Here is a 62,012-nt window from a genome sequence, read left to right as displayed (position 1 = left end):
TATCTGCAGTACAATTCTTGTTAGGAGAAACTCCCATTTCAGATATCTACAATCCAATTCTTACTAGTCATAATTCTAATTTCAGATATCCAAAATGAAAAAAATGAAAAAAAAATTGTCGTTACGGATATCCACAATCCCAGATAGCATGATCTTTGTAGCCACTCTTATTGGGATACTGCTGGTCCCAGTCCTTTGGTTTCCGTGTTTGGCCTTTGTCCCCATACTCTTGGAATGAAACAAGTTTGGCATAGGGACTCGAGCTTTGACAGTGAGAGTCATAGTAGGGTCTACTGGGGGAGGGTTGCCTCCCTCTCTTTTCCTCATAAGGGCTTAAGGCATGGTCTGAGTAGTGAGTATCTCTGTAAGGTTGTCGGTACCTGTCAGGCTCCCTACAGGTGTAATCCTGATGGCGGCGAGTCCTCTGAGGAGAATAGTGTTCTGGAGAAGAATGATTGGAACGTGAGTATCTGGAGGGTTAATGTCCGTAGCCTGAGCACCATCTATTTGTGTCTCTATCTGGGCTTCTCCCATCAGGTGAAGGAGATCTTTGAGGACACACAAGCATGTGTGTCCCACAACTTTTATTGTGGGATGAGAAGCTGTAGAAAAGATACCTGGTACATGACATATTGATCTAAAATATCGCAAATTCATCTTTATGTTACACCTAATTTTTAACAGTGCTCTTGTGGTTATTTTTGTATTGTTTTGCTATGATTCATAGCAGTTATTCACAGGTTGGGTCTGTGTACTGGGAGTCCTGTCACTGTTGATAGTGGTATGGTTTGATAGCGTGTGTAGTGTTTTTATTTGAATTATTGGGTTTTTTTAAATTTTTTGATCCCTTTTCACAGGTAGGATACTCCCAGCACTCTACCAGTGGGTGGTTGGTTCCCCGGCCGTGGTACACCTGTCAGTCCTCTCCTCTTCCTCCCTTTTTAGAGGTATTAATTCCTGTTTTTAATAAATAGCCATTTATAGCAACTAACCCACAGAGATGGTGTCAGAGTGCAAAAGACTGCAGTAGTATTTACTTTGTAAGTATTTACAATATGTTGCAACAGGTAAATGACTTGGCCTCTTGGGGATGAATCCTCATGTTAAACTGCAAAGAGAGTAATGCTGCTGACTTTGGTTGTGGCCTTGGTCGATGGTCAATCAATCAGGAATGTCCTGGGTGACTGGATTAAGTTTAGTAAAAAAGATTGAAAGGCAAACATACCACACTATTTGCATAGAGATCATTTCACAGCTCAGGTTAAGTTTTTGCAAGTTATCACTACAAAAATACAACTAAACAAGGTGTCAATTAACACTGTTTCTTTGTTTTATAGCCACATATTAAGACTGATCGTCAATCATGAAGGCCAGAGCTTGTAGAGAAACAGTGGTCAGCTTTTGCTGTTCGAAGTTTGCTGCCATCTTCCTTTTCCTGGCTGTGTTTGTCTTCATCTTTGTGTATTTTAACATGGACGTCCTGCAGGTGAGAATTAGGTCTTGAGTGGGACTGCTTGAAGGGTGGACCCTGTTTGAAATTCAGTCAGATTTCAGGACATTGTTCTCAAATGCAATGTGGCTTTGGATAACAGTAATGTTCATCAATATTTGTCAACAATGATGTTTTAGGAAAATGGTTCTTTTGCTAACAATCATGCATTTGACTGACAGCAGAAACTCCTTATTCAAATATTTATATTTTTATATATTTTCATTTTATTATGGAAATTAGTGGAAACAGATGATTCCACAATGAAAACCCGATGCATTGAGAGAGTACTGTTACAAATTGACATTTTTATTTGTACATTCACTTTTGAAATTTATATGAAGAGGAAACACAAAACTACATTAGGTTTCCACCAGAATAACTAATATGAACACTTAACTTGTGTTAAATATTAATATCATAGTCAAATTGTAACATTGTCCTCGTTTGAAAATTTATTAAGAAAGATTTTTTTTAAAAAGGAGAAATAATGCTCTCTGATAAATAACACACCTGAAATTCATCAACGTGTATACATGTAGACAAGCAATATGAAAAGCAACATTTAAATTATTGCTACAGTTGTTACTGAAATGGACTGCAAGGATATTCTGACTGTAGTTTTCCTCCCTTTCTCTTTTTCATGTTGCTGTTATCACTGAGACTTTGATCAGCTTCTTTCATCAACCCCTACAAATATTCAGTGATTTTCTGATGAGGGGCAGGAAAAATCTTCCTTTTGTTTCATTTAGTTCATTTGTCTTACATTATAATTTTTTTATATATCTTTGTCACTCTCTTGACCCCTGCCAGTTTCAGCATAAAGCAATCTCCACCTTCCCTGCTCCAAAACCTCACCTGCAACACCGCTTCTGCAACTTCCAGCCACGGTCCCCTGAAGATGCTCTGGAGGAACGCCTCCTATTAGACTCCATTGCTTGGCCTGAAACTCCATCCTTGCCAGTTCCTCTTTCCCTGGAGCAGACCACCGATCCTGCCCACAGCACCTTCACTATTCTCCCAGAGAAGGGTGGACGACAGTGGCATGTAGGGGATCAGCTGGAAGTTATCATCAAAATGTATGACTTCCAGGGGCGTCCTAAGAAGTCTGGGGGAGATGTCTTACTCGCCCGTTTGCACAACCGGGCACTTGGTGCAGGTGTGGCTGGACAAGTGCTGGATCATCTCAATGGCTCCTACTCTGCTGTATTTTCTTTACTCTGGGAGGGAAGCGCACAAGTTGAGGTGATGTTTGTTTCATTAGTCTATTTTCTAATTGACCTTTAGCTAAGCCCCGCCCCTTTTAGTTACTGTTGCTAGGCCTGTCAATTTGTACTGTCTAGAGATTCATCACTCAGAATCCTTAGTAATTTTCAAAACAATGGGTCCTTGATTTCATACAGTGGTTGGATTGTTTGATATGATGTTAATCATTCTCATCAAAATCAAGATAACCAGCAATCAAATATCTGATCTCCCTCTAGCACTATCTAGGAAATAAATATTATCCTCTTTAGCATAATTTAATTTGGCAATGGATTTTCTAAAACTCAGTATGTCTAAGAGTGATATATACCACTGACATATTGAGATATTGGTTTCTTCCATTGAGTGGCAACTATTGGCAGCATATAAACCAGCTAATATACAGCAGTGAGAAACAGATGCATCTAAACTTGTGTCATCATTCAACAACAGCACAGCAGGAGAAAAGGACACATATTTATTGACATTGGCATATACCATTGAGTGAAAAAAGGCATCGACCACTCCCACAACATATATACCTTATATTATATAGTAGTAATATTTAGGTGACATTTACAAGGATGTTCCAATATTCTGTTAACATCACAGCGAAAAATCAGGATTTCTCAGGATTTAGCCATGAGTTCAAAGTTCTCATAGTGAAAGCCCAGAAATAAAATTTGAGATCCGGTCAGTTCTGACCACCTACATTGCAGTATTTGATTCTGAAAACCTTTTTTCCAAATGAAATGAGAAATGAGAAATGAGCTGCTAGTATTTTATTGAGGTAACACTTTACAATAAGGCTACATTAATTAATATCAGTTAATGCAGTAATAAGCATTAAACAGTTAATCAACAATTTACTAATGTGTCTAGTAATCATTTGCTAATGGTATTCATGTTAACTAGGGTGTTAATTTATACACTATTTAATAGTTTATAAAGATGCTATTAATATTAGTTAATGCAGTAATAAGCATTAACTAACAATTAATTTACAATAGGCAAGAAACTATTAACAAATATCTCTTGTTGACATTTATTAAGAATTTATATGTTAATTAGGATACTAACTAATATTAGTAAATGGTTGATAAAGATATTAATTAACATGTATGTCATGAAGTTCACCGCTAAGTCATTTCATTAAGAGAAAACTGTTTTTTAAATGTTTATTTGATTTGATTTATTGATTGGGAAAGTGTGCAGTTTTTAAATATTAAAGATGCACTGCACCGGAGTTAGCTCAAAGCTAATTTACATCCGCAGTCCCCCACAATCAAAACATACAACAGCACAACAACAAACAGTGCAAAGCAAAAAATATTCAGAACACATTATACAAAATACAAAATACAAAGCTACACAAAACAGCACATCACATACCCCCACAATGTCAATTAGAAATTAATAATGTAAACTTGTTAAATTGACTTGACTTGTCAAAAAGACTACCTGCGCGAATGAGAAGACCATAGATGGAGTTTAGACTCAGTGGTCACACAGCTGATTGGACTTTAGTAGATTTTTTAATTTGGCCTTGAATGTATTGATTGAACTACAGTTCTTCATATCAACAGTTAGGACATTATATATATATGATATACATCGCTTCATTTAGCTCTGGTAGATGGATTTGTCACTGACTGCTATGTCTCAGGTCCTCCAGCTACTCCTCAAGCTTTTTGTCCCAAGTGGGGTTGGTTAGTCCGCCACACCACATCGCACACACCTTCCACACATGCACATCACAAGACTGACTTCACTGATGTCCCCACTCCATACTGTAAATATTTAGTTATTTCTTTAATTTGATTTAATGTGGCTTGATTTCTTCAGAAGATAGGAGTATGCATGCACATCCAAACCCAAGAGGGCAGGTGCTAGGCTGAAAGTTAGAAAATGTAAAAAAACAAAAACAGCTAGCACACTTGATTTGTTTAGTAAATGTATCTTTTGTTACCTTTGTATCATGGTGTGTCTTCCTTGTGTTGTGCCAGGTCATAATATGGTAGGTACATTGTACTAAAAGTGTGCTTGTCATGTAAGGATCATAAAATAAACAAGACAGTACCATGTAACAAAATGTACCAACACAAGCTTAGCTTGTTGTTACCATATAAATATAACTATAAGGGTTAAACATTCAATAGGAGCTCGGTTCAAAGAAACAAGTCCCTACTGAAGCACTTGTATTCCATTTAGGGTATGATGCTACTTTGTTTATCTGGGCTCTGAGGAGTAAATATGAAAAGATAAAGTGGTTAACGTTGGCAGGTTTATTACAGTGCATTTCAGTTTATGCAAAATTGAAAAAAAATGAAAAACATGAAAATGAACATGAAAAAAATGAAAATTGATCTTGTAACCAAGAATGAAATGAAATAAAATAAAATGTCCTTAGTTTTTTTTTTAGCACAATGTATTTGTTAATGACATGGTACATGTCATGAAATGTTACCTTCTTTGACAGTTCTTCTGTTTCAGCATAGTTATTCAATAAAATGTCATGTTTTAGTTAGTATTCTGCCCTCCAGGCATTTCTATTCTGTAGTGTTATTTGGCTAATTGTACAGCTGTTTTGGACAACTTCCTTTGTAGACAGGAAGTAGGAAAAGAAAGTACATGTTGGCCACAGGATGTTAGATTTCAGCCCAACCAGAGCATCTGGTTCATCTGCTGCCATCAGGGCTCAACGTTAAGGCTTGTCTGCTTGTCCGGGACAAGTGGATTGTTTTGTAGGGCAAGTGGATGAGAAATTTACTTGCTCCACTAGACAAGTTAAAAGTCATAAGCAAAAAAAAAAAAAAAAAAAAAAATTAAGTGTGTCTTCACGTTATGTTGGGGTTTCCCCCAATATTGGCTGACCTCCCACCCCTCCTGAAAGAACCAAATAAAAACAAATGTAACTTATACCGGCAGGATAGTGAGAGCATGATAAACGCACGTAAATGCCATTTAGCAACCTCTCAAATTCAGATGTTGCATTTCCGCAAACTTTCCATCACTTTACAGCTGTTTGCTCAGACCAGTTTCTGTTGTAGCTTGTAGGAGCGCTCATTTTGTTTCTGTTTGAACACTGTAGCCTTGTATCAGACACGGAGACGGCTGTTACTGTTAACACGGCTGAAGCTAGCAGGCAGACTGAAGCCGCTTTCATGAGACAGACAAATGAATCAAAGTTCAGAGGATGATATATGACATTAACTGACGTGCAACATCAAAAAATAATGTCAGACAAAGGACCACAGTGATGTCTTAGTAACATTGCAGAACATATAAGGTAAAATATATGGTTGTGGAAGAATAATTTTCAATGTCATCACAGGGACAGTGTACAGGATGGTTAATCATTAAGACTTATGGAAAGGTCAGCGCTCATGATATTTGACTACTTGCCGATGAGCACTGGTGATATTTGAATCATTTGCCTATAACTATAATTATCAAAGGCCACAGGCCCTCTTTTTATTTTTACTGTTAGGGAGGTGTGAGTCACCATTGTTTCTAAACCTCTGTTTCAAAATGATATTTGGATCACTGCCAAAATGTCAAGGTCACTAATGATGTTAGTGGCATGTTATTAAATTATCATTAGCTCTTATAATTAAAATTAAAATTGTTAAATGTTCTAAATAAAATAATTGCATTTCCTTTTAACATGTAGCATAAAGTCTTCATCTTTTTAAATTTGGAATGAATCATGTTGATAACAGATGGTTGTCATGATGAACTGATTTCCAGTTGGAAATGTTTCACTAAATGTTAATAGCTGTGTGATTGTTTCAAATTTACAAGGGTCCCAAAGCATTAATAAATGGTTAATTGTGGTTAAGTAACATTTATTCAACACTCTGATGCATTTATGAAGTGTTAGTTAAGGGATACATGTTTTCAACTTTATGATAAGCATTACAAAGAGCATTAATAAATGATTAATTATGGTTAAGTAATGCTTATTCAACAGTTTTTTGCATTTATGAAGTGTTTCTTGCTTTTTCTCTTAATGAAATGGCTTGGCTGTGAACTTCATGACCAACATCTTAACATCTTAACCAACATTTACTAATATCAGTACCTTAATTAACATGTAAACCCTTAATAAATGTTAACACGAGACATTGATAACAGTTACTTAATGCTTATTATTGTATTAATTAACTAACTAAAAAATTAGACCCCCCTCAAAACTCTTTAAATGCATAAGTATTGCTCTTACCACAACCCCATGAACATCACTTCAACATGTTGAGAAATCCAAAGAATGACAGATCTGCTCTGTGTAGTTACTGTTGCTAAACTATGATTGGTCAATTGCTTCTCGGGGGAGGGGTTTAGTGAATGATCCGTTCTCCAGACATGGGCATCTGGAGATGTTACTGCTGTAACAGAGGCCAAATAATGGGGTTGAACTTTGAACTCTGATTCTCTGTCCTATCAGGTGACACTGGTTCACTCCAGTGAGGCTGTCACTGTGCTACACAGGCTGACCAGAGAACAGCCCGATAGGATTTATTTCCAGAGTGTCTTCCGCTCAGGCTCAGTCTCTGAAACTACCACCTGTAATGTCTGCCTGCATCAAACCCAGCAGCCACTGTGCAACTACACTGACCTCCACACAGGCGAGCCATGGTTCTGCTACAAGCCAAAGAACCTGGGCTGTGATACCAGGATCAGCAACTCCGTGGGAGAGTTCAAGCATAAGCTCAAGGCTAAGGAGGAGAAGCTTTTTCAAAGGTGAGTGAGCAGAAAGACAGGACTGGCATTTTGTTTGACTTCTAATAAATATGTATCTAAAGTTTTACTTATGTATCTCCTTAGTGGAAAATTGTGTAATTTCAGACAGCAAAGATTGAATTTAGAGATGTTTATAGTCTAAGATAATACAAAATGAAATAGATTTACTAAGTGGGAGGAGCCTGAGGCGTTTTTCACCATTCTGTATTCCCATTTCAAATTTGTTGACGTTACTTACCCAATGTTACTTAACATTAGGGGGTCCTAGAGGAAACTTTACCAGAGATGCTGGGCTGAGATAACTTCCCAACTCTGCCTATGATAGAATGCCAAATTGGATTATATATATATATGTATATATATGTATATATATATATATATATATATATGTTATATAATAATGTACTGTATTGCACTGTATTGTATTGTGACGTGTCTTTTGCACAGTCCAAATATATGTATAAAAATATAAAAAAAAGAAATGAAGCATAATGCTCAGGCAGAGCACTGAATTTGTGCTGGTTTCGGCTGATCTGCTGCAGCAGCTCCCTTCATCATCCCAACCTTGACGTTATGTGATTTTTTAAGATAAGATAAGATAAACCTTGATTAATCCTTCGAGGGAAATTCAGGTGTCATAGCAGGCAACAGCAATGAGAATGAAACACAGGAGAAGTAGAGGTAAGAGTAAAAGTCCAGACTCAAACCAAGATAATAACAATATAAATAAAAATAAAGATAAAATAAAATACTGAGCTGATGGCCCTAAATATCTGCACTGGGTCTTCAAATAAGTGAATGAGTGGACGTATGTACAGTCTATCAGTAAATGTAAAGATGTTAATCGGTACAGTCTATCAATAAACAGTCTCAGTCTATCAATCACTATCTATCAATAGATATAAATGTACATATATGAATATGAATATACATATGAATCCATATATTCATGTCCATGCAAGATTCAGTAGTTAAAGGTGTAATGTGTAAGAACTGGCCAGAATTTTTGTTTAAAACATTCCCAAATTAACTAAAATTATCAACAGAATGTGAAGAAATAACAGTTTTGACATCATGTCAAAGACCCATATGTATTGTGTTGCAGAGATATCTACAGAAGTTATCATGCTAATCAGCTAGCCCCGGCCCCGTCTGGCCTGTCCTGTCTTGTAATACCACTTTGTACCACAGGGGCAATAGTGACTTACTGTAGCATCCAGTCTACCCTCAGATCAACATGAGCGGAAGAAAAAGCAGCGCTGCCTTGAACCTTGGCAGTAATTCAGCCTGCCACACTGCCAGGCTGAATGTTGTTGAAATTTCCGCTGTAGGACTGTTAATATGTCACTTTATTACGTTTGAATATTTTTTCAGGTGAGAAAGTAACCATGTAGTTTATCCAAATAACGCCTATTTGGGAAGTTGCACCGAAATGAAAGCGTGTCCAAATTGCATTAAATTTTGACACTGCACTCCCTTTGTTCCACAGCAACGCACCCGCCAAGTGTGGAGTCGATTATTCAAGAGATACACAAAGGATATACATGCAGACATACAGACAGAGATTCCTTCCTTTAGTAGATAGACTAGTGCAGTACCCGCTCAAAACATGCCTGTTAGGAACATGCCGACTGCTTATTATTTCTCGAGAACCACATATATATGTATAAACAGACAATGTATCAATTAAAATGATATGGATTTAATGAATTAAATGGTTTAAATCCAGAAAGAAACTTCACCATTGAGACTAAACTGAGGTTGAACTGTAGAAGCAGTTTACGGCCTTCGATTGGTTCATCCTGCTGCCCATCAAACGTGTTGGCACACCTATTGGCTAGTTTTACTGCCACCATCTCTGTTCTTTCTCCTGTGTATGCTCGTTCTTCTCTCTCGAGCAGTTTAACTGAGCGGGACCCACTCAGCAAGTCCGATCCCAGAAGCCCTACCCCACTGCACTCAGACACAGAGCTGAGCAGCTCGCTGTTCACTTGTTTATTCAAAGTTTATTAATATTAAATGTGTTGCGTGTCCAAATTGCACCAAATTTCGACAGTGCTCTCCCTCGTATACCCAGCAATACACCCACCAAGTGTGAAGTAGATCGGATGAACAGTTCTCGAGATATGCAAAGGACAAACATGCATACATGGAGCGGCTGTGGCTCAGGAGGTAGAGCGGGTGGACCACTAATCAGAGAATTGGTGGTTCGATTCCCAGCTCCTCCAGTCCACATGTCGAAATGTCCTTGGGCAAGATACTGAACCCCAAATTGCTCCTGGTGGCAATCAGTTTGTGAATGTGTGTGAATGATTAGATTCCCTCCAATGGGCAGGTTGGGACCTTGCATGGTAGCAAGTACCCATGCATATGAATATGTGTGAATGGGTGAAAGCGCTTTGAGTGGTGTGACGACTAGAAAGGCACTATACAAGTACAGTCCATTTACATTTACATTTTACAGACAGAGATTCCTTGCTTTTTATAGAGAAATGCATAATGAAGGTCATGATATTGTAAAACTATTTCTATTAGCACAGGCAGAGCCCTCCACTGGCCTATGTGGGTGATACTCTAATCACACTCACATATTTGCCCACTGAAATTTGGATAAATGTAGCCAGCCAATCAGGATGTGCCTACCTGAATATGTGTGGAGCCCACAGTATATAAGGCAGCAAGACAACCTCTTCAGTGAGCAGTGTAAAAGTGGCTTTGCCCCTTGGTGGAGGGCTCTGCCTGTGCTAATAGAACTAGGGTTACAATATCATAACCTTCATTCTATCTCACACAGGCTCCACCCTCCACTGGACTCCATGGGTACAGTGGGTGGAGCCTGATGAATGAACACCCTGCCTCAACATAACATTAGACCCAGTCTCACTGATCCTGACTGGCTAAAGGATAGTTGCAGCAGCCCTCCTACTTCTTATAACCTAGGCCGTCTCAGCGGAGAAGTAGGGGGCCCCAGCCAACCCAGGTAGTACGCAACTGAACTGGGTAAAGCCATGGCCTAACCTCGTAGGGGTCCACTAACAAGCAACAGACCCTCTGCACACCTCATTCCCCAGGTCATCAAGGAGCATGGAAAACTGCAGGTGTATCATGCCCAGATGGGGGTCAGATGAAACACAACTGGCACATATTCAACCTTTTCACCAGTCCTGAGTCATTCCAGCAAGCACAGACTGTGAAAAGAGATAGAACCATATGAAAGGTAAGGGGCGTAGACCATGACGCGCATATGTCCTCAACACTCTTCCCACTAAACAAGGCCGCTGACACTGCCACATTGCCGCACTGCCACACTGCATGCAGAGTTTGCTGAAGGTGTGGGGAGCCAGGGAATAGTCAAACGGCAGTCTGTTGTACTCGTAGGCTATCCCTTGGAAGGCGAAATGAATATTCCTGCGCAGGTGGGGTGGGGGGTCCACACACTGCCAGATATCTGAGAGGAGAGGCAAGGCAAAAACCCCCTGGGCTGGACAAGACCGTAAAAACCCTCATGGAGATGGCTTGCCAGAAAGTGGGTGGAAGTGGTGTGGGGGCGAGGTATGACAGTCATCACCTGTGGGAAGTCCCAACAGACATATATCAGCGGTGGAGTTCCGTGGAACGCTGACGTACTGGGCACCAATGAGATGTCCATGATGCTGTCATCTCAGCGAGGACGACCGGAAGTGGCGACAGTGTGTCATCAGCTGGAGTGGGTTTCTCAGCATCATCAATCATTCATGAGGAAGTGATCCCACCGCTGCTGGCCTCTAATCTTGGGGAGCTCTCAGCAGTCCATGCAGGATGGTGGCTGCTGAACACCTCTCTCCGTGCGGTCTCATCCGAGGTACTTGAAGCAGAATTCATGAGGCTGTGCTGGCTATGGGGCTGGGACACAGTGAGTGACAAGTTTTTTGAAGCGGCAACTCCATCCTAGGAGAAAGCAGATAAATAGGCAAACCTCGCTGTGAATGAAGAGAAAAGGATGGCAGATAGTGGTCTCGCTGCCTTACATACTGTTGGTTCCACATGTATTCAGGTAGGCATATCCTGACTGGCCAGCCACGTCTATGCAAATTTCAGTGGGCGAATACATGCCTGCAATTGGAGGAGAGTATTATCCATAGAGTCCGGTGGAGGAAGGAGCCTGTGTGAGATAGGAAATCCAGTTATATGTAATGTTGAATATTTACTTCCAAGCAGTTGTTTCCCATATTAGTGCTTGATTGAACTTTTTGTCTTCCTTTCTTGTGTCTTTCTTTGTTATGTTGTTAGTCTTGTAATGTGTGTAAAACATTTTATAATGCATGTTTTTCTTCAGTGGTGTCAACATGAAAATCTCCATTCGAGCTTCAGGATCTGACAGTGTCACCGTGTTGCCAAAAAAGAAAGGTAATGCACAATTTTTACTACTACTGTCACCATAACCTGTATGAATAGTAATTCAAAATCGAATATTCTACAGATTATTAGAAATAAAACAGTCAGAGAAATGAACATGTGTAAAACAGCAAAAAAAGAAAACAAACCAACCTACCACTTTATTGTAGATAGCATTCTCCTGTAGAGCTGCCAGTTTGAAAAGAGTGATATCTAGTCATTGGGGAATAAAGATAAGCCATAAGGTTTTTAAATGACTGTATACCATTTATACTATTTGCATGTACCAGTGCCCCATTAGAAATAAATCTGCATGATTATTATTTATCTTCCACATATGTAGGCTACTTTTTAAATAAGCACACACAATTAAGTTTTTGCACAGTCAAATCTCAAAAAGCATATCATGAAGGTGCTCTCATTTCATCTTCCAGTCACAGCAGTGTAACATGTAATATATACTTGAATAACCACTTGAATAAAATAAATAATATTCCTCCCATCAAAATACTGGGTGAATTTTAGAAAGAATGAAGAACACAGACATCAGTCAGTATCAGTCATTCCTCTTGTCCTAATGTGCTTGTCCTCCTCCCTCTGCAGCTGATGTGAATCAATACCTGCAGGTGCCCTCTAGTAGAGAGAGCAGAGGCTGGTTTGTCTCAGCCAGTAGCTAAGTTTATAAGAATATGCCAAATTTTAATTTAATGCTACATACAGACAGCTTTCGTTTTAGCTTGTTCATAACAATTAGCTGTTAGCCTAACCAGCATGCTATGGTTGTGTAAAATATACTGACAGTGGACAGGACACTGTCAGCAAAGCAGTTGAAAGTACTGCTTTTCTACATGTTTATGCCTGTTGAGCAAGTGGTTTGATAAATTACTTATTGGCTTTTTACTTGTGAAGGTTTTATTGGGCTTACAGCAATGAATGTAGTTGTTTTCAACTCAAATAAAACATTATCATCACTTCACCTGGTTCACTGTCTCCACCAGCCTCTCTGCTGCCCACTCTGAGCCGCTCTGTGTGTGTGTGTGTGTGTGTGAGCCCCACCCTCGGTCAAACACAGAGAGCAGAGGAAAGGACAGAGAAGCTAGCACAACCATAAATGACACCAAAACGTGGTAGAGAACTCTCTACATAGTTTTTGTCTGTTCATTTGGCTTAGGTGCTGTAAAAAACACTAAGTGTTATAATGGTACAGAAAACCTTGCATCACTCTGTTTTGCACACAGACTGGAAAGTTTCCAAGCGAGAGTGTTATTGATGTGGGAGGCTTCGTGTGTTGGACCAATCAGGTGTCACAATAAACATAGAGCTTACCATCAGGTCAAAAAAGGAATGAAAGGGAGGGGGGGACTGCATGCTGGCAGATCTGAATGAATGTAGCTGTCCCGTGTTTTTGGCAGGATTAACCTTAATAAGTTTGTGTTTTGACATTTGTGCTCCTGATGGCCAGTCTGGGCCTGTGTTTGTTTCTTGTTTCATGCAGTTTTGAAGAAAGTTTTCTACATTCATATGTCTACTTAGCCATATCCTTTAACTCCTCCTCAGATCAACAAGAGGTAAAGAGCAGCATTGTGCAGTTTGGACCCGCTGGTTATTACTACCAGGGTGTGTGGCAAGCACTAAGTGGCACCACAGTCCGCCAGTTCAATACTCCTTCTGCCATCAACCAGTGTCTAAAAGGGAAGTTTGTTCACCTTCGTGGAGACTCCACCATCAGGCAGTGGTTTGAGCACCTCAACGCAGTACTACCAGGTAGTTCACCTACAGAAAATCTCTGGCAAAGGTTTGATTTTGTTCACACTGCAGATTAATGTGTCCCAATTTTGTCCTTCTGTAATACTTTTAGATCTAAAGGAGTTTAATCTGCACAGCCTGAGGAACCTTGGACCTTTCATGGCCTTAGACTATGCAAACAACATTTTGATTAAGTACCGATTCCACGGTCCCCCTGTCCGTTCTCCCAACCACGTCCCAGCCATCGAGCTGCACTACATTGCCAATGAACTAGACCGCTTAGTTGGAGGCACCAACACTGTTGTTGTTTTTGGCATCTGGGCACACTTTGGCTCTTTCCCCATTGAGCTCTACATCCGACGGCTGCAGAGCATTCGCAGGGCAGTGGTGCAGCTGCTGGACAGGGCTCCAGGTACGCTAGTTATCATCCGGACTGGAAACCCCAGAGCTTTGACGCTTTATGTGGCACTGACCAACAGTGACTGGTACTCGCTACAGTGTGACAAGGTGCTCAGGGCCATGTTCAAAGGACTAAATGTTCATCTGGTTGATGCCTGGGAGATGGTCTTGGCCCACCACCTGCCGCACATCATCCATCCACAACCTCCCATTATTAAGAATATGATCAATGTTGTCTTGTCCTACATATGCCCTCAAAAGGGCAGCTAGAGTCATATTTGTTGGGGGAAAGGAGTGGGAATCCAACCACTCGTGTTGAGTTTACATGTTTCTGTGTTTTCGCCAGATGCTGAAATGGACCTAATATTTCATGCCTTAAAATCAGTTTTAAGTTGAACACAGAGAATCTTTCCCCCTTCAGCAGATGAATGAGAGAACAGCCTTCTAGTGTCAAACTCTCCACATACATCATTCTGCACAGTGAAGCTCAAACATCCAACTGAAGTGACAAAAAGCAAAACACATTTTTGAGTGAAGCAGGACTTTAAAAAAAGACCTTGCAAGAATAAATGTTAACTGCACAAAGTATTCAATTGTTACTGTATCTTTGTTGCAACATTTAAATGCCTTGTTCACTAACCGGGACCATGCGAACAAGAATATGGATATGAAATAGTTTAATTGAGAATAATGAAAGAGAGCTGAGATGTTGAATGATGGGTGGGTTGGGGGACCAGAGGAAGGGATTAGGGATGGAGGGATGAAGGGATGGAGGGAAGAAGGGAAGAAGGGGTGAGGGTCGAGGCATATGGGATGGAGCATTGAGGGGATGAAGGTCGAGGGATGAGATATCCCCCCCCCCCATGTTAATGGAGTGGACAAAATATTCGGAACACCATTCAATATAATGCACCCCATTACACCACCATCACCACCAGCCCTTTCTGATAATGTTGACTAAATCTGAAAATCTATAAGCTTCATAAATGTAGAATTTATGGTAGAGCTGTTGTATTGGATTGCATTAGATTGCACAGTCGTTCCTAATAAAGTGTCAGGTGAGTGTATGTTCTTTTATTATATTCTAATTTGATATATTGACATATCTGACAATTAAAATGAACGTTGAACCTACGTACCACTCTGAAGAGTATGTGTATTTCGATTTGTAGGGTGAATCTGTGAAATGGTTTAGATGTAGATTTCAAGCAAGGTACAAATATATATCAGTTCAAGAAGATGTACAAAAAATATTTTTTGAGAGGTACAGGGATGAGGAAGGGGCCTTGTTTCTCTCAGGACTGTGATGCTCGTTGTTGATGATGATGTTGTTGTTGTTATTCCTTTTTTTCTCTGTGAGTGTTGGGACACACTGGGTGGGCACCTGCACGATGATTATGTATGTTTAAATAGGATAAACATTAAGGCAATTATTTAAGTTATATTTTACATTATAAATATTATATTATACAACTTAAATATTTATCTTAGATAAATATTCAAGTTATACATGTATACTTTTTCCTTCTCCTTTTCAGACATGTAATATTTATCTATGTTGTTTATTGAGAATTTGCTGTATATGTTTACCGTTCATTTTACTGGTTATACTTGTTTTGTATTCTTACTAATTATTTGTTGCATATTGGAAATTAAAAAAACAAAAAATAAAAAACCCTTGAACAATTCCAGGAGGGTTCCTGCACCTTCAGTAGTTGGAAGTGTAATGAAGTCAGCTTTTAAATCCCCAAAATAAGAAGGAGAGGTAGCAGAAGAATGAATAGTGAGGAGAACATAATTGTGATTGTGAGAACTTATGAAGCTACTATCTACTATCTCTTTTTTTTGTTTGTTTGTTTTGTTTTTATTTTGTTTTTATTTTTACAGCTTTGCTGGTAAGAGACAAGTGTCACAATCTGCTCCTCAGTCCCTCTATGCAGCCATGTTCTCTTATCCCCAGGCCTCTGCATTGCTCTCTGACTCTGTCTCCAGCCCCTGCTCACTTCTCCCAGTGTACTTTCCTCCAACTCCCCAGACCTGCCGTCCTCAAGCTGTCCACCAGATGCCCTCAGACTTTCCCTCCTTTCCCAATCTAGACACCTGTTCCCACTTCTTATCAGTCCTGCAGTTACCTGGCCTGTCCGCCCACTCCTCACCTGCAACTCATTCCCTCATCAGCCACTCACTACTTATACCAGTCCACTTCCATTGTTCCATAGCCTCTGTATCTGTGTTTTGTTCATCTGTTGTTCCTGAGTCCTGTTGCCTGCCTGTTTTGGACTTTGTCTGTTTACTGCACTTTTTTATTACTGCCTGTTCCTTGTCAGATTACTTTGCCTGTTTGGACTGCTTTCTCTGGTTTTGACCCTTACCCACCTCACCATCCAGTAAGCCTTTGTACCTCCATTTTGTGTATTAAATCATTGAATTGCATCAAGCTTTGCTTCAGATGTCTGCATTTGGGTCCTTCCCCTGTATCTCTGTTGCCCCTCTTGCACCAGCTGTGACAACAAGCACCATGCATACTGGGGCAGTTTTTATGTGACATGGCATATGGGAGTGGTTTAGAATAAAAGATATCAACAACATGAGATACTGTGGCCCATTATTGCTGTGGGAGGGATATATGCTATAGTGTTTTATTTGCTCACTACCCATAAATTACCTGGATGTCAAGCAAAGAGAACAGACTTTGCTGCAAACCAGTGGGCTATACTTCAGGATCAAGCTGGGTTTTTTCCGGAGTTTGCTGTGGTAAGACATGTATTCATCTTGTAAAATTGTATTTTCTTGTCTTTTATAATTAATATTGATTTTACTTGTGTTTTGTTTTTTAATCTAATATAGTTTTTAATCATTTTTTCACTGTTATTATTATTATTATTATTATTATTATTATAGCTTTTGTATTAGTCTCGAACTGTTTTACTGTTTACTGTCTACACTAGTTTTGTTTATTATTTGATTGATTTGTGATGGCAACGGGTACAGTGCAGGTAGAAATATGAATGCATGTGCATGTGGGCTGTTCTCATTTATCTTTATAAACACAACAATAGTGAAATACCCTGAGTTGGAGTGGGGATAAGTGTCAATATGTTAACATAATAAATCATAGTCCATTAATTCATCATTTACCACACATGAATTTCCTTAGTGTATGATCAAGTGGTGAAATCTTTTTTTTTTTTTAGGCAATACGCCATAAAAGGCCTATATTTAGTTTTAATCTGATAGGGACAAAACACGGGGGCAGCAACCGAAGATGAAAAATACTGAAACAATTTCAAACAGATAAAGTAATGGCTCAAAAACACGGGGCTCAAGTGCATGACTCAGAGATACTGATAAAAAGTTCAAATTGTTCACCTTTATTAAGGTAACACAGGCAGGAGCGGGTTTGGGGAAAAGGCAATGGGCAAAGACAGCTAGCAGGCAGGTAGGTAACAGGCAGGCAAAAGGCAAAGTCCAAAAAACGAACAGGTCATAAAAGAGGCAGGATGAAGATAAGGACACAATGGAGTTAACGAAGAAATGGGGAGCAGGTGGATGTGGGGAATCAGTTAACTGGGAAAGGTGGGAGGGGCTGGGGATACTCCAGGGCAGATGGGACTTACTGGGTACATCTCAAGTCTCTTATTTTATGGCTCCCTGCTCCTCGTCTGAACCGGAAGTTGTTCCTGATGCGCCATTTTGACGAGCGTCCCAAGTCTCTTATTTTGCTCGGAGGAGCGAGGAGCGAGGAGGGATCTCTGAGGAGCGAGGAGCGAGGAAACACGAGAGCAGTCTTCACGGAAGTCTTTTACCGGCCAACATGCACCCTTATTCGATATCAATTATTGATTGGACGCTGCAGCTGATCAGATTGATCTGATACATCACTGCAGTTTAATACCGAAGTGGAGACAGATTACAGATTAAATTTAAGTGTATCATTCCCAAGTTTTATGTTTTATTTGTTTTCTGATTCATCATATAGTTAAAAATCTGTTAATTGTCGGTCTTATCAACAAAAGAACCAGACCGAACTTTCTTCATTTATTAGAAAGATTTTTTTATTTCTTCCATTAAACTGTTTCTTGCTGACAGATAGACTCTTCTTGACTTTAATTTTTATCCATAATAACAGTTAAACACATTTATATTTTACATCATTTATGAAAATTCCTGAGCGTCGGGTTTGATATGAGTTACATCATTACCATTTGCCCTGAAACGTTTAGCCAAATAAATATTTTCCAGTGTTCAGAAGACACCCTGATCATATTCTGGGTTATTGAATGATGAATTCACTATCAGGATTATCAAAAGATACAGATGCAAATAATCAATAAATAGTAAGCGCATTCTGCGGGTAGAAATGATTCCTGTGCGTCTGAGCAGGACACAGTATAAATGCAAGACGCAGGTTTTTATTTAGGTGTTTGTTAAACAGATAACAGGCTGCAGAGAGGAAACAGCTGCTCTAGCGGTGATAACTGCGAACCTTTATTAGTGTCAGCACAGTGCACGTGTGCAGACACAAACTCCATCACAAGTTTCTACAGCTGTTAAAGCCGACTGACAGCTGATCCATGAAACAATTTCAAACAGATAAAGTAATGGCTCAAAAACACGGGGCTCAAGTGCATGACTCAGAGATACTGATAAAAAGTTCAAATTGTTCACCTTTATTAAGGTAACACAGGCAGGAGCGGGTTTGGGGAAAAGGCAATGGGCAAAGACAGCTAGCAGGCAGGTAGGTAACAGGCAGGCAAAAGGCAAAGTCCAAAAAACGAACAGGTCATAAAAGAGGCAGGATGAAGATAAGGACACAATGGAGTTAACGAAGAAATGGGGAGCAGGTGGATGTGGGGAATCAGTTAACTGGGAAAGGTGGGAGGGGCTGGGGATACTCCAGGGCAGATGGGACTTACTGGGTACATCTCAAGTCTCTTATTTTATGGCTCCCTGCTCCTCGTCTGAACCGGAAGTTGTTCCTGATGCGCCATTTTGACGAGCGTCCCAAGTCTCTTATTTTGCTCGGAGGAGCGAGGAGCGAGGAGGGATCTCTGAGGAGCGAGGAGCGAGGAAACACGAGAGCAGTCTTCACGGAAGTCTTTTACCGGCCAACATGCACCCTTATTCGATATCAATTATTGATTGGACGCTGCAGCTGATCAGATTGATCTGATACATCACTGCAGTTTAATACCGAAGTGGAGACAGATTACAGATTAAATTTAAGTGTATCATTCCCAAGTTTTATGTTTTATTTGTTTTCTGATTCATCATATAGTTAAAAATCTGTTAATTGTCGGTCTTATCAACAAAAGAACCAGACCGAACTTTCTTCATTTATTAGAAAGATTTTTTTATTTCTTCCATTAAACTGTTTCTTGCTGACAGATAGACTCTTCTTGACTTTAATTTTTATCCATAATAACAGTTAAACACATTTATATTTTACATCATTTATGAAAATTCCTGAGCGTCGGGTTTGATATGAGTTACATCATTTCCATTTGCCCTGAAACGTTTAGCCAAATAAATATTTTCCAGTGTTCAGAAGACACCCTGATCATATTCTGGGTTATTGAATGATGAATTCACTATCAGGATTATCAAAAGATACAGATGCAAATAATCAATAAATAGTAAGCGCATTCTGCGGGTAGAAATGATTCCTGTGCGTCTGAGCAGGACACAGTATAAATGCAAGACGCAGGTTTTTATTTAGGTGTTTGTTAAACAGATAACAGGCTGCAGAGAGGAAACAGCTGCTCTAGCGGTGATAACTGCGAACCTTTATTAGTGTCAGCACAGTGCACGTGTGCAGACACAAACTCCATCACAAGTTTCTACAGCTGTTAAAGCCGACTGACAGCTGATCCAGCTGTGATCAGCTGTCACCGTCATCAGAAACGGACGTCGCCTCACATGACGCTTCAGAGGAGAGGACGTCTCATATCTCTAAACAAATGTTCTAGTTTCCTCTCTCCTCGCTTGGTTTCCTTGCGTCTCTCCTTGCATCCACGGTGGGAGGGACTAAGACGCAAGGAAAAGACGCAAGTGAAGGAAACGTGGATGCAATTTAAGAGACTTGGGATGCACCCACTGAATCTGAAATGACAGGACAATTAGTGCAGATGGCAAAGGGTAAACAGAAAAATTAATAACTGAATGAAAAGATCCCATCACCATATTTTAGCTATTTCAACAAATATATTAAATTTAAACATAGTCACTGAAATGCCAGTAAAACCCGTTAAGAAGATATGCATTGTATTAAAAAAACAACTCACTTTCCAGCTACATTTAATTTAATTATCTTAACATCTGCAGTGCACCACAATCCTGCTCACTCAGAAATATTAATCTCTAATATATGAAAACTATGATACACATTGTTCCATTAGTGTGACCAATTATAACATGAGAAATATGAGGTGATTATTCATTGATCTTATGTGTCTAAAGCTTCATACAGATTTCTTTTATTACCACATTATATGCAATAAACATTTCAGTGCAGAGGAACTGCTCTAACAAGCTGACAATCAGCTAAATTACAATCAGCCAAAATTAAAGCGGCAAGCAGCAACAAACAGGCTTTAGACTTCACAAGGGTGAGCATAGTCACTTCGGCTAGTTTAATTCTGTTGAGGAGTGAGACCAATCACACACTTGTTTCATCATCTCAAAACCTGCAGCATTTCACTAATTACACACTGAGTTATGCCATTCGTCCCCCCCTTCATTGGAAATGAACGAAATTCGGTGTGTATGTTCAAGAGACTGTAAGTTTAATCAGGATTGCTCAAAGGCGTCTTGAGTTATGAGCCAATATGTGATAGGCCACAACCACGTGCACCAATCAATATGGCACTTCAGATTTTGGGTAATACTCACGCCCAAAGCATGCATGCCAATTTTAGTGAAATTCTGTCCATGGGGTTTTCAGATATACATTTATGGCATTTGCTGCACCCCCTATGGGTCGGGCTCACAATGCTTTGGTAAAACTATTCCCAAACATGGACTGAAGTAATGATTTATGATGACTGGACAAATGGTTAATGAGTTATGGCAAATATTTGCTAAGCCCTGCATATTTTGGTTGATGTTTTTCGACCAATCTTGCCAATTTAACCTGAACTGGCTGACTACTGCATCTGACCATCTGAAAGATGTGTATAACAACCTCAGTTTAACACAGTTAATCACTAATCCTACAGGGCCAAATCCAAAAGATCATGCAAAATCAACCCTAATAGATTTAATCCTCTGCAATAGAGATGTCAAAATTACTGCTCATGGTGTATTTGACCAGTATCACTGTCCGACAACTTGTGTTAGAAACACAAAACTAAAAAGAACACAGTCACACATAGTTACTAAAAGAAATTTGAAAGCTTTTAATGAACAAGCCCTTTTAAATGACATATTTCACAGTGATATTCACTGCACCTCTTTTATCCTAGACGTCGAACTGGCTCTTGACCACTTCAGAAAATCCTTCCTTTTCATCGCCAATAAAAATGCACCATTTAAAAAATTTTAGAATAAAAAACAGGCTAAGTCCTTGGTTCTCCCCTGACTTATCTGCTCTTTTTAAGGAAAGTAATGAAGCGTCTACGAAACAAATGTACAGCTGCAGTTAGAGCTGCCAAGTCATCATACTATCTGGACTTAATTACTAACTCATATTCAGATTCAGCAAAATTCTGGAAAGCAGTCAAAAATAACAAAGCCACCACTCCTCTTCCCCCAAATCAAGTTTTACAGTTATTTTGTGACTGGACTGAATGATGTCTGTTCAGCTTTTAATAATCACTTTGCTGCTATTGCCCACTTATCTGAGGACAGACTGACAGAGACTCATTTCACAATTACAGACTGTGCACATACAGCTAGCCCAACATTATAGTTCTCTATTCAACCTTTCCCCGTTGAGCATGTTCTTTCCTTGTTCTGGAAGCACAGAAAGCCATCGACATCAGGAAGTCAGTTGGTGAGAGACTGGTGGTATTTTGGACCCATTTCTTTTAAGACTGTCTGCACCTACTATTAAGGAACATATTTTCAACCTTTCTATCTTATCAGGCATAATCCCCAGTGTTTCAGCCCACGTGGTCCCTATGCACAAAGGTGGAGATATCAACGATCCCAATAATTATCGTCCGATTTCAAAACTGTCTCATCTCTTAAAAATCCTAGAATCATTGGTGAATAGTCAGCTGAAATCATTCCTCTCAGAATAGTTGTCAGCTGTCACACTTATGCACTTACGTATTAAATGATCTCATCCCCAGCATAGGTAACAAGAAACATTGTGCTGCTATATTCATAGACTTAGAGAAAGCATTTGACAGAGTCAATCATTCTCTAATTATAGATAGACTGCTCACTACTGACTATGATAAGGATGCTTGCAGATGGTTCCAGAATTACTTGTGTGACAGACATCAGTGTGTGAGGATGGGGGGAGCCCTGTCTGGATTCTTACCTGTTACTAAGGGCATGCAGCAGGTATCCATTCTGGGCCCTTTCCTGTTCACCATTTATATTAATGAAATTGTGTTTTCCCTACATGACTGCCAAACCCAACTGTACACGGATGATACTATTTTATACTGTATCACTGATCCTGTTCAATTAGCCATTGAGAAACTGCGACTTTCCTTTCTTGCACTGCAACATTCCTTCATTAATCTCGGACTGATACTTAACGCAAATAAATCAAAATTTGTCTTTTTCAAGATCCAAAAACTCAGACTACAGCAATCTACATATCTCTACTATCAATGGTTCAAACATCAAAAGGGTTACAGAATACAAATACCTTTGCATCTGGCTCGATGACAAATTCACATTCAGTCACCATATCAAGAACTTTGTTGACAAATTAAAACAAAAAATTGACTTTCAAAACAGGAATAAATCCAACTCTCCCCTGATCTGTTGGAAGAGGATTGTTGAATCAACTATCTTATCAGTGTTAAATTATGGGGATATAATTTACAGAAATGCTGTTGCCTCCATACTTAGTAGACTTAGTTTACCACTCAGCCCTGAGATTTATTACCAGTGATGGCTACAATACTCACCATTGTATCCTCCATGATAAGGTCGGCTGGCTCTCTCTGACTGAAAGATGCAATAATCACTGGTGTCTGTATATCTATAAAGCGCTGACTGGAAAATTAACATCATACGTCACATCTCTGTTGCACTGGAACTCTGGTCCACTTCTAACCTGCTTCAGTGACTGTCTGGCTCTTCAGGTACCTCATGTCAGGAAAGACTGTTTTTAGTGTTAGTGCAGCAAACTGATGGAACCTCATCAGGTAGAGAAGGGCAATTTGATTCTGAAATTAAACTGAGTACATTTGAGACTATTCCTTTATTGTTCATCTTAGAGGACATGATGGCATCCAATACATCATTTGGTGGGTTTTGAGGGAACTTTGGGATTACACCCTTGATATAGTGCATATAACCTGCAAATATCTAAAAAACAATCAGAATCACAAAGCACTTGGTTGCTCATTAGCTCAATAAATTCCTCAGAAATGCTTGAGAACAGATAAGAAATAAGAAAAAGGGGTCAAACTCACTTATCAATTCTAATATGTCCAGAATATCTTGAATAGAAAGAAAAGCATATTTTGTACAGGAAATGATCAAGAGAAGAAAGCTGTCTTCAGAGAGGTGTGAAATGAGATAAAGAAAGCACAAATAAGGTAAAGAATAAGATACAGTTATAATATGGTAGTGGGGACCTTCAAGTAGCTTGCCAAGGGGTCAAGGCTGTCTTCAGTTAACCAGTGACAGTGATAGGAAAATTATGAGACTGGAAGCTCTAGATTATTTAGAATTACCTGATTCTTTTAATTCTTTTACTATGACTTCTATGCAAATATTTTCTTAAGACAGTCTCTTGTTGCTCAGTCCAATTTTGTAATATATCTGAAATTATTAAGCTTATGGCCTTCCATTGTATTTATCAATCATTCCCCATATAGTCCCCATATCCCCATATATTCTTTTTATGTTGCTTTTGTGTGTATATATACTGTATATATCTTTGTTTAATGTCAACTTTGCCTGTATCCGTTGATCTCTGTGGCAGGCTGCTGCCTACAATTGCTCTTACAAGAATAAATTAAGTTGTATTGAACTGAATATAACCAAAAATTGAGTTGAGGTGTAATGAACCACCAATCCACATTTAAATGGGCACATCAATTGATAAATGTGCCTGCCTGTCAAATATAAGCACCCCCAATATTAAGTAATCATATTAGCTTAACTTGCCTTGCCAAATACCTAGTTGCACAGTTCCAGATAACTACTTCATCAGAGTAACACAAAATCCACACATTCAAGCTTTCAATTTAATCGATTAATATGCCTGGGTTCCAAAATAAAAGGTGGTGTCTACCTATATCATAAAATGTCCGTTAAAACAGACAGTAAGAATGAAGGCTCATGGGTATAAACGGTTACTAAAGTGTCTGATTGTAGTTGGGCTACTATTCAATTTTCCCCAATCACAAAAAAAAACAAACAAACAAAAAAAGACAGAACACTAACTAGCTGGTTATATAGTGGAAAGAGAGAAGGAAGTGCATACTTAATCCAGATTTATTCAACATTAACATCAGTGCCAATCACAATAACAATAGAAGGGGAGTAAGGAATACTTTCTATCAGGGTCCATGATTAAGACATTTTCTTATAAGCCTCTGCTACTGATCCAAGCCAGATCTGTGACCCGTTCGCTTCTGTGATCCACAGTCTTGCTAGGCAGAGCAGAATTGGTTTCAGTTCTATTATGTAAAGTTTGTTCATCACCTCCTTGTCCTAAGCTTGTTAGTTGGCAACATCTTGAGGGTAGTCTTCGTACGTATGAAAAGTGTGCTGCTGGTGCTTCAAAAACCCCTTTTACATACCAGTATCTCCTTGGCTTGGAATCAGTGGAAGCAAAGCAGCACAGGCTGCAATTTTTTTTTTCAATAGAAGGGTCAATGTTCTCTTTTTGTTTTGTTATAGCAGATTTATGTGGGATATTTAGCGATGCACTGGGAAACTAATTATCATTCGGATCGCTAAGAAGTACCCTTGTGGAAAGGTCCAGGGGGAATATTTTGTAGCAAGAAGGCAGAGGGCATGCAGAAACTGCAAGTGCATGCTTCTACTCCATGCATGATCCAAAATAGAAGTCCAGTAAAGATAATCCTTGAGTATCAAACTAATATCCCACTTAGATTTTGATTCCTTTGCAGATTGATCATCTTTGATATATGCTTTGATATCAACTAAATGAATAAGAAAATTAAACAGCATGTCTGACAGCTCCTTCCGGCACTGCAGGAGGGAGGAGACAAGAGAAGAAAGAGAAATTCTGGATTTGTTGAAAAATGTAAGTAATTAATTAATAAAGTAATTAATGTAACTATACATGTGTGTGACTGAAAGATGACCATCATTACAGTCTAAACAGAAGGGTAGCCTGCCTTCCGCCTACTCTCAAGACTGAGAACCTACTCTTGAGACCGAGAGAAGGTGATGTAAACAAAATTATGTCCATGACCCAAGGCGGAACTCGACCTTTGCGCACTATACAAGCAGGGTCAGCTTCTGGCTTGTCCTCTTATGTTGACCGCCTCAGGGTGTTCTGACCAACAAGGACAGTGATGGTCATTCTTCTGTCTCACAGATCTATAGTTAAGTTCATAACCTACGATCTGTTTCAATCAATAACCATTTGTGATCCTAAAGCTAAGTCAAAGGAACTTTTGGGTGGGCCTTTGAACATAAGAAGTATTAAATCTAAAAGTGATCAAATCCATCATCTTTTACTGGACTCTAATTTAGACTAGAATTTAGAATGATCTGAGACTTGGTTTCACAAAAACACTCCAGCAGCATTAAAAGTTGGTTTTAACATTTACAGGAGAGACAGAGTGGGCTCAAAGGGAGGTGGAGTTATGATTTATGTGAAAGATAGTATTCAGTGTAATGAAATCCATTGGTCAAACTGTAAGGAATTGGAATATATTGGTCTAAATATCATTTTGTCACCACAAAAGTCCTTTGTTCTTATTGTAATTTACCATCCTCCCTCTAGTAGTTTCTATGAGAAATTATTAAAAGAATGTAATTTCAACAAAGAGGTAATTATTATGTGAGATTTTAACATCAAGTGGGAGGACAAATCCTCTAGAAAGAATCTCAAACAGATAACCGATAACTTTGACCTCCTGCAGATGATCAGTGGGCCCACAAGAATAACTAATTCCACCAGGACTCAAATTGATTAATATTTAGTAACAGACCTGAGAGAATTTTAAAATCTTATAATATGATAACTGGTCTGTCTGACCACAATTTGACTCTGGTGGCCAGAAAACTAATCAATAAGCGATTTAGCCCTTTTGCCAGGGAATATGAATCTTTTGGAATTCCCAAAAATGAACAGGGGAACTTTAAAAATGCTATGCAACAGATTGATTGGGATGACCTACTGTTGGGAATAGACCATGAGGAAGACAGTCAAATATTCTCAAAAAAAACTAGAGAGCACTACTAAAGATTTTAATTGCAAATTTAGGTGCAAAAATAACAAAAACACTGTCTCTTGGATAAATGTGGACATTTTAAGACTGATGAAAGAACAGGATCTTGTCTTAAAAATTGCAATAACAACTAAACTGAGTCATGACAGACACCACTTTGCTAGTTTAAGGAACAAGGTGGTAAACGTAATAGAAAAGGCAAGAGGTAATTCCAAAATGATCTGGAACCAGTTAAAAAAAACTAACAGGACATTGCAATAAAGAAAGGAAACAATCCAGGGGAAGTAGTTGAAGCTCTTAACCACTACTTTATTGACTCTGTAGCTACCATAGCACAATGTTTTTCACCTTAGCACACAAATGTTTGTCCAGTTAATACAATGGAACCGGCTTTCAGCATAAGGAATGTCTCTGAATCAGAGGTTACCAGAATGATTAGATATCTTAAGCCATCCAGAGCAAAGGATATATTTGGTTGGAGGCTGACTGGCAACAAGCCCGTTGGACAGTTTCCCTCAAAGTAAGGCCTTGTTTACACCTGGCATTAACATGCTTCTCGGGTGATCCGATCACAAGTGGACATTTCTAAGTACGCCTGTTCACACCTGGCATTAATATGCGTTTTGAGTGACCACTTGTGATCGGCATTGAACACAGCTTTGGACCAAGGGGAAGCAATGCAATTCCTGTGCCTAGTCTATAGGAAGAGGACGTCAGTTGAGTAGGCAGTCCTTCAGTGTGGCCCACGACAAAGGACAGACAAGTTTTGATAACTTTATTTTACATCATGTTGTATTTAATACCTGCTATTACCTGCTATTAAATATATTGGTGGCTCTCACTGCCGTAGATCAAAGAATCTGTCCAGCTGGACATCTTATACCAGTTGATGAGATGACAACATATCAGCACACACAATTGCCAATTTGCATGTGACTGCTACAGTGGGCAGGTCTGTGCCCATTAGGAGTGACTTGGATTTGTATTGGATTTTCATTTGATTCTTGATGGTGAATTAATGGAATTTAACCATTTTCAGTGCAACACTTATGGAATAATGAAGGCTGCTGCCTCTTTGCTGCCTACATCAGACTCGTTTGGCGAGATGGAAATACTACAAAGCAAGCATTATGGACTTGGAGTGGAAGGGCCTGAAATAACAGTGTTTAGGCAACTGATCAAACAATAGGTGAATGGTGGTCACTCATACCCATCCCTGATTGAAGTCCCAGACTCCCAGATGTAATAAACATGTATTCCTCAATGTGAACATTGTGTTTTGATCATAGTGCCTGTTAGAAGCTGCTCCATTGTGCGCCTGTTCTCAACTGTCAACAGGATAAAATCCAGCAGAGCAACCATGCTCACAGGAAGATTAAATTGCCTCATTGCTGGCATTTGAAAGTGAATTTCTAATCTTGTGTTTCGTTTTAGTCAAATGAAATAATTGAATCATTTAAGGCCAAGCCACACCATCTTGCCTTTTAAACCGTCAACTTGCACAGGTAGGCTGTGTCCCAATGAATTTTCATGTAAATGTCATGTGGGGGAATGTTGTGTAGGCCTATGAGCCTTGGTTAATTCATCAGATTCAGTTCTAGTCATCTTGTCTACTTGCTGTTGTACTATTGAAGGCCTTTTTAGTTTTACTTGATAATGACTGCACTCATTTAAAGTATCCATTAAATGAATGGATGTTTTATGGCTATGTTATAGACAAGCCTATATTGAGAGTGACAGATGGTTATGACTCTGGGTCAGAGTAGGCTAATTTATTGCAGTGAAAGTCAAAATAGACAACAACAGCATGGTGGCTACTTCACAAAGGTGCGGTTTAGCGTTGTTAGCCTAATATTTGTTGTAGAAAAAATTAGATGTGGCATACACAGTTTTTCCGATGCACACCCACAGTCATTTTTCTGTAATAATAGTAGATAGACTGTATCTATCTACTCTATATCTTAATCTAAAATAATGCAAATTCATGTACCTTGAAGCAAGAATATGAATATGAAGCAAATTTTCACATTGGCCTAACATGTGCAAGTTTGACCACTGGACCGTTTGTGTTTATTTGCCCCAAAAAGCCAAAAAACATTACTGCACATTAGCTGTAAGCTACCTCGTAATGGAAGGCACTAGGATGTGCAGGGAGCCCAGTATTTGTGTTTATCTATATTTGTTGAGTCAGCAAAATTATTTATATTTGTGTTTATATTCAAATAAAAGTGGAAAAATCCAGCTATTGTTTTATTATGCTTTTAATTTTAGGATATTAATGTGTTAAAGTGTTTATGAATAAACTATCTTATGAAGTAGGTCCCCACACCGGGTCTCAAACTTGAGTCTCCCAGATCATACATGACTGTGCTGACTACTGAGCTAAAACCAAGTGCATCACAAATGCGCAGACAGACCTCTACTTTTCTATACACCCATAACACAGAGACTGTGCAGCATGCAACGTGTTGAGAAGAACTTCAAAGGCGATAATTGCTTTGCACTTTTCATTTATTTTTTACAATCTAACTTTGTGGAAAGAAGAAAGGGAACAACAGGTTATAGAGAGTCCCTTGGGAGCACTTTGCTTGTGTCAGTAGCTCAGCTTTATCTCTGGGGAACACCCCCAACTTTGGGAGTGATGTCCAAATAAGGAAATGTGCATGTAGTAGGTGGATGTGACTCCTCTCGTTGAGACTTGCTGATAGACGTATCAGCAGAGCAGAGGAGAGAGACTGAGATAGCGACGTAACCGACCTGCACACTGGCATTTGACATGGGTTTTTTTTCCACTCAAAAACAAATAATTTTCAAAATATTTGTACTAAATAAATGTTCGTAAAAAACCCATTATTACTGCTTTGCTGAATAACATCATTGGATTCAGGCCCACCCCTAGAAGGCACGGGCCATTTCTGTGGGAATGTGCCTGTCTGTTTGTGGTCAGTTCAGCCTCTGACCTAACTGACTCCAGTTCTTTCTGTTATTTTCTATCTCCTTTTCCTTCTCCTTTCTGTACATTTTATGGGGTACATTCATAAAGGACTGGGATACACGTAGATTTTTTGCTCAAGTTGCTCAAATATTTTCAACCCAGACGGAAATGTATTTGCATCAGTTTGTATGTAACAAACGTAAACACTTGTTGCTTATGGCCTTTGTGACAGTTGATCAATCTGAGGAATTTCCTGGATGACTGGATTAAGTTAAGTTGAAATGATGGAAAGGCAAAGGTATCATACCATTTATATAGAGATGAATTCACAAGTCAGTTTCTGTCTTCGCAAGTAATCACTAACATAAATGCAGCCAAACAAGTTGTTAATTTTTTTGTGTTTGTGTTTGTGTGTCATTTTATAGCCACAGTTGAAGACTGATCATCAATCATGAAGGCCAGAGCTTGTAAAGAAAGGATGGTCCGCATTTGCTGTTCAAAGTATGCTGCCATCTCCCTTTTCCTGGTTATGTTTGTCTTCATCCTTGTGCTTTTTAACATGGACGTCCTGGAGGTGAGCATTAGGTCTTGAGTGGGACTGCTTGAAGGGTGGACCCTGTTTGAAATACTCAGATTTCAGGATATTGTTTTCATATGCAATGTGGCTTTGGATGACAGTAATTTTCTTCATCAACATTTGTAAACAAATGCAATTTAAGACAAATAGTACTTTTGCTAACAATCCTGCATTTGGCTGACAGTACCAACTCCTCTAATTAAAATATTTATATTTTTATATACTTTTATTAGTGTAATTGATGCCTAGCAGTCACACTCATATTCTCTTGCATACTCATTATTATTATTATTATTATTATTATTATTATTATTACTATTATTATTATTATTATTATTATTATTTTATTCTGTGCATTTCTTTGCACAATGCTCGTCTGCAACTCGAAAACCATTCAATCAACACATACCATTCTTATATCAAACTGTGCATATTATATATTATTTATATTTAATGACTTATTGCAGAAAAACATGATTTTTAAAATATTTTTGTCACCCATCTCTTCATTGACTGTCATGAAGCCCATACATACAATGAAGTGGAAACTCCATTCAAATGTTCAACTTCATTCAATCTCCACATGCTTATCACCCCTTTATGAACTCATGATTACAACACTCATAATTTGACATACAACATACGTTAAGCTCATGAGCTGTTTTCATTTCCTGTGCGCTAATAACAGGCATAATTTAAAGTAGCAACTTCATGCAAGTTTCTAAATATTTACTTCAACATGCAAGTGAACTGTAGTGGACTACATAATTCTAGGAATTATTTTTGAGTTTATGAGGGTGATTGCAGACAAGCAGCTGCATTCAAATGCAAATATAAGTCACCCAAATGTTTTACTACACTGAACGCTTCAAATGCATATAATAGCCTTCCAAACTACTGAAAACACATCAATGCAAAACCAAACTAATCAATCACATGCATTGTCTTCAGGAAATGCTCTTCTAGTTTTTCATTTTATTATTTTCATCTATATTTTTCTTATTGTCAATAAATCCTTTGAAAAGACCAAAACCAACAATGTTTTAGTCCATCTCTCAATACTTTCCCTACCCTGTCTATGACTCTCAGACCCAAGCCCATTAATTCCTGCTGAAGATGCACATGTAAATCTTTAAAAACAAGTCACAAATATATTCTGCTTTTTTCCCTTATCGAGAGTGTTTGGAGGGTGTATGGAGTTGTTTTTAGCTAAGGCTAAGAAGATGTAGAAACACTAGCAATAATTTCCACATATTAAAAGTATGCTACGGCTTAAAATACATGTAGGAATTATTATATATATGACTTTAGTACAGAGAGATTTTTTTGCTATTTAGTTGGATGATGAAGAAACCATTCTGAATGTCTCACATAAAAAAGAAACTTAAAGTAATGTCACTGTTTCTGCTACCGAAGCAATTAACAGTGTGTGGATTATTTTTCTGAGAAAAGACAATATTTTCATTTTTATTTCCAGTTATCATCACACAGTTTTCTCATGTTATTCTGAGCTGCAGTGATGGAATCAGAGTGTAAAATCATCCACTGTCAGTTATCACTCCAGGGATAAAATTGACTTTGCACAATTAAAATGCAGCTAAAATCATCATTATGTGATTATTGTCGTAAACGATCTCTCTGTTTGTTAGAAGCTCTGTTTTGAAACCAGAGTGGAAATAGAAAGTCTGGAACAATAAAATGTTTCCACTGACCTATTAAAATATATATCGCTCTTTTTACTTGTCACTTTATTGTAAACTCAGGACTTTTGTCCATGTCGGGATCTTGTAGGAATGATGACTCTTTTTTTCCAGTGATCTGATTTGTCAGCGATCGGAGTGTTGATAGGTTGTGAGCCGATCCTCTGAAGTTAACCTGCTCCGGAGCAGGTTAGCTGTTAAGCATAAGTTACCATGGTGATGAACCCCAGTAAGAAGTGAACCAGCGTCATAGGACTGAAAACCCAGATTTAAACCTGAAGTTACCTCGCTAACCCCAAATCCTGCTTTGTAGTACAGGCCTCAGGTGCTGATGACATGGTTCTGTTGGTGGGGGTTGCTGCCCTGCTAGCAAGCACGACCAAAGTGGTGCAGCTAGCTCCTGCTGTGAGGGTGTAGGGGAAATGCATATCATCATGGTGCAGCTAAAGCGTAGCAACCTTGGTCCATTGAAAAACTACCATAGTCTCATTTTCTTTAAAAGCCAATTTCTTAGATCAGTTGGCTACTGTAGTTTTTAGCCCACATTTGTCAATCATTTAAAAATAGTGAATTTGTTGAGGACTATTTGTCTTACATTATGATTGTCTTACATTATTATTATCTTTGTCACATCACTCTCTTGACCCCCTGACAGTTTCAGCATGAAGTGATCACCACTTTCCCTGCTCCAAGACCTCACTTACAACACCATATCTGCTGCTTCCAACCATGGTCCCCTGAAGATGCTCTGGAGGAACGCTTCCTATTAGACTCCATTGCTTGGCCTGAAACTCCATCCTTGCCAGTTCCTCTTTCCCTGGAGCAGACCACCGATCCTGCCCACAGCACCTTCACTATTCTCCCAGAGGAGGGTGGGCGACAGTGGCATGTAGGGGATCAGCTGGAAGTTATGATCAAAACGTATGACTTCAAGGGCCATCCTAAGAAGTCTGGGGGAGATGTCTTACTCGCCCGTCTGCACAACCAAGTACTTGGTGCAGGTGTGGCTGGACAAGTGCTGGATCATCTCAATGGCTCCTACTCTGCTGTATTTTTTTTACTCTGGGAGGGAAGCGCACAGGTTGAGGTGATGCTATAAACTATGATGTTAAATGTGATTGTGTCAATCTTCTAACTGACCATTAGCTAAGCCCCACCCCCTCAGTTAATATTGCTAGGCTGGCCTATCAACTTTTTGGTTTTGCATGGCACATATGCAGTTTACAATGATATCAGGGGCAGATTCATGACTCAAAATCTTTAGTAATTTTTAAAATAGTGGGTTCTTTATTTCATACAGTGGTTGGATTATTCTGTATGTTGTCAGTAATTCTCATCGAAATCAAGATGACACTCTACCTATGATGGCATATCTGCCAAAATCCATGAGCGCAAATGAGACCCACGCCTGCGGATGTAGAGGAACTGCGCACAGAACTCAAACAGCTGTGCATACTTATTATTGTTGCAAGTACTTTCACAGCACTCGTGTGCAAAATATCTCTGCTTGCACAAGCAATATTGTAGCCTGCGAAGAGAAAACAATGCTTTGAGTGCAGGGGTTTCTGGTGTTGGATCTGGCAGGAGTGCGTTTGGTTATTAGTAATAAATAACAATTATCAATTATCTCTGATAATTGTTAATAATAAAAATTAATACAATTATTAATATTTACTCATAATTATGGAGCACTACCCAGAAAATGGGACCAATAACCAAACAATAAGGTAGTCTCATAAAGGAGTTCACCTAGAATGTTAATATCTGAGAGATATCAACATTCACAGGTGAACGAAGAAGGTTTGAATTCGAGCTCTGACTCTCTCAATCAGCCAAATTTCACAATAATATATATATATATATATATATATATATATATATATATATGCCTGGGAGCCTGGGAGCAGATGCTTTGATCAATAAAGCACTGTCCTAAAATCTAATTCTACCTAAACAATAACATACATAAAACAGACATGTACAGTGAAAACACAGAGAGCGCGTACGGACAGCAATCTGTAACACATGTTGTCTCATTTCCGATTGATAAGCAAGTTACTCTTTCACTCAAGTTGGCACAAACACAGCAGTCCTGAGCGGGACAAACACAAAACAGTCTAGCGTGGTGAACATAACTAAACAGGCAGCAAACTTCATAATTCTCAGTGGGTGTGTCACTGAGTGGGGAGGACCTGTTAGAAACGTGAACTTCTGCTAAGGGCTATGCTTCCTTTGGACAGTCACTTAGCCACCCTGGCTTCCTGACTGTTTGGGAGCTACTGGGGGAGTAGGAGCTACTCTAGGTCGGCCCACACCAGCTAATGGGGACTGGCTAACTGCAGTAGCTAATGACTGGTTTTCCATGGAGACATGTTTCCCATTCGCTGAACCTTAACTCCAACACTGCAAATAAACTACATTTATTACATGTACCATTATCACTAAAGGACGCAGAGGAATAGCTAAACATATGACACACCAAGTCAGAGAGAGCGGGAGAGAGAGAGTGAGAGTGAGAGAGAGAAGCCATTGCTAACTGCTACTGCTCACACTTTTGCTCTTTGTGTTTTTCTGTTTGGAGAGGCTATAAAAGAGAGCACCCTTCAAACTCTTTAAATGCCAGGTATAGCTCTCACTACAACCCTGTGCACACCACTTCACCATGTGGAGAAATCCAAAGATTGACAGATCTGCTGTGCCCAGTTATGGTGGCTAAACTATGATTGGACAATCACTGCTTGGGGGAGGGGTTTAGTGAATGGTTAGTTCTTCACACATGGGTATGTGGAGATCAATCTGGTTTACACCTGTTCTCTTTATTTGTCTTTACTGCTATGACAGTTTCAAGTAATGGGGCTGAAATTTCAACTGTGGTTCTCATGTCCTATCAGGTGACACTGGTTCACCCCAGTGAGGCTGTCACGGTGCTGCAAAGGTTGACCAGAGAACAGCCAGACAGGGTTCATTTCAAGAGTGTCTTCCGCTCAGGCTCAGTGTCTGAAACTACCACCTGTAATGTCTTCCTGCGTCCAACCCAGCAGCCACTGTGCAACTACACTGACCTCCACACAGGTGATCCGTGGTTCTGCTACAAGCCAAAGAAATTGAGCTGTGATACCAGGATCAAGCACTCCATGGGAGGATTCAATCAAAAACTCAAGGCCAAGGAGGAAATGCTCTTTAAAAGGTGAAGGGGCAGAGAGACAGGACTGGCATTTTGCTTCTAATAAATGTATGTATCTCCTTGGTGGAAATCTCAGGAGTTTGTAAGCTGGTAAAGATCGAGTCTAAAGGTGTTTTAGGTCTAAAATGATACAAATCAAATAATCAGCCTGAATCACTCTAGTTTATGTTAATTTTATATGTGTTGTCCTTATAAATAACTAAATGAAAAGAAATGAAATAAAGAAAAACGGTATTTGCTGTTCAGTTATATTTTAATTCACATGTTTACAATGTATTTAGGATATGGTCTTTTAAAAACGTAAAGATGCACACTTCAAAGTTGTGGCAGATGCCCTCTTTTTCAGTTTCTTCTTTTGTGACACAAATGCAGCATCTCTGCATGTAGTGGACCATTTCAGCAAAATACATTGGTCTCTACATGAAAAAACGGTTTGGTTATTACATTTTATTTCTTGACGTGGCGTACTTGTCAGCAAACAGTGGCGTATTTACACAGAGCAATATTAGCAGTCATTTAGAGTTTCTATATACACTCACTGGCCACTTCATTGAGTACACCTGTGCAATCTAATGCAATCCAGTACAACAGCTCTGCCATAAATTCTACATTTATGAAGCTTATACATTTTCAGTTTTTGTAGACATTGTCAGAAAGTTGATAATTCTACTTTATGTTTATTATTGAGGTTGTAGTGGGAGGTGGTCATGTACTGGACTGTATTATATTGTGTTAAGTTTTCCTAATATTTTGCCCCCCTCATGTATGTTAATGGGGTGGACAAAATATTAGGAACACCATTCAGTATACCTCAATAATAAACATAAAGTATAATTATTGTTTATCAATGCTTTTTTTTTTGATGAAAACAGCTGTCTGATACATATGTATATTTTATTATGCATGTTTTATTCTTCAGTGGTGTCAACATGAAAGTCTCCATTAAGGCTTCAGGATCAGCCAATGTCAACGTGTTGCCAAAAATGAAAGGTAAAGCAGAATTTTCACTAATTCAACCTCTGCCTGTAACAATAGTTCAAACTTTAATGTGCTACAGACAATTACAAGTAAAAAAAGGCGAGAAGAAACATTTACAAACAACCTACCATTACCTTTACTAGCACACTGTTGGTTTTAGTCTTTTAATGGGATTTGTTTATAATAGGAAAAATATACAATAATGCCAGCTATATCCCTTAATTTCTTTTCAGGTCAACCAGAGGTAAAGAGCAGCAGTGTGAAGTCTGGACCTTCTGGCTATTACTATCAGGATGTGTGGCGGGCCCTAGATGGCACCACAGTCCGCCAGTTCAACACATCCTCTGCTATAAGTCAGTGTCTTAAAGGCAAGGTGGTCCACCTGTATGGAGACTCTACCATCAGGCAGTGGTTTGAACACCTCAATGCAGCACTACCAGGTACTTAATAAACAGAAATCTCTGGCAACAGTTTCAGCTGCAGTGTGAACATAATTGATGTGTCCCAACTGTGTTTCCTCTTTAATACTTTTAGGTCTCAAGGAGTTTAAGCTGCACAACCTGAAGCAAGTTGGGCCCTTTATGGCCTTAGACTATGCAAACAACATTCTGGTGACGTACCGCTGCCACGGTCCCCCTATCCGTTTTTCCAACGTCCCAACCAATGAGCTGCGCTACATTGCCAATGAACTAGATGATTTAGTTGGAGGCATCAATACTGTTGTCGTTCTTGGCATCTGGTCTCACTTCAGCACCTTCCCCATTGAGCTCTACATCTGGCGACTGCAGAGCATCCGCAGAGCGGTAGTGCGGCTGCTGGACAGGGCTCCAGGTACGCTAGTTATCATCCGGACAGCAAACCTCAAAGCATTGTCTCTTTATGAGACATTGACCAACAGTGACTGGTACTCGCTGCAGCGTGACAAGGTGCTCAGGGCCATGTTCAAAGGACTGAATGTCCATCTAGTGGATGCCTGGGAGATGGTCTTGGCCCACCACCTGCCACACAGCCTCCATCCACAACCTCCCATTATTAAGAATATGATCGACGTCCTCTTATCCCACATATGCCCTAAAAATGGCAGCTAGATGTGTGTTTGTTGGGAGAAAGGAGTGGGAATTCAAGGACTCATGGTGAGGTTACATGTTATCTCCGTGTTTTCGCCAGGTGCTGAAATGCACTTGATATTTTTCTATTTTTAATCAGGGAAGTCACAAAATGCCTAGAGAAAAAGAAATAGAACAGGATAAAAAGCAGCTGCATGACAGGTTGAAGTTTGAGTTGTAGTAAACTGCTGATGAACAAAAACACAAATACAACATTATGCCCCGTGTCATGGGATTGTCAAGCAGCATCCTGGGAGATGCAGGATCACTGATTGTAGAAGATTCAAATGAAGCAGATTATGAGAAGTAATGTCTTGAATTATTGATGCAGAGGCCCAGTCCTTTTAGTTCATCTATGATAAATAGTATAGGATTCTGAGCTAACCATCTACCTCCAAGAGTTATTGCTGCATCTCTGATTGGTACAATGTGATCAGTGTAGTTCACCACAGGTATCTTAATGTGAAATTAGTATTGTGGTTGCTGGAAACAATTTATGGTAAAAGATCTACTATAAATGTATTTAATGGTAATGTTAATTTCTGGATCTGTCAACTCAACTACTCATCTTGCCACTTCAGAATTGACTTCTACAGGCCTGACTTAGACATCACTTGCAATTTTACATCATACCACTTCAAACTAATCAAGTGGAACTTGAACCATTTACTTTGGGAAAATATTACCTATTCAATGAAAACTATGATGTAAATTTTTGTTGCTGAAACTTTTTCACAACGAAAACAGGACTAAAAGTAAATAAACAGAAACGTTTGCTTATTACATTTTTCATCAACAAATATTGTAGGGCCTCACAAGCTAAACCGCATGTTCATCACTCTAAGCAACAAAGAAAGTCCTTAAAGGACTGAGTCTCCCAAAATCCACTAGGTACTTCACACCTGGATGTTAACTCTGCCACTGGAACCAGCTTTCAGCTACCATTGGTCGAGTGTGGCCTGCGACTTATGACGTCAACTTAACAACAACACCAATAAACAATTTTAAATCCGTCTCTGTGCAATGTCCCATCACTGTTAAAAGGCACCCTCTCTGTGCTGTACTTCTGCAAAGGTGACAGAGATACCCTTCTGATCAGACAAGAACAAAGAACAAAGGGACCATGTTTTTCTTATCCTAACCACTTGGCCATGTATAGTGTGAGATTAACTCAGCTTTGTTCAGTAGTGATTACAAGTTTATAACAGGTTAACCACTGCAAGTCACGCAGTGTTTTTGAAGAGTGAGAGGTGATCAAATCCCTTCTGTCTTCCGACGTCCACAAGATCTCTGCTTTCTGCTCCACTGCTACACACGGGACCGGAAAGAGATGTGACCCAGACCCAGCTGATGAGCCAGCACAATGGGATCACATGCTGTGCTGTGGTGCAGGACCCACTTCGCTATAGGATTGTGTGTTATTTTGATGCTTAACACTGATGGTAGATGGTAGATGCTTAAGCCTGATGTTAAATGTTTTGTAAGAGTTCCACCTGTTGAGCTGTGTTGTTTCGGTCAATCTAACTGTTGATTCAGTTTTCACTTTGTTGTGGTTTCACCCAGTTAGACTTTGCATGCATTTCTCTCTCTCCCTCTATCTCTTTCTTTCTCTCTTTCTTACTAACATACACACACAAACAAACAGAGTGAGTACCTATGGTTTGCGCTCAACTCTTTTCAAATCCTTCTACCTGTGTTGGCGACTCCTTTGTGTCTGTCTGTTTCCACACACATGATCTCATGCACCATATGTGGTTTGAGTCTGCCATATTGTTGTAGTTCTTCCTTCCTTTGTCTACTTCACCCACCTGACGTGCTTGTGTCAGCCATAATGCTTTGTAACTTCCCCTTTTGTCGTTCATGCCACATACACACACACACACACACAAACACACACACACACACGCTATATATAATTACACCATTAGGTAGAATTTCCAGTTATATTGATGTTTGTTGTACTTGAATAGTTTTGGATGTAGTTGTTATTGTTGAAGTAGAATAAATCCTGTAGTATTGTAAGTTGCATTGGTGGTTTTTGCTTGAATATTGTTGAAGTCAACCTCTGCCGTACAGTAAATTGCCTTAATTGTGTTATTTTATTGATGCTACAGACTCAGCTATAATGATGTTATGACTGAATGTGGGTATTAATCATTTAATCATTTCATCCTCTTATCCTATTGTCTTTATTAATAATTAAGATATCAAAATTCAGGATGAATTATTTATGAGACTAAATCAGTGAGTTGGTTGTCAGTTCCCTGTCTTCCAGGGTGGTGCCCCCAAGGTGGATTTAATGTGATGTAAGAAAATGATGTAGGAACTACGTTTTCATAATAATGTACTTGTATACACACTACAGCGACTTCTGAAGTTGTTTTTGAGAGAATTTTACTTTTGCTTCTAAAAAAGCTAAACTGAAAGTGACACAATAGAATGGAGTGCTGTCAAGTTGAACAATGAGAAAGGAATTTTAACACAGGTTCATGCTCACCGTTTAAAAAGGAATCTAGAAGAGATAATAAGTGAAAGCCAAAATGGCTTCATGGCCAAACGTCATATTAGCTCTACTATCAGATTAAAATTATTTAAAATTATTAAAATGATTCAAACTACATAAATTCAAGTGCACTGCTTGTGTTTCTGGACTTCTATGAGGTATTCAATTCAATTGAACATTCTTTGATTATACAATCCCTGCAGATTTTTGGTTTTGATAATAATTTTATTAATAATATTGTCATGTTTTATAAGGACATAAATAGCTCCTTAATTTTATATCCCAACATTTCCAAAAGGTTTCCTATTTCAAGAGGTATACGCCAAGGATTCCCTATTCCTTGTTTTCTGATTTTGATTGTTGCTGAACTTTTGTTTTTAAATATTTCACATAGTCCAGATATCCGGACCTTTCCATTTTTAGAGGAGTGTTATTGACAAAGGCTGAAGGTATGTCAACATTTGTTTATCCTGCTCTGTCACTTTTTGTTGATGTTGTACTCTGTAAGGACATTAATAATTTATTTATCAAATTTGTGTGGATAAATTGGCACCATTATCTCAAAAAAGAAATGCTAAGTTTAGAGAGAATGGAAGGGGGATTGGAAATCTTAAATTTTGTTCATTTATGCTGTGCCTTTAAGATTAAGTGGCTTAAAAAATGTTTGAAACTTCTGCAATCATTATGGCATTTTATACCACATAAGATATTTAAAAATTTAGGTGGCTTAAATTTTCTAATGGGGTGTAACTATACTGTTTCTAAATTGCCGGTAAAACTCTATCAGCAGGTTATGTTCATTCGATATGTTAATGTTTTGTTGACAATGTTGACGATATCATTAAAATTAACAGTGAGGAAAATATTTCCTAGCAACAGATCCTCCTGTCCGCCCACTAGACTGACGCAGACCATTGACTGCACTGATAAAATTAAAATAAAGAAATGAAAACAAGGATAAAATCTCATGATTAAATGTTAAGTAACGGAGTGGTCAAATATAGGTTGAAAATTTATAATGCCCAATGACGTTCATTCTATGGGCAGAGGACATCCCTTTTGGACAGTCTGCGCTCAACCAATTAATGAATAAAAATAAAAGTAAATAAAACTTGTAAAACTTGTTCCTCGTATCGATTCACTTCACCATTTACATTCCCCTCTCACTCAAAACACACTGTTTTCCCCTGCAGTGATTGTGACATAGGCTACTATATGATCAGAACTGAACATCTACACTTGGGTCAGTTTGGTTCCACTCAGGTATTGAACATATTGATATACAGACCCGAGACCCGTGGTAGTAAAAGGGAACCCAACCCAACTCGATTAGACTGAGCAGAATTTGGCCCCAGTCCAACTGCGGTCCCAGGTCGGGTCATTATATATTTTGACAGGTGCCATTGCCCCAGAATTGGACAAGGAGGTAACAAACCTTTGCCAACATCAACCCTTTGGTCTCATGTGTGATGAGAATACCAACTGAAGCACAAAGAAGGAGTTTGTGATATTGGCCAGATTTTCTGATGAGGAAACTGAGTTGAGTTTGTCACCAAATTCCTGCATATGCCAGTGTGCAACAATGGAACAGCAGAGCTATGTTTAGGTCCCTGACCACAGTGCTAAGGTAAATGTATACTGTCTATATAAATTACAATACTCTAGGAGGCTGACCACTGACCAGTAATGTTGTACTTTGATTTCTAGTGAGAGAAACATTGACTGGAACAACATGGTGGCCTTTAACACTGATAGAACCGGTCTAATGAAAGGGAGGCATAACTCTGTGGCCAGTGGGATCAAAGAGATTCAGCCATGCCAAATCAAATTAGATCGTATTTGTCATCTGGTCCAGCTGGCAACATTATATGGCATCAAAGCTCTCCACCAGCAAACTGAAGAGGTCTTAAGTAGCACATATGCTCACTTTGACATCAGGTAAGCATATTGATATTTTGCACATTACACTTACACATAAGAGTGCATTATAGTCTGTGTGGCACATTTGACAGATATTGGATGTCATTTTTGTCCATTTAACCATTTATTTCCTTATTTTTTCTTTAATTTACCTCAACTTTAGTGCCAAGCGATGTGAGCTCTATGTGGAGTTTGTTGAGATAATTCAGAGACTCTGAAGCTTCTCAGGTATTGTGCAACAAGGTGGCTCATCCTGCTGGCCTCCATAAAGCGTGTGCTCAACCACTGGAATGCACTGTAGGCATATTTTGACAGTCACAAGAACGTGGAGAAGCCTGGCAAGGTGAAAATGCTAGCAGGCCATTTAGCCAGCAAGGACACAAAGTTCTTCGTCCCCTTCCTCTCCTGCACTCTGAAACTACTGGCCGATTTCAATGTTGCGTTTCAGGTGAGCTGATGATAAGATAAACTTATTGCATCTTATCACCAGTGAATACTTGTGTTGTGGATAGCTTAAAGGATAATTCCTGTGTGATACTCAGATGGTTCTTTGGCTTGAGAATTATATTTTAATGTCCATTCTATTCCCACATTCTCTCCCAAATTAATACATTTTTTATTAAAATATGTCTCATGTCTAGGACCCCTGCTTATGTTAGTGTATTGTTTTCATACAATTGTGTATTTGGAGTTTCCATATGTTCAATTTTACATTACTCTTTATCATTACCAACTCCTCAAAAACCACCCTTGCTAATTACATCATATTTTATAACTGATAAATCTTTCATGTGTTTCTAGGCTGAAGGGGTGATGGTACACAGGCTGCACAAGGAGATGACCAGCCTGGTAAGATGATGCCTGGGAAGATTTCTCCCTGCCCACCTTAAGGCTGATGTCCCTCTGAAGGACATCAAATTCAAGGAGACCAGCCTACAGTTGCCAGATGAAGACCTTTCTTGGAGAGAATGCACAACGATTCTTGGAGGACAAAATGGATGACCTTTCCTCTTCAGTCCCAAGGATGTTTAAGTAAGCGTTACTGTCTAATCCAAATCAGTTTACCTCATAAAGAAATAACTGAAATTCCATCATACAATGGCTGTAATTGTGCACCTGATCATATGTCGTAGGGCAGTGAGAGGCTTCTTTGTAGCTGTGACCATAAAGATGATGACAACATTTCTCCTGGACAACATCATCCTCCAAAACCTGACTGTGTTGGACCCAGAGTCACAGCACCAGTTTTCCCCAAGCTCAGGTATAGTAATGAAACTATTCTTTAAAATTTTCATTAGTTGTTTATTTTATTATAATTGGATACAGAAGTCACAGAAATGAAAAAAAAGGGCACCTCCTCCAAGCACATCAACGTGGGGCCCCACTGGGTTGAGTGAATATTAGTTTATGCCAGAGATTCACATGAGTTCACGCCAGAGGGGCAAATTATTCTGTATTCTATCCTGAAATTCTTAAAATTAAAAGTATTTAACATAAAAATGCTGTTGCAGTGTATACTTATTATTTTGTTATTTACTTTCTTTAAAAGTCACCAGAATGCAGGAAACAAAGTCTCTGAACCTTAGACTTTTAACAAACCTCAGAGCTAGCATATGAACATGGGCACAAAATGTGGTTAAAGTATCTCAAAGTAAAGCAAAGGAAGTGATTCTTGTGTGGGTGGTCAAAACTTTTTAAGTGTAAAATGTGGTGAAGATTGAAACAAATTTGAAGGCTGCAAAAAACTTTTACATGTTTTGGACTTAAAGAGGCAATAATATGCCCCTTTTCCAAGGCCTTAATAAAAGGTCTAATAAAATGTGTCTGTATCTTCTCATCCTTTCTAAACAACCCTGCTCAGAACGGCCAGTTTTAATGTAAATAAACTTAGATTTGGTGTGATTTAATTGCAATGAACGGATCAAAAGGATCCTGAAATAACTACATCATGATGTCGATTTGTAAAAAGCTCAAATTCAACCTTTGTCAGGTCTGTCCACATGACAACAAGCAAACAACTGTTTAAATGCTTGTTTTCTGAATGGAGTTCAGATTGATCAGAGCTATGCTAACATTGTAGCTGCTCCGTTGACACTCAAAATAACGTCATCTAAAGGCATAAATACAACAGCATTGTTATTGTTTATACACATTGATATCTACAGACTGTGTAGCATTAAAATCATATAAACTCACCAGCATCTAAGATGTTTATAATTGATGACAACAGCTGAAGTGGTGTGTGACTCCGGTGTTAGCTGCTGCTAGGCTGAGAAGCCAGTTTGAAGATAAATCCACTTAATCCCAAAAGTTTAAAAAACAAAGTCCCCCTGCTGGTAAACTGCTCTGGATCAAAGCAGAATCAGAATTTTTATTCCTCCAGAAGACAAGGAAGCAGCTGCAGCAGCAGTGACGACAGACTCTTTGTCTGCTCCTCGGCTGGCTCTCTCCTGCAGAGCTCACTTGAGCATGTGTTGACAAGCAGTGGCTCTGTCTCTCAGTCCAGCCCTGCCATACGGGTGAATTTTTCGCCCTTAGCTTAGCTTATTTTATCCTAGCTTCGCCCCATGTTACATAAGAAGGGGCAAGAAATCTGAATGGCCTATTGAATCACATGGCTACAGAGCAAGCCAGCCCACACCAAACTGACTGGGTGGTCTTATTTCACATCTTCTGTTAAAAGGAACATCAGGGACCCAAATACATATGCACAAGCACTGAAAAAGTGAGTTTTTCTTAATATGACCCCTTTAAGTTAAAAATTAAGTCAAAAATGGCTGTGGCCTGCAATGAGAGGTGTATTCATCCAAGAAATCCAAAGAAAAAAGGAGTTAAGTTTTTATCTCATTTATGTTCAAAGTGTAAAATTGGCTGTTCAGAGTGCCACCATGGGGTCAGGTTTTTGTTATTATCTCTGCCAGGCGTAAGTCTGGAGGGGATCATGCATTTGGTTGTGTGTCCTTTGTGTGTCTGTCCCCAGCTAATCTCACCCACTACTGGACCCATCAGCCTAATATTTTTTGTGCACATTTATGACTGGACCTCTCGTGGTTGTGGTGATTCACAATTTTGGAAAAATTCTTTATGAGCCTAAGCTTAGACTTTCGTCTTTTCAGTAGTCCTCGCCATTTTACGATATCTGTTATGACATAGATAAAGGCATTTCTGGCCAGGCTAAAAAACAAAGCTTTGGACTTATTTTCCTGTTTATTGTTGCCTTATTAAGTTTATACAGTATGGACATTGTGTCCAAGGTTTGTCTCCATGTAGGTTGTCTACTGTAGTTATACCTTGATAATGTAACCCGCATATTGTCTCTCTCTTCATTCCAGTACTCGCATGCATACTCGCCGAACACACTTCCTGTCCTGCAATTCCTGCTCCCCACCTGAATGCCCCCAGGCTCTATTACTACTCATTCCTGTAGGCAGGAAGGCTGAAAAACAGGCAGAACAAGAAACAAGTCATCAGGCAGAATACAAATAGAAATATGACACAGTAGAACCGGATATACAGTTCTAACAGGATTCCACATAGGTAATTGCTCACATTTGACAGGCAGATGAGTGAGAACAGGTGAGCAGGTATATGTGGGAGTCAGGATGCTTGGGCCAGTGGAAAAGTCTGAGGGCATTTGATGGGCAGGTGAAGATTGACAGAACACTCATACATGAATGGGTCAGGGGGAGTAAAAAGTGGCTGGAGATAAGGACAGAAGGGCAAATTGAGGAAAATCAAAATCAGTGAGACAACTTTCAAAAAGAGGCAACAACAAGAATCATTACCTGATGTCAAGCAAAGAAAACAGACTTCCCTGCAAACCAGCAAGATACACTCCAGGATTAATCTGAATTTACTGTGTTTCTTCAAAATGAATCTCTGCTGAGGTAAGACACATGATATGCTTAAATGTTGCTTATTAAATGTTTGTATGCTTAGATTAAATTTGTTGACATTTGAAATTTCAATTCATACACATCATGAAAACTAAATGTGGCTGCTAACCATTTTCAGAGTTTTAACAAGTTTAATTACTTTAACTTGCAGCAGAAACCCTGCCTCCTTATGTTATAAGTGATTACATTTCCCACAAATTGTTTTTGGCGAAGCATATTTTTGTAGAATTATGTAAACACAACGTCTAGGTTTGCCAATATAACACATAACCTCACATTTTCTTTTGTTTGTTTGTGAACCAGATGGTATTTGAATATTCATATACTGTATGTTTCCTTTACTTTACTAAGCCTTCCCTCAATGGGAAACTAAAGTATGTGATAACTTTGATATGTGTCCTAATTTTAATAAAGTGCAAAGTAAAGCTGAAATGAACGGAACTCTCACTTCTTTGTGTTTGTTCCTGGCACATTTCTGTACTTACACTCACACTCTATTTGGATTTTTCAATGTCAACCCTGAAATGTGCGTCAAAATATTTGCATGTGAAAGAAATGATATCATCTCTTTGCTGTATGTCTGCAGAACACTTCCTTAAATTAACTCTATCCTAAATGATACATTCAAGCATACAGTACATTAGATCAAATATATTATCAGATCTCTCTCTCATCATGGCTGTACTCTTTCAGATAAAAGTAAAAAACCTGGAACCTGAAACTCAGACTTTGAATTTGACTGTTAAATATATTTGTTTACACCTGGCAAATATTCAGCATCCACTATGCATCCAAAAGACAAACATATTTACAGCCTCCCAAGGGGCTGAGTACCCAACCGAGCTTATGAATCAATTATATAATAAAGTCTAAATATTTTTTTACAAACATGTTCACAGACAACTAAAAATTCTGGTGATTTTGATACAGCTGACACATCCTGATTCACAGATCTTATCTGTTGTTAAGATAAATTAAGTGTAAATTTAGCCTACAACTGCAGTCATTTAGTAGTAATTTATTATTTATTTATTTATTTTTTATTTGTTATTTATTAGTGATACAAAAGCTGAAAATAAATTAACAAAATATTTTTGTCTGTATAATACTCCACATATGGGCTGCCACCTCAGGCCAAAGATGTTCCCCCACACCACACCTACTGAGTAATTATTTCCTGGTTAATAAACCTGTATAACAAAAAACATTTGAGTGACAGACACAACCTGGGTGTGTATCTGCAGTGAAATAACAGGTTAAGTCTATGATTTGAATGTAACTGCAACTGTTGATTCAATGTTTGGATTAGACATATAAACCAGTACTTACCACTTGCACGCACACACACCTATCTATATCTATCTTTCTCTATATATACACACACACACATATATAAAGTACTATACATACTATATGTATACTGTGTATTTATGTATGTGTGTGCATAAATATGTTTGTACTGTATATTCAAGAGGAGGCTGGTCCATAGAGGCAGAGGAGGTTGCTCCTCTTCTATTTTTTGAGAAGCAGGAGGGAGATCAAAATATAAAAAAGAATATTTGATTGAAACAAACCATTACCAAGTCTCAGTATCATTTATAAAATATTTTTTCTCTCTTCTTTGGAAAAATGCATTATTGAAATTCTGATGAAAATGCTTCAACAGCGACACCTGCAGGGCAAGAGGAAAAAGGGCAGTCTGTGTGAAGTGGTGGTGGGGAGCAGTGGGTACAGTGGGGGGCAGAGGAGGATGGGTTCCTGCTGTTCTCCTCAGAGCGGGATCTCTTACATCAATTTAATGTACTTGCTACTCTATGATTGGCCAAGACACGTAAAATGCTCCCTAACCAATCAACAACCAGAATGCAATATTGACGTCACATTGGTCCAATGATAGTTTCCAGATTTCATCTTCAATTCTCCCTTCTTTTTCCTTCCAACTTTATTGATAACAATCAAACTCAAACAACAGTAACATAAACAAATTTAAAGAATAAAAAGAGGACACAGAATCCCAGGGAATTCAGTTATGACATTAAAAAAACATTCGGAAAAGGGATTGTGCAAGAAGCTTTTTACATTCACTAAAAGCAAAATAATACATAGGAAAATAAATAAATAAAGGGGCACAGGTTAATAAAGTGATACAGTTGATAATTTTATGTTTCAAATATTGTTTGGGTCTTTGCTGCTTTTCTATTTGTCATCTTGACTATAGAGTTGTTATAGAGGCTAATTTCAATTAGAAATAAAGTAAAGTTTGGTTTTCTGTTGGTATATTTCATTTTATGTATGTGGAATTTGCCAAAAAGTATAAACAGTTGGATTAAAAAGCTAACATTTTTATCTATTGAGTTATTTTTAAAATAAGTGAAGCTATCACTACCAGAAAGGCAGTCACTACCGGGCGCAGTGTTACCTTTTGGCCTTTGGTCTGCTCCTTGGGATGTCCAAGTTGGTGAACAACATCAATGGCAGCAACAACATAATTTTTCTCTGCCTCAGGAAGTGCAGTTCTGCAAATGTCTTTCACTTTTCAATGAATGTTCTTGTCTGTTTTCTCTGTGATGCCATCCAGTCACAGGTTTCATCTTCTGCTGAATCTGTCAGTTTCATTAACTTTTTGTTCGGTCTCAAGAACTTTCCTCTTGAGGCCACTTGTTTTTCAGTGTGGCGTTTTCTTGTTTTAGATCAGATACCTCAAGAAAGCAGTGATCGATGGATTTTTAAGGCCCTCAATACTCAATACTATTTTTGTTAACCATGTGTTTAAGGTCATCTACGCTTTCGTTGATTTCATTAGTTTTGGTTGTCAGGACACGAATAATGTTATCTTGTTCTTCACCTAGAGATAACTCAGGATTCATCTTTGCCTTCTTTGTCTTAGCTGATCCGTTCTTTGCCGGTGTGTTGGGGCAAGAGTCACATTCACTACCTTCGTTTGATTTGCAGAAATAGGAATGAGTCATACTTGTTTCTCCTTTCTCTTGAATTGTCCATTTCCATTTCTATCATCGGGTCTTCCATGATGAAGGTTTGTTTTTGGTCTTCCATTTTATAAGCTAATGCTAGCTTCAAAAAGTTGATGCTAAGACGTGTTACAAGAGAAGGAGGTTTTTCCAAAAAATACAGTCGGTAGCTGGTAGTTGGTAACTTTGGTAATTAATTTGACATTTAAGTACAGGTATTTGCAACCTAAATAAACTTAAACAAAATATTAGTGAGGAAAACCCGAAGAGTTGTTCCTCAGCTAGGGAGCAGCTGGAGAGCTCCTCTCTGCTAGTGCAGCCTCGGGCTTCGCTGCCTCCGCTCTCCGGTCTGGACCCTTAGCGGGACTACAGTGATGTGCAGCGGCCCGACATACCATTGCTCTGAAAGTGAACTCCTCTCAACTACAATAGAAAGTTAACAACATAATTTAAATGAAACAATCAGGAGAGTTAGCTTGTTTGTCATTGTTGCTAATAATATCAGACCAGTTAACCAGCAGCCACAATGTTCTGTTAACTAACAAACAAGATGACCAACAGCCACAAATGGACGTTATGACATCGATACTTCATCTCCATGAAAGAAAGTAGAAGACGTCTATGGCAAGCTGTTTTAACATTTAATGGAACCACTAGCAACCAATAGCATTTCTCCTAGTCAAAATTGTATTCTCACTAGTCGGAATGGTAATTAAAGATATCCACAATAACATTCTTACTAGTAGAAATTGTACTTCAAGATATCTACAACTTTGATAGTACTAGTCATAAATACATTTAAGATATCTAAAAATCTTTAAAAAGTATAAGTGGTCATTTTACCATTTAATAGCTAGACTGGATATTCATTGCAGATATCTTAAATTCAGTTCTTCCTAGTCAAAATGAACATTTCAGATATCCACAATCTGAACATTTCCTATCCACAGCTGTCATTTCAGATATCTACGACGTCTTCCTAGGACAAATGACGTCACTTTTGCCATTCATGTGTATCGGGCTTTCAATTTCAGATATCCACAATTACATTTTGGATATCCAGAATGAACATTCTGGATATCTGCAATACAATTCTTGTTAGGAGAAACTCCCATTTCAGATATCTACAATCCAATTCTTACTAGTCATAATTCTAATTTCAGATATCCAAAATGAAAAAAAAACATTACAGATATCCAGGATGTAATTTTGAATATCCAAAAATACATTTTGACAAGTAAAATTGTCATTACGGATATCCACAATCCCAGATAGCATGATCTTTGTAGCCACTCTTATTGGGATACTGCTGGTCCCAGTCCTTTGGTTTCCGTGTTTGGCCTTTGTCCCCATACTCTTGGAATGAAACAAGTTTGGCATAGGGACTCGAGCTTTGGCAGTGAGAGTCATAGTAGGGTCTAGTGGGGGAGGGTTGGCTCCCTCTCTTTTCCTCATAAGGGCTTAAGGCATGGTCTGAGTAGTGAGTATCTCTGTAAGGTTGTCGGTACCTGTCAGGCTCCCTACAGGTGTAATCCTGATGGCGGCGAGTCCTCTGAGGAGAATAGTGTTCTGGAGAAGAATGATTGGAACGTGAGTATCTGGAGGGTTAATGTCCGTAGCCTGAGCACCATCTATTTGTGTCTCTATCTGGGCTTCTCCCATCAGGTGAAGGAGATCTTTGAGGACACACAAGCATGTGTGTCCCACAACTTTTATTGTGGGATGAGAAGCTGTAGAAAAGATACCTGGTACATGACATATTGATCTAAAATATCGCAAATTCATCTTTATGTTGCACCTAATTTTTAACAGTGCTCTTGTGGTTATTTTTGTATTGCTTTGCTATGATTCATAGCAGTTATTCACAGGTGTGGTCTGTGCACTGGGAGTCCTGTCACTGTTGATAGTGGTATGGTTTGATAGCGTGTGTAGTGTTTTTATTTGAATTATTGTTTTTTTAAAAAATTTTTTTATCCCTTTTCACAGGTAGGATACTCCCAGCACTCTACCAGTGGGTGGTTGGTTCCCCGGCCGTGGTACACCTGTCTGTCCTCTCCTCTTCCTCCCTTTTTAGAAGTATTAATTCCTGTTTTTAATAAATAGCCATTTATAGCAACTAACCCACAGAGATGGTGTCAGAGTGCAAAAGACTGCAGTAGTATTTACTTTGTAAGTATTTACAATATGTTGCAACAGGTAAATGACTTGGCCTCTTGGGGATGAATCCTCATGTTAAACTGCAAGGGGAGTAACGCTGCTGACTTTGGTTATGGCCTTGGTCGATGGTCAATCAATCAGGAATGTCCTGGGTGACTGGATTAAGTTTAGTAAAAAAGATTGAAAGGCAAACATACCACACTATTTGCATAGAGATCATTTCACAGCTCAGGTTAAGTTTTTGCAAGTTATCACTACAAAAATACAACTAAACAAGGTGTCAATTAACACTGTTTCTTTGTTTTATAGCCACATATTAAGACTGATCGTCAATCATGAAGGCCAGAGTTTGTAGAGAAACAGTGGTCAGCTTTTGCTGTTCGAAGTTTGCTGCCATCTTCCTTTTCCTGGCTGTGTTTGTCTTCATCTTTGTGTATTTTAACATGGACGTCCTGGAGGTAAGAATTAGGTCTTGAGTGGGACTGCTTGAAGGGTGGACCCTGTTTGAAATTCAGTCAGATTTCAGGACATTGTTCTCAAATGCAATGTGGCTTTGGATAACAGTAATGTTCATCAATATTTGTCAACAATGATGTTTTAGGAAAATGGTTCTTTTGCTAACAATCATGCATTTGACTGACAGCAGAAACTCCTTATTCAAATATTTATATTTTTATATATTTTCATTTTATTATGGAAATTAGTGGAAACAGATGATTCCACAATGAAAACCCGATGCATTGAGAGAGTACTGTTACAAATTGACATTTATATTTGTACATTCACTTTTGAAATTTATATGAAGAGGAAACACAAAACTACATTAGGTTTCCACCAGAATAACTAATATGAACACTTAACTTGTGTTAAATATTAATATCATAGTCAAATTGTAACATTGTCCTCGTTTGAAAATTTATTAAGAAAGATTTTTTTTAAAAAGGAGAAATAATGCTCTCTGATAAATAACACACCTGAAATTCATCAACGTGTATAAATGTAGACAATTATTGCTACAGTTGTTACTGAAATGGACTGCAAGGATATTCTGACTGTAGTTTTCCTCCCTTTCTCTTTTTCATGTTGCTGTTATCACTAAGACTTTGATCAGATTCTTTCATCAACCCCTACAAATATTCAGTGATTTTCTGATGAGGGGCAGGAAAAACAGTCTTTTTGTTTCATTTAGTTCATTTGTCTTACATTATAATTTTTTTTATATATCTTTGTCACTCTCTTGACCCCTGCCAGTTTCAGCATAAAGCAATCTCCACCTTCCCTGCTCCAAAACCTCACCTGCAACACCGCTTCTGCAGCTTCCAGCCACGGTCCCCTGAAGATGCTCTGGAGGAACGCCTCCTATTAGACTCCGTTGCTTGGCCTGAAACTCCATCCTTGCCAGTTCCTCTTTCCCTGGAGCAGACCACCGATCCTGCCCACAGCACCTTCACTATTCTCCCAGAGAAGGGTGGACGACAGTGGCATGTAGGGGATCAGCTGGAAGTTATCATCAAAATGTATGACTTCCAGGGGCGTCCTAAGAAGTCTGGGGGAGATGTCTTACTCGCCCGTTTGCACAACCGGGCACTTGGTGCAGGTGTGGCTGGACAAGTGCTGGATCATCTCAATGGCTCCTACTCTGCTGTATTTTCTTTACTCTGGGAAGGAAGCGCACAAGTTGAGGTGATGTTTGTTTCATTAGTCTATTTTCTAATTGACCTTTAGCTAAGCCCGCCCCTTTTAGTTACTGTTGCTAGGCCTGTCAATTTGTACTGTCTAGAGATTCATCACTCAGAATCCTTAGTAATTTTCAAAACAATGGGTCCTTGATTTCATACAGTGGTTGGATTGTTTGATATGATGTTAATCATTCTCATCAAAATCAAGATAACCAGCAATCAAATATCTGATCTCCCTCTAGCACTATCTAGGAAATAAATATTATCCTCTTTAGCATAATTTAATTTGGCAATGGATTTTCTAAAACTCAGTATGTCTAAGAGTGATATATACCACTGACATATTGAGATATTGGTTTCTTCCACTGAGTGGCAACTATTGGCAGCATATAAACCAGCTAATATACAGCAGTGAGAAACAGATGCATCTAAACTTGTGTCATCATTCAACAACAGCACAGCAGGAGAAAAGGACACATATTTATTGACATTGGCATATACCATTGAGTGAAAAAAGGGGTCGACCACTCCCACAACATATATACCTTATATCATATAAGAGTAATGTTTAGGTGACATTTACAAGGATGTTCCAATATTCTGTTAACATCACAACGAAAAATCAGGATTTCTCAGGATTTAGCCATGAGTTCAAAGTTCTCATAGTGAAAGCCCAGAAATAAAATTTGAGATCAGGTCAGTTCTGACCACCTACATTGCAGTATTTGATTCTGAAAACCTTTTTTCCAAATGAAATGAGAAATGAGAAATGAGCTGCTAGTATTTTATTGAGGTAACACTTTACAATAAGGCTACATTAATTAATATCAGTTAATGCAGTAATAAGCATTAAACAGTTAATCAACAATTTACTAATGTGTCTAGTAATCATTTACTAATGGTATTCATGTTAACTAGGGTGTTAATTTATACACTATTTAATAGTCTATAAAGATGCTATTAATATTAGTTAATGCAGTAATAAGCATTAACTAACAATTAATTTACAATAGGCAAGAAACTATTAACAAATATCTCTTGTTGACATTTATTAAGAATTTATATGTTAATTAGGATACTAACTAATATTAGTAAATAGTTGATAAAGATATTAATTAACATGTATGTCATGAAGTTCACCGCTAAGTCATTTCATTAAGAGAAAACTGTTTTTATAAATGTTTATTTGATTTGATTTATTGATTGGGACAGTGTGCAGTTTTTAAATATTAAAGATGCACTGCACCGGAGTTAGCTCAAAGCTAATTTGCATCCGCAGTCCCCCACAATCAAAACATACAACAGCACAACAACAAACAGTGCAAAGCAAAAAACATACAGAACACATTATACAAAATACAAAATACAAAGCTACACAAAACAGCACATCACATAGCCCCACAATGTCAATTAGAAATTAATAATGTAAACTTGTTAAATTGACTTGACTCGTCAAAAAGACTACCTGTGCGAATGAGAAGACCATAGATGGAGTTTAGACTCAGTGGTCACACAGCTGATTGGACTTTAGTAGATTTTTTAATTTGGCCTTGAATGTATTGATTGAACTGCAGTTCTTCATATCATCAGTCAGGACATTCCACTGAGTTGTGGCTTTCACAGAGAAAGCTGATTGCCCAAATGCAATGCGACAAAATAATATGATATAATCTTGTATAGAGGATATTCTGGAGGATCTAGGCACAAATTTAAGAATAATCTAAAATTCTCAAAGTTCAGTAAATTGTATTTCTCCAGTACCCTACAGTGATGGAAATACACTGTCAAGAGTTTTCAGAGTTTGTTTGTATAAGGAGTCAAGAGGTTTTATGGCTGTTTATTTAAGGGTAATGATTGTCTACTTACTAACTGGAAATCAATTCATCATGACAACCAGCTGTTATCAACATGATTCATTCCAAATTTAAATAGACGAAGACTTTATGCTACATGTTAAAGGAAATGCAATTATTTTCTTTGGAAAATTTGACAATTTTACCATTCTTTGAAAAGAATAACGAAAAAGTGATTTAACAATTTCACTGTTCTATGACAATAACCACAAAAAAGTTTTTCTCACAGACTTGCCAATTGCATGTTATTTTGAAAACTAAATTTTGAATTAAAATCGAAGAGCCTTTAAGAGGAGTTGCAATGAAAAACATGTTTTTGAGTGAAGGGGATCTCTGAAAAGGGGAACCATATATTTTACCATATATGTTCTGCAATGTTACATTATTAGTAAGACATTATAATCACAGAGTAAGTAAACTGAAAAACTTGTACCATATGTTCTATAGTGTTACTAACTATCTGTCCTCCTTAAGGTGTAGCCACCACATGTAGACAGCTAGCCAAACCCAATTCACAAATGACATGAGAGTCAGGATGAAGCCTTCAGCGCCAAATATTTATTGCAGACTCAAGGTGCATGAAGATGTGAAAACAGGGTGTAACTGAAAGGACAAAATACAACATAATTACTGTAATGTTTGCTATACAGTAGGGATGTGCAGAGAGCCCAGTATTTGTATTTGTATTTATATTTGTTGAGGCAGCAAAATTATTTATATTTATATTTTTTATTCTAATAAAAGTGGAAATAGGTGTAAAAACACAGTTTTTTATTTTTATTATGCTTTTAATTTTAGGATATTAAAGTGTTAAAATAAGTGTTTATGAATAAACAATCTTAAAAAGGAAGTCCCCACACCAGGTCTCGAACTTGAGTCTTCCAGATCATACATTACTGCGCTGACTACTGAGCTAAAACCAAGTGCATTGCAAATGTGCAGCCAGACCTCTACTTATTTATACACCCATAACACAGAGACAGCACAGCATGTAACATGTAGGGAAGAACTTCAAAGGTGATTATTGCTTTGCACTTTTCATGTATTGCCTATTTTTTACAACCTAAGTTTGTGGAAAGGAGAAAGGGAGCAACAGGTTATGGAGAGTCACTTGAAAGCACTTCGCTTGTGTCAGTAGCAACTCCGGGAGTGATGTCCAAATAAAGAAATGTGCGTCATCTAGCAGGTGGATGTGACTTCCCTCTTAAAGACCTGCTGATAGATTTTTTTCCACTCGAAAACAAATAATTTTTAAAATATTTCCGCTATATATACATATATATATATATAATATACACTGCTTCATTTAGCTCTGGTAGAGGGATTTGTCACTGACTGCTATGTCTCAGGTCCTCCAGCTACTCCTTAAGATTTTGTCCCAAGTGGGGTTGGTTAGTCCACCACACCACACTGCACACACCTTCCACACATGCACATCACATTACTGACTTCACTGATGTCCCCACTCCATACTTTAAATATTTAGTTTTTCTTTAATTTCTTTAATTTGATTTAATGTGGCTTGATTTCTTCAGAAGATAGGAGTATGCATGCACATCCAAACCCAAGAGGGCAGGTGCTAGGCTGAAAGTTAGAAAATGTAAAAAAACAAAGAAACAGCTAGCACACTTGATTTGTTTAGTAAATGTATCTTTTGTTACCTTTGTATCATGGTGTGTCTTCCTTGTGTTGTGCCAGGTCATAATATGGTAGGTACATTGTACTAAAAGTGTGCTTGTGATGTAAGGATCATAAAATAAACAAGACAGTACCATGTAACAAAATGTACCAACACAAGCTCAGCTTGTTGTTACCATATAAATATAACTATAAGGGTTAAACATTCAATAGGAGCTCAGTTCAAAGAAACAAGTCCCTACTGAAGCACTTGTATTCCATTTAGGGTATGATGCTACTTTGTTTATCTGGGCTCTGAGGAGTAAATATGAAAAAATAAAGTGGTTAACGTTGGCAGGTTTATTACAGTGCATTTCAGTTTACGCAAAATTGAAAAAAAAATGAAAAACATGAAAATGAACATGAAAAAAATGAAAATTGATCTTGTAACCAAGAATGAAATGAAATAAAATAAAATGTCCTTAGTTTTTTTTTTTAGCACAATGTATTTGTTAATGAAATTGTACATGTCATGAAATGTTACCTTCTTTGACAGTTCTCCTGTTTCAGCATAGTTATTCAATAAAATGTCATCTTTTAGTTAGTATTCTGCCCTCCAGGCATTTCTATTCTGTAGTGTTATTTGGCTAATTGTACAGCTGTTTTGGACAACTTCCTTTGTAGACAGGAAGTAGGAAAAGAAAGTACATGTTGGCCACAGGATGTTAGATTTCAGCCCAACCAGAGCATCTGGTTCATCTGCTGCCATCAGGGCTCAACGTCGAGGCTTGTCTGCTTGTCCGGGACAAGTGGATTGTTTTGTAGGGCAAGTGGATGAGAAATTTACTTGCTCCACTAGAAAAGTTAAAAGTCATAAGGAAAAAAAAAAAAAAAAAAAAATTAAATGTGTCTTCACGTTATGTTGGGGTTTCCCCTAATATTGGCTGACCTCCCACCCCTCCTGAAAGAACCAAATAAAAACAAATGTAACTTATACTGGCAGGATAGTGAGAGCATGATAAACGCACGTAAATGCCATTTAGCAACCTCTCAAATTCAGATGTTGCATTTCCGCAAACTTTCCATCGCTTTACAGCTGTTTGCTCAGACCAGTTTCTGTTGTAGCTTGTAGAAGCGCTCATTTTGTTTCTGTTTGAACACTGTAGCCTTGTATCAGACACGGAGACGGCTGTTACTGTTAACACAGCTGAAGCTAGCAGGCAGACTGAAGCCGCTTTCATGAGACAGACAAATGAATCAAAGTTCAGAGGATGATATATGACATTAACTGACGTGCGACATCAAAAAATAATGTCAGACAAAGGACCACAGTGATGTCTTAGTAACATTGCAGAACATATAAGGTAAAATATATGGTTGTGGAAGAATAATTTTCAATGTCATCACAGGGACAGTGTACAGGATGGTTAATCATTAAGACTTATGGAAAGGTCAGCGCTCATGATATTTGACTACTTGCCGATGAGCACTGGTGATATTTGAATCATTTGCCTATAACTTGATTATCAAAGGCCACAGGCCCTCTTTTTATTTTTACTGTTAGGGAGGTGTGAGTCACCATTGTTTCTAAACCTCTGTTTCAAAATGATATTTGGATCACTGCCAAAATGTCAAGGTCACTAATGATGTTAGTGGCATGTTATTAAATTATCATTAGCTCTTATAATTAAAATTAAAATTGTTAAATGTTCTAAATAAAATAACTGCATTTCCCTTTAACATGTAGCATAAAGTCTTCATCTTTTTAAATTTGGAATGAATCATGTTGATAACAGATGGTTGTCATGATGAACTGATTTCCAGTTGGAAATGTTTCACTAAAGGTTAATAGCTGTGTGATTGTTTCAAATTTACAAGGGTCCCAAAGCATTAATAAATGGTTAATTGTGGTTAAGTAACATTTATTCAACACTCTGATGCATTTATGAAGTGTTAGTTAAGGGATACATGTTTTCAACTTTACGATAAGCATTACAAAGAGCATTAATAAATGATTAATTATGGTTAAGTAATGCTTATTCAGCCGTCTTTTGCATTTATGAAGTGTTTCTTGCTTTTTCTCTTAATGAAATGGCTTGGCTGTGAACTTCATGACCTACATCTTAACATCTTTATCCAACATTTACTAATATCAGTACCTTAATTAACATGTAAACCCTTAATAAATGTTCACAAGAGGAGACACTGATAACAGTTACTTAATGCTTATAATTGTATTAATTAACTAACTAAAAAAATAGACCCCCCTCAAAACTCTATAAAATGCATAAGTATTGCTCTTACCACAACCCCATGAACATCACTTCAACATGTTGAGAAATCCAAAGACTGACAGATCTGTGTAGTTACTGTTGCTAAACTATGATTGGTCAATTGCTTCTCGGGGGAGGGGTTTAGTGAATGATCCGTTCTCCAGACATGGGCATCTGGAGATGTTACTGCTATAACAGAGGCCAAATAATGGGGTTGAACTCTGAACTCTGATTCTCTGTCCTATCAGGTGACACTGGTTCACCCCAGTGAGGCTGTCACTTTGCTACACAGGCTGACCAGAGAACAGCCCGATAGGATTTATTTCCAGAGTGTCTTCCGCTCAGGCTCAGTCTCTGAAACTACCACCTGTAATGTCTGCCTGCATCAAACCCAGCAGCCACTGTGCAACTACACTGACCCCCACACAGGCGAGCCATGGTTCTGCTACAAGCCAAAGAACCTGGGCTGTGATACCAGGATCAGCAACTCCGTGGGAGAGTTCAAGCATAAGCTCAAGGCTAAGGAGGAGAAGCTTTTTCAAAGGTGAGTGAGCAGAAAGACAGGACTGGCATTTTGTTTGACTTCTAATAAATATGTATCTAAAGTTTTACCTATGTATCTCCTTAGTGGAAAATTGTGTAATTTCAGACAGCAAAGATTGAATTTAGAGATGTTTATAGTCTAAGATAATACAAAATGAAATAGATTTACTAAGTGGGAGGAGCCTGAGGCGTTTTTCACCATTCTGTATTCCCATTTCAAATTTGTTGACGTTACTTACCCAATGTTACTTAACATTAGGGGGTCCTAGAGGAAACTTTACCAGAGATGCTGGGCTGAGATAACTTCCCAACTCTGCCTATGATAGAATGCCAAATTGGATTATATTTATATATATATATATATATATATATATATATATATATATATATATATATTATATAATAATGTACTGTATTGCACTGTATTGTATTGTGACGTGTCTTTTGCACAGTCCAAATATATGTATAAAAATATAAAAAAACAAAATGAAGCATAATGCTCAGGCAGAGCACTGAATTTGTGCTGGTTTCGGCTGATCTGCTGCAGCAGCTCCCTTCATCATCCCAACCTTGATGTCATGTGATTTTTTTAAGATAAGATAAGATAAACCTTGATTAATCCTTGGGGGGAAATTCAGGTGTCATAGCAGGCAACAGCAATGAGAATGAAACACAGGAGAAGTAGAGGTAAGAGTAAAAGTCCAGACTCAAACCAAGATAATAACAATATAAATAAAAATAAAGATAAAATAAAATACTGAGCTGATGGCCCTAAATATCTGCACTGGGTCTTCAAATAAGTGAATGAGTGGACGTATGTACAGTCTATCAGTAAATGTAAAGATGTTAATCGGTACAGTCTATCAATTAACAGTCTCAGTCTATCAATCACTATCTATCAATAGATATAAATGTACATATAAGAATATGAATATACATATGAATCCATATATTCATGTCCATGCAAGATTCAGTAGTTAAAGGTGTAATGTGTAAGAACTGGCCAGAATTTTTGTTTAAAACATTCCCAAATTAACTAAAATTATCAACAGAATGTGAAGAAATAACAGTTTTGACATCATGTCAAAGACCCATATGTATTGTGTTGCAGAGATATCTACAGAAGTTATCATGCTAATCAGCTAGCCCTGGCCCCGTCTGGCCTGTCCTGTCTTGTAATACCACTTTGTACCACAGGGGCAATAGTGACTTACTGTAGCATCCAGTCTACCCTCAGATCAACATGAGCGGAAGAAAAAGCAGCGCTGCCTTGAACCTTGGCAGTAATTCAGCCTGCCACACTGCCAGGCTGAATGTTGTTGAAATTTCCGCTGTAGGACTGTTAATATGTCACTTTATTACGTTTGAATATTTTTTCAGGTGAGAAAGTAACCATGTAGTTTATCCAAATAACGCCTATTTGGGGAGTTGCACCGAAATGAAAGCGTGTCCAAATTACATTAAATTTTGACACTGCACTCCCTTTGTTCCACAGCAACGCACCCGCCAAGTGTGGAGTTGATTATTCAAGAGATACACAAAGGATATACATGCAGACATACAGACAGAGATTCCTTCCTTTAGTAGATAGACTAGTGCAGTACCCGCTCAAAACATGCCTGTTAGGAACATGCTGACTGCTTATTATTTCTCGAGAACCACATATATATGTATAAACTGACAATGTATCAATTAAAATGATATGGATTTAATGAATTAAATGGTTTAAATCCAGAAAGAAACTTCACCATTGAGACTAAACTGAGGTTGAACTGTAGAAGCAGTTTACGGCCTTCGATTGGTTCATCCTGCTGCCCATCAAACGTGTTGGCACACCTATTGGCTAGTTTTACTGCCACCATCTCTGTTTTTTCTCCTGTGTATGCTCGTTCTTCTCTCTCGAGCAGTTTAACTGAGCGGGACCCACTCAGCAAGTCCGATCCCAGAAGCCCTACCCCACTGCACCCAGACACAGAGCTGAGCAGCTCGCTGTTCACTTGTTTATTCAAAGTTTATTAATATTAAATGTGTTGCGTGTCCAAATTGCACCACATTTCGACAGCGCTCTCCCTCGTATACCCAGCAATACACCCACCAAGTGTGAAGTAGATCGGATGAACAGTTCTCGAGATATGCAAAGGACAAACATGCATACATGGAGTGGCTGTGGGTCAGGAGGTAGAGCGGGTTGACCACTAATCAGAGAACTGGTGGTTCGATTCCCAGCTCCTCCAGTCCACATGTCGAAATGTCCTTGGGCAAGATACTGAACCCCAAATTGCTCCCGGTGGCAATCAGTTTGTGAATGTGTGTGAATGATTAGATTCCCTCCAATGGGCAGGTTGGGACCTTGCATGGTAGCAAGTATCCATGCATATGAATATGTGTGAATGGGTGAAAGTGCTTTGAGTGGTGTGAAGACTAGAAAGGCACTATACAAGTACAGTCCATTTACATTTACATTTTACAGACAGAGATTCCTTGCTTTTTATAGAGAAATGCATAATGAAGGTCATAATATTGTAAAACTATTTCTATTAGCACAGGCAGAGCCTTCCACTGGCCTATGTGGGTGATACTCTAATCACACTCACATATTTGCCCACTGAAATTTGCATAAATGTAGCCAGCCAATCAGGATGTGCCTACCTGAATACGTGTGGAGCCCACAGTATATAAGGTAGCAAGACAACCTCTTCAGTGAGCAGTGTAAAAGTGGCTTTGCCCCTTGGTGGAGGGCTCTGCCTGTGCTAATAGAACTAGGGGTACAATATCATAACCTTCATTCTATTTCACACAGGCTCCACCCTCCACTGGACTCCATGGCTACAGTGGGTGGAGCCTGATGAATGAACACCCTGCCTCAACATAACATTAGACCCAGTCTCACTGATCCTGACTGGCTAAAGGTTAGTTGCAGCAGCCCTCCTACTTCTTATAACCTAGGCCATCTCAGCGGAGAAGTAGGGGGCCCCAGCCAACCCAGGTAGTATGCAACTGAACTGGGTAAAGCCATGGCCTAACCTCGTAGGTGTCCACTAACAAGCAACAGACCCTCTGCACACCTCATTCCCCAGGTCATCAAGGAGCGTGGAAAACTGCAGGTGTATAATGCCCAGATGGGGGTCAGATGAAACACAACTGGCACATATTCAACCTTTTCACCAGTCCTGAGTCATTCCAGCAAGCACAGACTGTGAAAAGAGATAGAACCATATGAAAGGTAAGGGGCGTAGACCATGACGCGCATATGTCCTCAACACTCTTCCACTAAACAAGGCCACTGACACTGCCACATTGCCGCACTGCCACACTGCATGCAGAGTTTGCTGAAGGTGTGGGGAGCCAGGGAATAGTCAAACGGCAGTCTGTTGTACTCGTAGGCTATCCCTTGGAAGGCGAAATGAATATTCCTGCGCAGGTGGGGTGGGGGGTCCACACACTGCCAGATATCTGAGAGGAGAGGCAAGGCAAAAACCCCATGGGCTGGACAAGACCGTAAAAACCCTCATGGAGATGGCTTGCCAGAAAGTGGGTGGAAGTGGTGTGGGGGCGAGGTAGAG

At 38.6% G+C, this 62,012-nt stretch overlaps 3 protein-coding genes across 4 annotated transcripts in view; all 3 read left to right on the top strand.

Annotated features, from left to right (window-relative positions):
* The first annotated feature begins 2,061 nt into the window (after positions 1-2,061).
* Positions 2,062-14,735, top strand: LOC137176063 (NXPE family member 3-like). Its single transcript, XM_067582113.1, has 5 exons — positions 2,062-2,734; positions 7,182-7,477; positions 11,793-11,863; positions 13,409-13,615; positions 13,710-14,735. The coding sequence occupies exons 1-5, from the start codon at positions 2,204-2,206 to the stop codon at positions 14,264-14,266; spliced, it is 1,662 nt and encodes a 553-aa protein (XP_067438214.1). The 5' UTR covers positions 2,062-2,203; the 3' UTR covers positions 14,267-14,735.
* Positions 14,736-15,769: 1,034 nt separating this feature from the next.
* On the top strand, positions 15,770-39,168 carry LOC137175987 (NXPE family member 3-like). Its single transcript, XM_067581939.1, has 7 exons — positions 15,770-16,750; positions 29,920-30,068; positions 32,427-32,858; positions 34,663-34,958; positions 35,875-35,945; positions 36,167-36,373; positions 36,468-39,168. The coding sequence occupies exons 2-7, from the start codon at positions 29,946-29,948 to the stop codon at positions 37,019-37,021; spliced, it is 1,683 nt and encodes a 560-aa protein (XP_067438040.1). The 5' UTR covers positions 15,770-16,750; positions 29,920-29,945; the 3' UTR covers positions 37,022-39,168.
* An 11,623-nt stretch (positions 39,169-50,791) lies between these two features.
* LOC137176059 (NXPE family member 3-like) overlaps positions 50,792-62,012 on the top strand; it is a 14,181-nt gene continuing 2,960 nt past the window's right edge. Inside the window, exons 1-3 of one of the 2 annotated variants that reach the window (XM_067582109.1) lie at positions 50,792-50,942; positions 51,742-52,167; positions 58,155-58,450. In XM_067582109.1, the coding sequence (XP_067438210.1) occupies positions 50,820-50,942; positions 51,742-52,167; positions 58,155-58,450 (845 nt within the window). In that variant the 5' untranslated portion in view covers positions 50,792-50,819. Of the gene's footprint in view, positions 50,943-51,735; positions 52,168-58,154; positions 58,451-62,012 lie in introns of both variants that reach the window. The other variant, XM_067582108.1, reaches the window with a different exon arrangement.

This window comes from Thunnus thynnus, chromosome 23 (genome assembly GCF_963924715.1).
Source record: "Thunnus thynnus chromosome 23, fThuThy2.1, whole genome shotgun sequence".
In the NCBI taxonomy this organism is placed as follows: Eukaryota; Metazoa; Chordata; class Actinopteri; order Scombriformes; family Scombridae; genus Thunnus; species Thunnus thynnus.
Note: the sequence above shows the minus strand (reverse complement) of the source record. Positions and strands in the feature narration are given on the sequence as shown.

Excerpts from the sequence above, each read along its gene's own strand:
- LOC137175987 (XM_067581939.1), top strand. The coding sequence starts at position 29,946 with ATGAAGGCCAGAGCTTGTAAAGAAAGGATGGTCCGCATTTGCTGTTCA. Across the intron at positions 34,959-35,874 it reads GAGGAAATGCTCTTTAAAAG|TGGTGTCAACATGAAAGTCT; the intron begins GTGAAGGGGCAG and ends TTTATTCTTCAG. Across the intron at positions 36,374-36,467 it reads CCTCAATGCAGCACTACCAG|GTCTCAAGGAGTTTAAGCTG; the intron begins GTACTTAATAAA and ends TAATACTTTTAG.
- LOC137176063 (XM_067582113.1), top strand. The coding sequence starts at position 2,204 with ATGAGGGGCAGGAAAAATCTTCCTTTTGTTTCATTTAGTTCATTTGTC. Across the intron at positions 2,735-7,181 it reads AGGGAAGCGCACAAGTTGAG|GTGACACTGGTTCACTCCAG; the intron begins GTGATGTTTGTT and ends CTGTCCTATCAG. Across the intron at positions 13,616-13,709 it reads CCTCAACGCAGTACTACCAG|ATCTAAAGGAGTTTAATCTG; the intron begins GTAGTTCACCTA and ends TAATACTTTTAG.